At 32.9% G+C, this 52147-nt stretch overlaps 1 protein-coding gene across 1 annotated transcript; it reads left to right on the top strand.

Annotated features, from left to right (window-relative positions):
- The first annotated feature begins 12909 nt into the window (after positions 1 to 12909).
- LOC136974645 (iroquois-class homeodomain protein IRX-6-like) lies at positions 12910 to 29035 on the top strand. Its single transcript, XM_067269571.1, has 7 exons — positions 12910 to 13039; positions 19026 to 19262; positions 21236 to 21348; positions 22932 to 23281; positions 23484 to 24140; positions 27236 to 27326; positions 27921 to 29035. The coding sequence occupies exons 1-7, from the start codon at positions 12995 to 12997 to the stop codon at positions 27937 to 27939; spliced, it is 1512 nt and encodes a 503-aa protein (XP_067125672.1). The 5' UTR covers positions 12910 to 12994; the 3' UTR covers positions 27940 to 29035.
- The last annotated feature ends 23112 nt before the right edge of the window (positions 29036 to 52147 follow it).

Here is a 52147-nt window from a genome sequence, read left to right as displayed (position 1 = left end):
CCAAGGGTCTATAAATGATGGGGTCGAGTGACAGAAGCCAGGAGATCAGTATTAAGAGGTAAGCTCTTTAGCCCAGGAGAGTATGGTGCAGAGTTGTTGTATAAAGGTCTTTCGGAAGGATGACTTTAGCACTCTGTGGCCTAATTATCATAAACCGGACATAAATATCAAAAATGAGAATCGATTCCTTACTTCGGTACGGGGGCCCCTTTTTATATTGTCAATTCTCTAGTGGGATTCTTGAAAATTTATAGCTTTCCGGAATTAAATGGATGGATTCTTTGTTGGGGTATTATATATATGTGTATGTATTCTTCTATTATATAACGTATAATATTCTCTTTGGTATAAAAATGCTACCATTAAACCATTATAAAGTTCGTAGAAACATGGATGATGATGGTTCTGTGGAAGATCTCATTGGGTTTTAAAGTAAATTATCAGTCTGGTGGGTGCAGGATAGGACTTAGTTGGAATGCTCCGTCGTGACTTTCATGAGTGAATTTTTGGCTCCTCATTTAGGAACACGGACTTTTTTTACATAAATTCTTTCTAGTGTAGCGCGTTAAAATTAAGTCTAGTCTTCTATTGTTTAATAAAGCTGTACTCACAGAAGGGCCGTCGAGACCTCGTCAGGAGTAGAGCGGGCCCATTTTTCCTTTTTTTTTTTTTTTTAAACAAATGAAATGGGTGGAGTGTTTCATTATTAAACAGAAAGAATTTCTCTGTTAGTAAAAATAATGTTAATTTATGGAGTAGGAACCACTACAGATCCTTAAGTTAGCTACGGGCCTTCCCCAGCTGCCCCGCACAATGGTAGCGCAGAATAAGGCCCTATCTATCTACGAAGCTATAAAAATACATAAATAAAATATATTTACTCTATCGTTTTTGTCTTTTGTTATTTATGTAAAATACAATAATCCTGGGCCTCTCTGTATTGAGGCCCCAAATGACTTTTCTACTCCTTTGGCCAGACTCTCTGGAAAATTTAATTATTATATCGTTAAACATTAATTATTAAAGAAAGTCTTCTAGAGTTTATTTGGAAAACTTACAGAAAATCAAGATTTTAACAACTCTACTTTATAAAATATATATTAAAATATTCTTTAGATATATTTTTATGCTACTAGAATGAAAATCTTATCAGAAATAGGGCTTGAGAGGATCGAGTAGAGGCCCTAACCGGTCACAAATATGGGGCCTACCTATCTACGAAAAGTATAAAAATATCTGAATTAAATCAATAAAACAATATAAATGCCCTTTTATTTACGTTAATATGCCTTTTTTATATAAAAGATTAAATTTTAGGACCTCTCTATGCTGCAAATTAAATGTATTTTCTTTGAAAATCTATTTTGATTTGCTTTATTAATTTTATTCTGTATATTTTTCTAGCTTTTAGAGAGAGATGATCCCATATCTGTAGCTGGCTAGGGCCCCAATTTACCTACCTTAGGCTTTCGGAGAGATGCAGGCGCATATTTTTCACTAAATAAGGGCTCTATCTCATCTAAAAGGCCCTGTTTATGAGAGAAACAGGCCTCAGAAAGACGAAACGAACTCCGGAACAAGATCTTAAGGCTCTAAAACATTAAAAAATACGTATAGAGGCCTTTAGAAAAAATTTAAATAATTAGATTTAGACTAAAATATATTCTAATTAGACATTTTAGGGGTTGTTTAGAGTGTTATAAAACAGAGTTTTGATCGCTTAGATAAGGGAACCGCTCGAAAATAGATTTTAAAAGAATCAAAATTTAAGCTAGATAAGGGCCCAAATTAATTAAACTAAATTAAATTTAGGAACCACATAAAATATTTGTCAACTTCTTTTTACTTTAAGGTGGAGGAACATTCCGAGCAACTAACGCCCTCTGGTGCAGTTTTATAAAAATAAAAAGGGTAGTAGAAAGAATGCAGAGGGCTTGTAAATTCCATGGGTCCTTTCCTGTTCTTTGTCCATTTGTGACGCTACTTCATTGTTATTGTTACGTTGTTCGTCATGGTTGCACAGTTTACTGACATGTTTGGGAAAGTGATACCTTTAATTGTACCCTAATAGTGGTTCTTGTTATTGTCGTGGGATACAGGTAGGGATGGCAAAAACCACCTGTCGAAAAGGGGGGGAGAGAAATAGAGAAAGAGAGAGAACTAACTTATTTACCTTTTGGTCCATATTTTAGATATATAACTTCGACTTTGACGAACAACTTCCTGGTTTTAAAAATGTTTTGATAATAATAAAAACATGGCAACAAACAAACAAGAAATTAGGTCACTCGGACGTGAAAATCTTATGGTTCCTTCCATATATTTTTCTATCTTTTGTCGTTTTATGTTTACAGAACGAAGGTGACAAAAGGTTGGACAATCATTTATCATATGTAAGTTCCGTTTTTTGCTTTATGAAAAATGGTTTTTCTTATACGGGGACAGGCCGTTATACAATAGTTCAGATCTATCGATACAAGTTTAAGGTAATAGGGTCGATTCTGCTCGCAATCTTTGTGTATTTTAGGGCATTAAGGTCAAAATTAAGTTTGTAAATTGACCTGAAAATATATATTTTAATCTCATAACCGTGTGAGTTACTATAATTGTCGAGGTCCTAAATCATAAAAGGCCTTACCCCTGCAACAGATGATATATGTAAAAAAGTGAGGCCCTAAACTGCAGACTCAAGTTTATGTGCGAATCCGGCTGCGAGTTATTACAATTAAATCAACGCTTTGGACTTCAATTTATTTTAAAAGTGAGTAATTAAATTATAAATAAGATTTTATGCGTAACATAACGTTAATCGTTGGTTTATTACAGTGTATAAAAGCCGTGTGCAGTTATCAATTGTAAAAATTCCAGGCGTGACCTTTAAAAGTCGATGCAAATTTGGGGGTCATCGCCAATGTTTGCCCAAGTTTTCTCATCCGGGTTTAATTGCACAATACTTTATCTAAGCAACAATGGATGTTTATCGAATTTGGCGGTTTTGGTGGTTCCCGGGACTGTCCAACGAGTGATATATGAGGGATCGTTACGAAGAGCGAGGGAGGCTAGATTTTGGCAAGAAGCCGTCCCCTTGTCAAAACCATGCCAACCTCCCCAACACCATTGTGTTCGCTCCGTCTCTTCTCAACCCAAACACGTATAGGACATGATGAACTGGTCCTTGGACGTCTCACAGCTTAGCTTTCGACCGCATTAAGTTGCCAATCGTGCATGGTTCGACGATCCGGAGCGCCATCACTCCCGAGAAGAGCGGGAGGGAGAATGGAACAGAGAAGGATGGAGGAGGGAGGAAAAAAAAAGAAGAGAGGGGGCTTTCGTAAAAAGACTGACTCACAGAAAACGATTCTTCCAATCAGAAATCGGACTTTGATTGATGAAGAGTCGTTGTTGGCCGATCATTTCAAGCCTCGTTCTCCTTGTTAACACCGCCGAAAATCGCATCAAACGCTCGAACGGAGCCGTGAGACCATGGGTGTTTGTTCCAGCAACTGGGGGCCCCCGTTCCAAATCCCTTTACCGAACTACAGATCCGATTCCAGGTGGGGGAGGATCATTTTGACGTAACGGAGAAGTTAGTCGGTTTCGGAAGACGTGTTCGCTCGTGCGGAATTACAGGAAGTTATCTTTTAGGAATTATTACAAATGGAATCTTATCCCGTAATTTATTGGTTAAATTTACGATTTGGCTGGTGACTTCGAATTCCTGAAAGGGTTACGTCCCCCCTCTCTCTCTCGATCAGTTCCAATTTTAGTACTGTAAACGGGGGGAGGGAAGGAGGAAGAAAGGAAGGAGAAGAAGGAAGAAGCTCTAAGGTCTGCTGCATCTCCCAATTTATGACAGAATACATTCGGGATTAGGACGTTCCAAGCTTGAGTCTCGTGCTAAAAATTTATAGGGTGGAGCGCCTATTATCTCGGTTATAACTTATTTAAATAATGTAAAAGGCGCGAATACGGAATTTAGACTGTATTTTCTAGTTTGTTGACACGTAATTCGGGCTCCAAAATTTTGTACGGGGCGAGAAAACCAGGTCAAAAACTGCCTTCCTTCATCCTCTACGTACTCGCACCTAATAGAAACGGGGTTGTGCCCACTCCGCCCATTGTGGGGAGAGTTTGCTGAGAAATCCCAGGCATGCGAAAGGCCAGTAAGGGTCAGTAGGGTATCGCCTTAACGTCTCCATTCAAAGTTGTCTGCTAACCCTGTTATCGACCCAAAACGGACAATCTGAACTGTTAGCGGTCAGTAGACGTGTTGACACAGTCTGTGACATTGACGATAGTAATGGGTCCTGCACGACTTTGCTGCACTTCAATGCATCGACAAAAGCCATTTATCATTCCTTCTGCTCGGTGAGGAGAAAATGGATAGATTTGTATGGCCCTATCGTCATAATGAAAATTCAACCCGTGCCTCACACAAAGAGGGTGAGAAGGAGCCCTTAATTTTAAAACTAGGGACGGCCCACTGACAGGATATACATGAAAAATGATTCTGGTATTATTTAATCTTTGTTAACAGTTAAAACTACTTTACGACAGACCTCATAATTTACACGAGGGCCTCCTTAATGATGTATTATACGGAGCCTCATACTCTTGTAATAAACAATGTATGGCATAAGGTTTTTTTCTTGTGATTTATAAATAAGAGTTTCATCTATGAGGATCCTCATTATCAGCTTCTCATTATATGAGGATTTATGGGTTCCTCATTATGAGAGAGTGTCAATATAAATCTCCTTATCATATAACAAAGAAGAATGGACTCTCGTATTATGAGAAACCTCATAATACGAGAGTCGTTTAGTTGTGAGGTTTCTAGTAATATAAGAAACCCCACATTAGAAGCATCACACATGAGGATTAAATTCAGAGCCTTATAAGTTCTCTTAAGGCACAGGATATGAAGACTCGTTGTGGCTCCAGACTATAACATGTAACAGGCCCTTCCCTCCATCTTGTTAGGCCTTAAACTACAAACAAAATGTGAGGCCCCAAGCCGCAGTTTGTATGATTTATGTGCAAATTCAGCCCCGAGTTTCAGCTAAATAAATATTTTTCTAGGGCAATTTTTTTATACCAATCCCTAAAATAAGGTCTAAAACTGAATTTATTCATCAAAAAAACCTTTATAATCTTCACGAAAGCCACTGGACTTCATAAATTAATTAAAAAAAAATACATATATATCAGTTTGTGAATCATTCTCGTTATCTCTGGCAAACATTTTATTCTCATAACTGTATCTGCATGGAGATTTTAATATTAGTGAAGAACGTGTCCGACTCTTCTCCTTATTTTTATTATCAGTGTCAATATTTGTCAGGAGATAAGTTATTATGATGCTGGGAACTTTTATAAAATCTCGAGTGTATTCATTATCGTTCAACAGTCTTGTTTTTATTAGGGATTTTCATCTCTACTTTCAATAAGTGGATTGGCACTTTAGGTTTAGCTTGAATCTGCTGACAGTCTCCAGGATCTTGGCCAGAGGTCGTGAGAATTTTACTTTTGTTACAAAATACACTCCACAATACGTATAATTCTACGTTATATCCATACAAAAGGGGATAATTTTTTTATCAGTTAAAATGCTCCGAAATAGAGTACTTTATGAGGTTTTCATACAAATTTTGTACTTTTATTGGTTTTATAAAGATTGCCGGGGAGTTTGAGTCATAATTTATGAGGTAAAAGGGTGGAAATGATTAATTTTGTAGCCTTCTTCGTAGTGTCTATCTATATGTCTGCTAATACAATTTTTATGGTTGGAACGTTTGTGGCTAAACTGATAAAACGAAACCCATGGCAGCTTAAGTCGGCGATGGTTAAGCTGTTGAATTTCATAGAGGGTGTTAGTGGATGGCTTCGTTAGTTTTCTTCACAACACTCGCACATTATTGCGATAAGGTGCTAACATGCCAAAAAATAAAGCAGGACCATCCATAACGGACACGTCAACTTTTATCTTCCGCTCTTCACATGGTTAATGTTACAAAAAGGCATCTGTTTCTGACGAACAAGACAATCCGCGCGCGGTTCTGACTTCTAAAAGTTCCGCCACTTCAAAGGCGGAGAGGCCCAATTTCACATCCTGTAAGAAGGGGGCCTTAACCGGCATCGCTTCTCTTCCGTATCTATGATCCAGAGAAGAGTTATACGATGCCAATAAGCGGTTTGCCTAACCGAATTACCGAGTGTGACACTTGGTTCTAAAGTTAATCCAGGGCTTCTGGACACATCCTCTGAGTCATGTGATACGACGAGCCCATTGACAACAACCTTTATCGAAAGTGAGTGTATGCGTGTGTCACAGAAAGTGCCAGACTAATGCACTGTGGCTGCCTCCCTAATGCCGATTAATGGAATGGAGAGACGGAGGATTCACTACTCCAAACCATTTCGTATCCTAATTATGAGGGGATGGGGAACAATGAGGGCCCTTCCATTTATCACCGCTTTCCTATTGTCATGTATCCAGGTACTCGTTTAATAAGGCTGTAAAACAAAGTCCAAACTGTATACGGTGTGCAACCGGATAATAGGATCTAAGTCGAGTTACAATACTTAACGAACAATAAAACACAATGCTGTAGGAGGGATCAGTTAGAAAGGAAAATAATTCTCGTCTAGGATGCTGTTTTTCCCATTATTCCTTAATTAAAATGAATTTTTTAAAGATTTAATTCATCATTTTCCCTTATAAAAACAATTGAACATTAATTAAAACACGATAAAGAAAAAGACAAAGGAATTCTACAATTTAAACTGTAATTTAGCTTTAAAAAATTCACTTTAAAAGAGATAAGAAATGATTAAATATGCTGTTAAATTAATTACAATTAAAACTAAATTTCAAATCATTATTTTTAAGTGAAAACGTGCCTTAAAAAATACAAAAAAACAAAACTGATTTTTTAAGGAGAATTTGTTTAAAAATCTAATCTGAAATTTAACAACTTTTTACAATTAATTAAACTTTCTCGTGTTAAAAAAAAGTAAATCGAATCGCTTAATTAGAAAATTAAACATAAAAAGTCACTTTAAACTTAAATTAAACACAATTTTCGTTAAAATCGAACGCTTAAAAATGTTAAATAGATGTAGTTCAGTATAAAATATGATTAAATTAATTAATTAAACAGATCTACGCGTCTATTAAGGTCCTTAAATTCTTAAATTTCAAGATTCGAAGTAAGGAACGTGGTGTAGGATCCATCTATGGAGGAGTTACATTGTCCTTCATTCAATTATTACCCAACTTTAGCAGCTTTTAATAGATTTGAGCAATTTATTGACTAATCCACATCTTTCTCCAGAGACAATTAGCGGAATTCGATATTGAAGACATTTATCAACCTTAGCTCTTTCTCACCCTCTTCTTAATTGCTATTTGCTTGTTAGCGAATTATCTTCCATGTACGAGTGGTTTGGCACATTGTAAAGTCGTCCGTGTACAGATGTACGATTGCGCATTTTACACGGGATGCTCGAACTCGATACAAGATATACTTTGCCTTTATGATAATTTTCGGATTCGGGATCTTGATGGCAATGCTTGTACGATTTAGTTGGGAAGTGATAAAGCCAAAAAGCGGGTTGCAAAATCCCTGTTTGTTAATCCTTAGCTGAGACGTGAGAATGTTCGCTTCTGTTGCAAAGTAATCCTATCTGTATTAAGCTGTCAGAAGGGAGTGTTGACTTTCAACCGGTCGTCCTTCTTTCTGTTTGTTTAACGAAATGGCGGAAGGCGAGACTAGGTTTCATATCCGTTTAATCTAATCATCTTCCATATTATTTTCTAAATTAAGTTGTAAATCTACAGTATTCGTGCCATTTTATTTGATAGGTTATTCAAAAAATGTGCCATCCTTTATAAAGATTCGGCGTATTGAAGCCGGCATCCCAGTTTGCGGGACTTCAGCAATTTCGAAAGAAATTGGTGTTTTCGCTTTTTAAACACTTAGAGAATATTTATCACTGTCAGAATCTTTCGAATTTGTTGGCAATGATGATAGCATTCGAGTTAAAGTGTTAGGAGAACCCCCGACAGACATCGTATTGCCCTGTTTTACAACTGGTTACAGGTATCACTATTCTCCCCGACATCTCTCTGGTATTGTGGCCATTGCGAAAGGTCAAACCGCAACAAGGCCCCATCCCGTTCATCCTCGACCAGACACCAGTCATCGCAGCTGGAGCCAAGGTGGCACAACCTATCCACCCATAGTTCTCACAGAAATCAAACAACCGGTACCACGATTGTATGGTCAAATATGCTATGCCCTTCTATTAAAAGTCATTCTGGTTTTTCTCCCCTTATAGAAACTCCTTTATTTTTTTAAACGGGAGCCAAAACTGAATGTCATCAGAAGTCACAAAACGTCAAACACACCTGGTTCGAGGGAAGGCGATTTATTAAGCAGCGGGTGGTCTCTAAGTTTACTGCCCTATCGTCGGCTTCTTCTCCACCAATGAATAGTGAGAAACTGCCAACGACAACTGCAAAATTCTATATAATCCCAAATGTGGGGAGGGAGATATAAATAAAGCTATTGAGGAAAGCCCTCCTTCTGGTGGGATGGTGTAAAAAACACACGCACGGCCTCTGTCACGTGTATGACAACTCTGTTTAAGAAGAAAAAGATGGATGGTCCAACACTATTGTGGTACCACTCAGCGCCTGACTAACTTGGCTTCTCTCACCGTAACAAATGGGGCCTTCATTATATAATTCCACAACGCTCCAACGAGTTGGATAGGCCCAGTCTCGACTACGAAACCGCAACAGTTTGCGCCTTTCACCGCGCTTTGTTCCTATTTTTGGGATGGTAACAATAAAATATAAACGTTCTGCAAACAATCTCAAGGCCTTTTCTCTCTTAAATATTCTTTTCTTTGATAATTTTCCTCAACAAAGTGCCAGGATTTTTCCGACTTTACTAAACTTAAACTCAATAAAGAGCTCGTCTTCAATTTATCTGCTAATAAGTCTCCTAAAAACCTCAATTGAAAAACGGAGTATCCATTAGTAACTTTAGAACTAACTTGACTCACCCCCAAATATACTTTCGTACAAAAATGTTTCTATAATTTTACTTTTTAGGCTGAAAATTAATAAACGTATATTTAAAAAAATACATTTTAAAGATCAACATCCTTATTATTTATTTTTTAAATATATTTCCTAATTCCACAGATATACTTTCATCTTGTATCACCAGAGGGCAGCACAGAACAAGCATCCCTTTATATCCGCTTGGAACTAGATGCATATTATTTTAAATTATTCTACACAATTCTCTTCGAAGATTTATTAATTATTTTAATATAAAAAGAATAAAAAAATAATTTTTAATTTTTATAGAATAAAAACAAGGCTATGAAAGGGAAGAAAATTATAGTAAAATTTTTTACCTTAAGATACAAATTTATGAGGAATTTAATTAATAATTTGCATAAGTTTAGTTGTTAAATTGCTTAAAAATGATTTATGTTATAAACAAATGAGGCTATCGATTGATTTGCCCTATTTATAATATTATTATTATTCTACTTTTGTTCTTATTTATTAAATAGAATGTAGGATATACGTGCTCTAAACACTGATTGTTTACTTCCTCTAACATATTTGAGCCCTTTAAACATCAAATTGTTATATATTTTTTTGTCCTTTTATCTTTAAATTATTGTAAAGACGATAGAGGTGAGGCCAAAATACTCTTTAACTTATGAAATCAAGCGAAACCATCCTTTGTTATCCTCTAACTTAATACATGTTTTCGTTCAAATTTAACAACGATTTAAGCTCATTACAAGGAAAAATTCATTAAATTCTTAACATTAATAATGTTTTAGAACCTTAAAAATAATTTACTTATGTTTAAATTACATAAAATACCACAAAAACCATGCTTTTAGTCTGCGGTGCTCGCGAGCGACCGGTTGGAAAGATAACTTTTCATTAATCTTCATTATCTTTGTCGAAGGTTTAAAATATTTTAAATTTTTTAAGCTTATTTAAATTAGAGCTTTCAATTTTACTTTCATGCCACTCGTTTCTCTAATTAGAGCATTATTTATAGCTTATATTAAGTTTAAGTTTTCATCACCTTCGTCAAGTAGCTGCTAGAAAGAAAATTGCAAAACAATCAATATATTAAACGCTTAATTAGATTATATTCAAAGTCACCCAAGTAGAATAATTAACTGACAAATGTTATTCCTTGCTACATGCTAAGGATAAAGTCTAAAGGATAATAGCCCCCACTAATCTATTATCTATTTGTCTTATTAGTCTGTTATCTGTTACAACACAATTAGAATGGTTTACAGATGGTTTTCATTCTATTTTGCTCTAATTTACACAAATAAAATTATCTCTAATCATCTAATTTAAATTCTAAATCATTTAAATAACAGTTACATGAATAATTTGTAATTATATCTCTTATTAATTTGGAAATTTCGCCTTAAAAATATAAATATGAACAATATAAGCATTAAAAATTCCCTATTTAAAGGAATATAACAGAAAATTCCCTTAAATAAAAAGTTCAGTTATAGGTCTATACGAGCCAATATAACAGAAAATTCCCTTATATTGCCTAATATAGGCCTATAACTGAAGCTAATCTTTTTCTTATCCTAGTATAGGTATATTTTACTGCAATTTCAGTATTTATACTTGTATCGTGAATAAATGTTAGCAAATATCTTGCATTTTTGTAATTATTTTTGTCAAAATTTTTATATTTTAAAACAAAAAAATGCAATTTTGCAGCTGTTGTTTAGGTGCACAAAGCCTTATTTGAGTACTAAAATTGCTGCGTTTCAAGAATCAGCACTTTTAACACAAGCAAAATAATATTTTCTTCTAACTTATAATAATATATAATAAATAAATAAGAATTCGTTATAGATTAAGCTGTGGAAAGGTTTATAAATTAACAATGATTAAAACCGATTAAGATCCGAACCCACGACTAGAGATTCCTATCAGATCTCCTATGTCGATGAGTTAATTTATCTCGAGAACAATCATTTAACACGTTTTAATTAAGTATAATTAATCATTCTTGTTAACAAATTAGCATTTTATTAATTCAAAATTTGATGATATTTTATAAAAATGTGAAAGAATAACACGCCACAGTCGTAAATAAGCAACGATTGTAACCAGACTTCTTTGAAAAGTTGTATCTTATCTTTCCAGTCAGTAGCTAGAAATTTTCTTTGTTCAAACTGTTTAGTTCAACACAATCCCAGACTGCTCACTTACAGCACAGAATTATACCATTTACAATGTTGTATTCCAGCTGTTTGACACGTCATAGGGCCTACTTAATCCTTAACGTGACTGACATCTGTCACTTTATCGCTGACATCTGCGAGACAAACAAGTACAGTGGCAAAGATTTCACGAATATTAGATAAATCTGTTTTTAATCACGTTTACAGGAGCACGTAACGTGATACCGTAACGAAGGATTTTGCAAATTAATTCCAATAATATCTCGAAATCGATGCCACTTCGCTTAAAGATCTTCCATATTTAACTGGAGAATCAATTGTTGTATGGCTCTAAACACTATAAAATATTTTCCAGTGCCTCCTAATTAATACATTTCAACATTAGAATGCATTTACTAAGTGCTCTTTTTGAGTTAAAATCAGCGTTAGACATTAATTATTAACACCTCTTATACAGATGGATATGGAAAAAAAATCATACTCGTGGCTTTACTAAGCGATTTCTAACCCCTTCAGAACAAGCACGAGCCAAATTCTTACGCTCAATACTTCAAAAATAGTCTTAAATTATATAAAAAAATGTGTCCTCTATCTCTTGTTTACGCAACTGGATTACGAGGAAAGATGTATGAAAAATTTATTGTCTAGGAGGATAACATTGTAATATAAATTATCAATTGATAGTCTTGAAATATAGAAAAATAGGCGATTTCATAATCTGTATTAGGACGAATTTTTCCTGGTAAGATCATTGTATACTTCATTAACTTTTATCATCACGAAAATAGCAAACGATTGAAGGAGCATTTATTTTCTTTGTTGTTCACCTTAAAATCTATTAAAATAACACTGAAAATTTGCTGGATGTGTCGCGTACTTAACACGGAATCCGAATAAAAAAGTACCATTCCCGTAAATCCTTGAAAAAACACATTATACCGAAGTTAATGTTGAACAAGTTCCTATTGAGATGTGTAATTTAAATATATAACACAAAGTGTGCTGTTAAAATGGGATGATCAATTAAAAATAACGTTGTGTTACAATAATATTAAAGTGTCGAAGCAGTGTTTAACGTGTAGAAGATCGGTTAGGCATAACCGAATAGGAAGGGATGGAGTAGTGGAATTAAGTCGGAGCGTGGGGATGGCATGGGATCCGAGTGACAACGGACGAGGTTGTACACGACCGTACACAAAGAGCTCTTACAACGTAGCGTGATAAGCTCTAACCCGCTTGTAGCATGTGAGACGACACGTCCTACACAATGTCGCGGTGGGACTGATTGCCTGCAAGGGAGGGGCTTGGCCCTTCTGCCAATAGGGTCCGAGGAGGCGGTGCTGCGGTTTGCTATGGCAGCTTGCAGCAATAGCGCACAAGCATGTTAACAAGTCGTCCGATCTCGGATGTTATTTCCGGCCTCTACATTGAGAAAGGGGGTACGGGGGGAGATGGAGAGAATGTTTCGTAGTTGTCGTCGACAACGTTTGCTACAAAACCCCAAAGTGAGATGCCATGTCGTGGATGTTGTCAGAAGTAAGCCCGAGGCTCTGTCTGGATCGAGTCGGTTGGTCCCGTGTTAAGTGTGGAGAATACATTCCGTGTATGTAAATAGTGGAACTAAGTTTAAACCTTCGTATATTCCGGCGCTGTTTTTCTAACACACAAAAGTGCTGATCGACCGAACTTACTACTTATTCCCACCTTCGTGGGGTGCAGGAGTATGTCATACACCCAGTTTGGTTACACTTACTCGCCGTCTTCTCAAGTAAGTTCTTACAAATGTTTGCTCTTCTTATTAACATTTCCACACCCCGCCGTTGTTTTTTCTTATTTAACAAATCCTGGAACGATAAAAAAATAATTATTTCAACTTAAAACTTCCTTCCGTAATCTTATCTTTATGAATATTAATTAATTTTTAATTGTTTTATTCATAAGTTTCTGTGTAAGTGACTCTCTTCTAAGCTGTCTAACTGGCTCTAAATGTATATAAAACTTTACATTTTCTGAATAATTTAACAATTTTAATTAATTTTAATTATCTAATCACAGATCCGTCCGATTTATAGTTAGAACGTGTCCAAAAATGCACGGTCAGCGTGAACAAGAAATTCCAAAACACGCAAACATCTCTTATAGTCAATGCTCAGAATAAATTTTTATTTAACTTTAAAATTATATTATATTTTTATTAATTAAATAATGTATTTAAATTATAAAATTCCCGAAGTACTGTAGTTCTTGATAGAAATGTCACTTTCCCATCTTCAAAGTATCAGTTTAACGTAACGAAATACGATATCCTACTAGTTTTAGGAGTGTAAACAGGGTTTGTTCTTGGAAATGATGGCCTAAAGGAGGGTGAGAATTTGAGATAAAGTTACTTAAAAGTATATTGCAGGTGTTAACTTTGTGTTAGAGGCATTATTAACTCTTTGATCTATGTAATAATCCTTTTTATCCTTAAACTGGAGCGCTTAGATAATGCTTAAAATTAGATACAACGGTACTTAACTAATTACAATGTCTAAAATCAGTGAATTATTCTTCTAAATGTACTGTTAAATGATTTAGAAACAATGCACTACTGAAAACTGATTCCCTGACAGCCAAGTTAAGTTTAAGAAAATCTCTTATTTACGGGTCTTCCTATAGGCAGGATAATATTAAAGAATTAATTTACAAATAATTCTACTTAAAATAAGCATTAATTAATTAATTACTGTTAAATTTAGAGGCGTATAATTTAAATTTAGGCCTTCAAAAGTTGAGTTAAAACCTAGAATTTTTCGATTTACGAACCGTAATTTCGGGCTATGAAAATACTTATTTTGTAACATGTAAACTTTTAAAATAAATTTAATATTTTTATTATCTAAATTTAAAAAAAATTAATTTGTTTATTTAATAATTTCACTGTAAAAAACATTCCCGAAGATACTCAAAGGCTACTTTGAGAGTTGAAATAGCCTTACTTTTAAGGTTAATAAGTAAAAAAAAATCACTTTAAAAGCCTTATAAAACATACAGAATTGTTCTTAATTGTGAATTAATATAATTTAGATTAACTTTTTAAAATTAAAAAGTATTAAACTATAACAAAATCGATAATTTCAGCAAGTAAAATTTATATAAATTATAGTTTCGAGCTTCAATTTTACACATTTTACATGACTCAACTATAAACAAATTTTATATATATTTTTTAAAAAATAAAATTAAAAAAATATCATCTTAATTAAAATCTCATTAATAGAAAGGATAAAAGATCAATTTAAATGCATTTTACTCATGGTTAAAGACAATTTGGAAGGGATTTAGAATTCTAGAAAGGGAAATGATATAGGAAATATCAATTATTTCGATTCTTCTTTTGTATAGAATGACAATTTCTCTGCCAAGTTTCGAGTTAACAAAGTTCGTATTTAGTTTATTGAATTGCTTATTCGCCATTTAACTTTTGTTAAAGTCATTTAGATGCTTAGACGAATCGTTACGAAGCCAAATTTTGATTTTTGCAACGTTCGCACGTCTGATACGATTTCAAACTGAAAATCAGCATATCAGACGTGAATGATTTCTAACAATTTATAGTGTTTTCTAGCATAAAAGAGCATTCTTAAAAAAGAGCCCTCTTAAGAAGACCATAAAATCCTAAAGTTTGATGCCGAATCTTCGTTCTTACAAGAGCATCATCATCCTTGTAAGAATGAGATATTTGGGATCAGATCTGGAAACTGTTGATACTTTTATGTGGATGGTTCTTTGGGGGATGTTAGAACAGAATCAAAATTGATTTCTGCAGGCAAGTAGGCCAAAAGAGCGTATATTCGTCACACCTGTCGCCTGGTCCATTCATTGGTCGGAGAGTGCCCTAGGTGCTCTAACTACTGATCCATCATCGTTATAGAATTCGTAGCAGTGGTCGTTTAGGCCAAAATGTCAAGTCCACTTGTAAGAGAACAGCCAGATTTTAACCCGCGTGCCTCTCCCTATCAATCTTCATTATCATGAGAATCAGAAGGAGACATCCAAATATCTAAACATTAAACTATTCCATATTTTTGCATCTGCAACTTGTTTCTAAATTTCAAGCACTAATTGCTTAATTTAGAAAAAAAATCTCTAAACGCAATTAAATGCTTTCGAATGTAATTATAACTAGATTTTTCAGTAGTGGAAAAAAAATTATCTGGTTATCACATCTGCACTAAGAAATTTATAGGCCATGCACTTCCTCCATTTTAATATCGCCTTCCTTATAATTTAACATCCCCCGAAGGCTAAGAAAATATTCATACAGGAATTAAATAACTAAATTCGTGGCTATATATCGTTAATTTTTCTATATATCGCAGTTGTCATCGGTGTGGTCCAAACAGACAGCTGATCGTTATCCGTGATAAATGATACTGATTTACTTTATTTTTATTATTGTCGACAGTTTAGTAATGTTGGTTTCCGAACTTGTTTGCCATTTTTTACTATTCGAATTATTTTTTTCTTTAAAAACAAGATGCAAGGACATACGTTCCAGTTATCTACTTCAAGGTTATATGGCTCGTCAGCATTTATCGGCTTGCTGTAGCCAAATTTTATTAAGTTGCCCCAATTTATCATTAGGCTATTTAGATTAAAGAATAAGCAACGAGTTACACACATTGTTTAATATTGTAGAAAGCTATTAAGCTGCAAATTTTGTAATTTATCTGAAAGAGCAGCTCCTGAATTCCCCGTGTTGCTGGTGGCTTAGGCCATACGTGTCAAACCGTACTTGAACTTAAGCGTTGAAGAATGCTTTGTGGATCAAAATTTCCTGAAAATTAGATCTTTCTGAGCAACATAGATGCACTTAAAAGCATCTTACAACACATCAAACCATTTTAGAATATAAAATTTTATTGTAGACTTAGGTTTCAAGTTTTAAGCGCTTATGTCCTGGTGATTTAGGCAGGAGAATAGTGATAAAGTACTTTAAAATCAATCGGTAGACTATACTTTTATTATATTAAGTTGATAAAATTACTCGTCCTTACGGGTTTTTTAAGTCATCACGATATCAAAACGTGATCTGACGCCCCTTGCTCTGAATTTAATGTAAAAACTTATATTTCTCTTTTTTCTTTGCGTTTTGACTATGGTAGCCTTGAGAAATTTAAGTGATTAAGTAATTAGTAGTCGAAGCGCAGCATAGGTCTAGGCCTTTTCGAAGGACAAACCACAAATTCCTGTTTTTATCTGTAAAAGTGGTTTCGTCATGCGATTGTTTGGTATCGAAAACAGTGATTAAAAATTTCTAAATTGATAAGCTTTTCTGATGTTTATGTACTATAACTACTGTTTAGATATTTAACTGAGCCTCTTGTACTTCTTCATAACGCAAATATGAGATTCGCGATCTACTGGTTGAAAAATACGAACCTAAACAGCTTTTCGGGATGAGAATTTAGGAAATTATATTACAGAAACCAAAAAAAAAAAAAAATTGATTTACATTAAATAAAACTATAAAGAGCTTGTGTTATTACAAGATTACGCGATTCAATTTATTTATAAACAAATACTTTTCAATTAATCTGAAGTTTCACCATTTTCATATTAAGGGATCCATAAAAACTCTATATCAGGGAAAATACCCTATTTGGGGGTATTCGAACGGAGAGGAGACAAATCCGTCAAGTACTTTCTGTAGACAGTATTGGAAGTAACAGCGTTAAGTCTAACTAGATGATAATCCTGCTACAAGCCGCTAATGGGCTTTTAATTATTCAGTTTGCCCGAAGGCGAGTGACTCGGGTTATAAGTTAAGCCCACGATATTGTTTGGACGGATTATTCATTGAAGCTACAGTTAATTAAATTTGCAGCAGTTGCGTCATCGAACACACTAACTTCCAACACCAACGAGCTTAAGATAATAATACGGCTTGCGGGGTGGAGAACGATGACGTCTTCCTATAAACACACAAACGTTTTCAGGTTTTCTATAAATGTTCCTCTCTTTATTTTGTTTTATTTTATTTCACTTTTTTCTATCTATAAGTTACTTATAATTCAAACAATTGCTGTTTTGACATCTGGTATGCACGCCATCGCGTTATTGGCTACGACGGCACACCTGCATCACAAGCAGAATGCAGCTATCGATGCGTGTTTTTAAAACGTATTTTCCTTTTCCAATAAAAAATTTGGATAGAAAACCCTCGCAATGCACATAATTTCTCTTTCTACATGCTAAAATTTAACCATTTTCAATCGCTTTACATGCTAGCTTACACGCTACACGCTGGCATCTTTAAGGAAGTTGTCAAGGTGTACGCTATCAGATGAAGAAAATTACATTTAAAACAATTTAAAAAACATTACCTTCGTTTAACTCTAAACGAGCATTAATTAATCTAAAAATATATAAACATTTCGACATCAACATTATTATTAAACTATTATTATTGCTTAACAGGTATGAGGGAGATTATTAAGAGAAAAAAAGAAATTGACCATCTGCAAAAGTTGTTTTGCTAGAGAAAAACGAGGAAACAAGATACCCAACCCATCAATTATAATTATGACGTATCTCTTAAGGATCTGTTTAAGGATCTATAATTATGGAGTATCCCTTTTTTTTCCATAGCTAGCAAAGAAAATCTTTATAACAGGCTCTACTTGTCCATTGAAGTTGTCTGGTGACAGGTTCTACACGCACAACTCTAATCAAATTAATTGTCACCTTGGAATCATGCTCTGATGTGTTCTTTACTTTTTCTAACAGCTTTAATGCTTAATATCTTATCTGCAGTCTTAAAAAAGGCTAATTCTAAACAGTGGAGTGACAGCCATGCCATACGCGACTCCACAACAGCTATTGTACATCAACACGTAACTAGTCGTAAACAGGTAAAAAAAAGAAGAAAATATTAGATAATTGCTGCATAAAATGATCTCGGATTTACTCCAGACATATCTAGCATGTAATTTTTAAGCTTTTAGAACAGATAATTACGATATTTTTTGAAAAAATCTACGCAAAATTATAACTCTACTTTGTTACGTTATAATTACAAATGCTGTATATGAATATATATATGTGTAATTTTTAAATAGTAACTGTTATTATGTTCCGATGTCCCATTTAAAGGCTAAAGAAACATAATTGACAAACGTTGCCGTGTAACATCTATGTAGATGTACACGGGAATGTAATTTGGTTTCCGTGCTTTACATGTATAAGTGCTGTTTATATGTCCGGAACGGGCGCTGTTATAATCGAGTTGTCGAGTTGTTAATATTCATTTTGCAAACGCATCTTTATGCTCTTACACCATAAAAACATAGTTTAAAAAAGGGTTTATAATTACTGTATAGAGCTCGGTAGGTGGTGTGTGTTTGAAGGAGAAGTATCGACTCCTCCTGCGTGATGAAAGAGTTAAGAAATATGTATTATTTTTGCATATTACACCGCATAAACTATCCACGACTAACTTAGAACAGTAATTAATTGAAAATTACATAATACGATGAAAATGTGAAGGTTTTAGTATTGTTCTACGACGTGCTAATAACAGAATAAACATATTGCTTCCTTACCAAGGGCGTCAGGTAAGCTATTATTTAGGTTTTCTGGATCGCATCCAACTCTTACGATAGCTTTAAGTTTATGTAACTGAAGGAAAACTTGTACGTTCCTATAATTGAAATGACAGATTGATCACATTTCTGCGCCGCTTTACGAATTACTACAATTTTTCTTTACAGATATTAATGACAGGACAGACTAGTTGCTGCGAGACTAATCAGAACGGAATGGCTGCAGATCCTCATACTGCACAATCGCCTACTGTTTGCTCTCTACCAGCAGCTTACGACTCGAGATTGCTCTCTACTTATCCACGTCTCGCAACTGGTTTAACTGTCTATGGCTCGACTTATGCCGATCAAGCTGGATACGTAGCAGCACTTGGAAGCCATCCAACATCGTTCTATCCAACACTGGTAATTAAATTTACATCTTTCTAAGATATTTTATAAAGTAATCGTTATGTAAATTGTTAAAAAGTTTCCTAACTTTTATACAAGTTAACTCGTTATATAAGATTCTTTTGTAAATTGTTAGAAATATTGATTTTCTCCCTCCTCCCCTTTCTTTCATCTGGACTTCTTTTTTAGCGCAGTCACGAATCAAAATTTCACGCAAAAATTCCGATAACATGCTATTTTTATTTAATTTTTATCGGTCTAAGTGACATTTCTCAGCCAATACATTCTAACTACCTTTTTTATTTGTATACTTTTTTAAAATTTAAAATCGTAAATCTAGATTTTAGCTGATAAGCAGATTTGTAGAAAACTCAATACAACGAGGTTAATCCTAACGAAAGAGTATTATTTAAAGTAGAAAAACAGATCGTATTTAACTTTCCTACTTTCTAGTAGCGTTATCAATTATATAATTAAAATTACAACTTTTTTCTTTTTTAAATTCTTTTTTCATTTGTACTTTTATCTGTCTTGGATCTATCTGATACAATAGATTAAATAATAATAATATATATAACTCTTAACATGACAGCTTTCTTCGTCGTTTGAAAGTGCAAGCTGCGCTTGTTCTCGCTAAATTCTGCACACCTGTCCCTTAAACCTGTAATTTGTTAAATTTTTGCTTTGGTTCTTTTTTTTTGTTGAACGTAGAACGTGTGAGAACACCGTGCAATTTTTGTATTAATTCAGTAAGGATAAAAGTTACTGAATACTTTCATCTACGTAAATTGCCTCATATATTGAGTAATTTTCAAGCTCTACGTTCAAATTTATGAGTATGAAACTAGATATTTATTCGGTTTAAGATCATATATCAATTGGATTTTCGACATGTAGATACTGAAATGTAACAAGCTTTTTAAATTTTATCTCGTAAAATCTATACATTATAACCCACAACAGCTTAGGCCTTTGCTAAGTTATTTTAGGAGCCTCAAATAGCCTATACATTTACTGTGACAAGATCCTGATCCTGTACAGTCAAACATCGTGCGATACTGGTGTTATATTATATAAAAATAACCTCAAAATTTGAACCTGTATAGACCAAAACCTTGACTGTATAGCCTACATTCTTGTATAAATTTATATTTCTATCACCAATCTATACACGATTTCAGTTATAGATGTGGATCTTATATAATTATTGAGACAATATTCAAATGTCCATAACCTGATAGATAGATATCTTGAATTGTTATGCAGAGATTTACTTGCATAGATTCAATTGTTTCAGATGAACAAATCGTTGTTCAAGTATTGTTAGATCTATTATTAGATAGACGTAAGTTCGGTTGGTTTTGTTACATAGGTTTCAGACATGTGCTTATTATTTGAATATATCGACAGTTTTAATAGCTTAAGAAGTCGAAAAATGGGTTACGTCAGTAGCTATGTTAATGAAGAGATAGAGAAAGACACAACAACTAGTATACAATTTAAAAAAAAAATAGCTAATAAATTACCACGTTTTCTACTTATTTATAAATATATAAATAAATAATTTATAATAGAAGTTAGGATACAAACAAACAACTCGTTAGTTTAGTTCAGAACTTGCGTGGCTTGTTATGCAGCCCGAGGACAATTGTCCCCTCATCTGTATTCTACTAAGGTACGAGTTACTCGAGTGTAATGATAGCCTTGTACGAGAGACAGTAGCGAGTCACTAATAGAGACTTTAAGGGAATGGCCGCCATTTTATAACCCACAAAGTGTTCTTTGTGGAGGAAAAATAGAAAGAAAATTCAAAATTCTATACTCGGAAACCGAAAAAAAATAATAATATGCAAATTAATACAGCAGTTGCCGTTTTATCAATTGTTAAGCCATCATTTTCCTTGATTAAAAATTAAATAAATCGACTTATATAATTAAATTTAGTTTTTTATTCATTAAAACAAGCAATTTTTAATGTCTTTTTATAGTCATCTCCTTACGATCTGAAGGACGGAAGAACAACGTGGCCTACATTACCTCAAGCTGCGTGTTACGCTTACGACACAACAGCACTAACAAATTACGGACCTTATGGAGATAGGTAAAATTTTATACACTTGATAATAATGCCTCCCTTATATAATTTGTAGTGTTATTTCGTTTCTTCAACTGAAAGAGTTGGGAGCAGCCAATGATTCTATTGTGGTCGCATTGCCAGACTATACATATATATATGTTAATGGAATGGCCTAAACCGATAGTCGAATTTCTTTATTTTTCGTGGTGTACGGAAAACTCACGCGAACAAACAATATTTGTAAGGAAAGTATCGGTTTCCAATCGGGTTGCATGCTACATTCATTAATATTCCACGATACTGGTAAATTGCACGAAGACATTAAATGTTTTAAGTGTTCGTGATCTATATAGTTGTGTTGATTACAGATATTCTAAAGCATGTTGTATTAAGTTTCTGTTTTATTGATAGTTGCTCAACAATGTGCTTTACCTTTATCCATCGATGGCTAGTCTGCAAATAGAATATTCGAGCCTTTATTCTTCTTTGTTCGACTTCCCGAAAAGAAATAATGCGTGATGTTTAGTCTAGTTTTTCAAGAAAATTTGAGCGTAACCTCAATAGATTACGTTATTTATTTATTTAAAATATAAGTAAATTACAGAAACTCGCTTGTAGTTGCTACCTAGAAGAAGAAAAATTGATATTATAAACATGTAACTGTGATCGAAGCTTAGAAAATAGAGAATCTAACTTGATGAAAACTTGAATGTTGCAACTCTTCTAGCATAAAATGGATTAGTCTGAGTGTTAAAGTTTAACGAGAACATGAAAATAGCATTAAAATTAGAGTCTGTTCAAAGCTTGAACAGAAAATAAAGATCTAAACAATAAAAATTAACAAGAGTGATTTTAAAAAGTTAGATTTTCAGGATATAGAGTTAAGTGTACAGTCTGAATTTAGAAGATAGTCCAGTCTACTCGTCCTAAATATTGGAATCGTACGTCTTTGAACTTCAACATGAATAAACAGAAAAACGTTATAAAATATGAAGAGATTTTGTTCTTTACTCTGATCCTTTCCTAAATTCAGGCTTTTATATTTAAGGATCAGGTCCTGAAAAGCTTATTTTTAATAAAGCAAAGTAGACTTTCACAACTTAAGCTTAATCTTTTATGTTTTAGTATAAGTGAACGAGTGAATATAAAAGACGGATTTGCCTAATAAGAGTCTGAATTTATGAGCTATTGACAATAAAATAGAAAGTATCTCCTAAATTTATTTAACGAGTGACTTTCTACTAACACGACACAACTAAAAATACAAAAACAAACAGATTTGTTGTACTCCTTACTCTAACACCCCGTTTTTTAATTGTTCAGATGGTCAAATTAAATTTTATAAAGTCAACACGGATTTAATGTTTTATATTCGTGACTATTAGTCACAACATCGCGATTTCTTTTTCTGAGAACTAAAAAAGAGATGCACATAGAACCTTACGTGATATAGATTACACTAAAAATGTAGACCAGACACTCGTGCTAGAAATTTCTAAACACGAAACGTTATAGATTTATTTGTTGTAGTGTTTTTTTAGTGTGTGATACGTTATTTTGTAATGTTTCATAATTGATATAATTCTAAAGTTGGCCTTTTCTCTTAGGTACGATGCTATGGATAGTGCTGCAAGAAGGAAGAATGCTACTAGAGAAACGACTAACACGCTTAAGGCATGGTTATACGAACACAGAAAGAATCCTTACCCCACTAAAGGGGAGAAGATCATGTTGGCTATCATCACTAAAATGACTCTGACTCAAGTTTCGACTTGGTTTGCTAATGCCAGGAGGAGATTGAAGAAGGAGAACAAGATGACTTGGGAACCGAAGAATAAAACAAGTGATATGGCTGATACGGATGATAAATCTGAAGGAACTCAAACAGACGATGAAATAAATCAAGATAAAGATGATGGTGACAAATCGGTCATTAAAAACAATAATAGTAACGAAGGTGAGTTGAAGTATTTGATGAGTTTGCTTCATTAATAATGTGTATATGTGTGTGTGTGGTTTTTTAAAAGATAGAGCCTGAATTAAGATAAACTGTGTGTGAAAGTGTATAAAATAGTCTGAGTTGTAGTATTTTAAAATAAAATTTCCTTAAAATCTAGCTAAATTTTTGAAAGATTAAGCTATTTTAATATTCCTTTTAGTCAAAAAAGAAGAGTCGGACAACGAGAAAACTTCCGAAGAAACCCCAAGAGATAATGATCGAAGCATTTCCACTTTACTACCCCTGACCACACCAAATTGTCAGGTGAGACTGAACGAATTTGGCAACTCTTCGACCCCACCCATGACCAAATTGACACCGGAACTTCCGGTGACCGAGAAGCCAAAAATTTGGTCCTTAGCTCAGACGGCCATATCAGATACTGTTCCTACACGCAAAATGGCCTTCGATGTGCCAGCTACATCCGACCTGAATTACACAGAAAGGACACCCTCTGTGTCACCATCTTCCACTTCCGGTTATTGGACACCGACCGGAAGTCTTCGTTCTGTGGAGCAGACTTCGGAGATGGCCATTCAGGAGGATAATTCGGCAGTGGGACCAAGATTGGCTCCTCTACCCTCATCGGTAACCATGGATTATAATTCTAGATTACAATTCCCGGTGAAGAGCCAAGAATCTGTAGACGATATGAATAACGATGCTACTGTCAGGACTTTTGTAAATGGGACTAAGTATGGCACCTCTCCAGCTCTTTTAAGGTTTCCTCCAAATTACCATCTGGATGCTTCTTTGACGCCTCCTTCTTCAAGAGCCAGTTCTCTAGGATGGTTGATGCCAGATCAGAAAGAAAGAGGTAATTTTCCTTCATCCCTTTGGATAATGTATTTAAATTTAGATCCGTCGTACACAGTTTTAATTCAAGAAGCAAAGAATTCGCGTGCAAACTCGACTTTTCTTTGCTGGTATATAAGAATAGGGGTTAGGAGTTTTATGGACCTTCCTAATTTTACTAATTTTACTAGTCAAAATGTTAATCCTGATAATAAAACCATCAGCGTTTTGTTTTTATTATTAAGTTAATAAAATTAATTTGCAACTTATTAACAGTTTGAAATAAAGAGATCATCATGAAATATCTACAGTTGATCTACTCCACTTAGACCGGTTTATATCGCATTTAACCTTTAAAAAAAATGATAAATTTGATTTGTAAACATAAAGTAGATAGGCTATTTTTCATATAAAAACTTGCCCATAAAATATATGAATAGCATCATTGATGTGCCATAACTTTTTCCTTGGTAATGCTTTCAGCAGCTTACTTTTTCGACTTGTTTGTGCAGGACACTGGAAAAAAAGTAATATAATTGAAGGTCTTAAGAAGCAAAATAGTGTCCTAATCAACTTGTCAAGTTTGTTTTTTAACATAAAAACATTTTCCATCATTTAAAATACGCGTTCAGATTACAAATTTGCTCCCTGCTCCACTCAACTTGTAGCATAGCATATAAATAAGATGGCAATAAAGTGGGATTTATGGAGTCTTTTTCTCTACTACTTAGAATAGTATAAATGAGGAGAAGTTATTCTTGATATAAATCAAAAAAAGAAATTTTCTAAAAATGCAACTTTTTTAAAGCTACAAAGAACTTTAAAATGCCTTTAAAATATGCACCTTAATCCTATAATAAAAGAAATTATAGCACAAAGACGTTTAAACATATTAATAATTAAGATATTTATGGAAAGCCTTTAACGATAGGAGTGATTTTTGTATTATATTTATATTTAAGGCTCCTTTCGTAACATTTACAAGTAATTTCACAAAAGATAAAATTACGAGTAGCGTAACACAGTTAAAAATGTAAACAAATTCTTACAGGAAATTAGTACACAGGAACAAGTTAGTGGTTGACAGCTCTTACTCAAGACTTGAAAGACAACTGTCAAGTGGTTTCGCAAGGACAGTATATGCTCCTGTATACATGCATGTATAAAAAAGTAGGAAATTCGATGTTATCGTGTCCTCTATCTTGTTTGATGAATAAAACTTGAATCGATTTCAATTATACATCATTTTTATTTTCATAGTCTGTGCTACAATCTTCTACATTGGACAATTCTTTAGTCAAATACAAACTAGTTTATAGAATTACTAAACAGTATTTTTAAGTATTTAACCCCGCTTCTATTGTAAGAAGGAGTCGATAAATTAAAATTTCTATATAAAAAACAGGCTCCAAAGCGGCTGATTTTTTTTTTTTACATTTTTGATAATAAAATACAGGTTTTGGATGGTTTAGATCGCATATTCTAATTTTGTTTGAAGGATTTGTTCAGAAAAACTTGATAATTTAAGGCGTGTTATAGTTGTTTATGTTAATTAATTGTTGTTGTGTTTACAGGGCTTTCCAAGTAAAAATTATAATACGCAGATACTAAATCTGAGTTATAAATTAACTAAAGGTTTAAAAAAATGTGTAAATAATGTATTACATTTGTGTATGTAGGCTATATATGAAGACAATTTTACATTAAAATTTTAAAAGATTATGTAGGTTTACATTATATAGATTAGGTATAATATATAATTGTGTACATATATAAGCCTATATACGCAAGTTTAATTTATCTCACTTCTTTCAGATCTATATAGTATAGGTATAGAGTTAAATGGTGGATCCACTTTAATCCTTAAAATTATATGAATATGTATTTATATGTTGTTTCATTTACAAAAATAATTTAAATTTTGGGTCCTCTGTATAGAGGTTCTCACTTTATATGGGTCTATATATATATTTATATAAAATTAATGTTGCTTAAATTAGAAAAAAGCCTACAAAGTTTAGCCACGTTACGTGTTTAGAATATTCACATTGAATAAACTATGTTAATGATAGTGTTGTATAGGTGTAGGTCTACATGTCAGAATTATAAGAATGGTATATAAATACAGTTTAATGAAGTATACGTGAATATTATACCGAATACATGCATATACAGAATGTTGTATATTTATAAGCTCTTTAAGAAAAGTAAAGTGTATGTCAGTTAAGTAGGAGATAATGATTTTTATATTGTTAATGTACGCCTTCTGTTTAATTAGTAATATAATTATCTGCTGTAGCTAAACGCTTAAGCTATTCATTTACACATATTTGAATCAGTTCTGCTTTGTCTTATGCTTTAATTATTTTATGTCTTGAAGGGCTCAGACGTAAGTTCAGACTTTACATTACTCTTATGCTAAGTGATTTAGACATTTAAAATTATAGTTGTTATATTTAGAACTTTATTTAAAGCATAATATATCAGAAATATATATATGTTTTCATTGTCTAGTATAGGAAAATGTACACGCATACTAGAGTGTAGTTTACTATTATAATAGCTATCTGTAAGTCCGGCCCTGTACTGAAACATAATGAAAGTATATGCAGCTTTTCTCAGGCCTAGAATGAAGTAACGAAGTCCGTTACGTATGACACTAGAGGTTGGACGCCTCGCACCATTGCTGATGTTAAAACGGATCCACACTGCTTGTCAATCGCCATACAGTTAGTAGCATATAACAATAGACGTCAATATAATATTTGTGTGTATGGAGTAAAACAGGCTAAACACAAGTGGCTTAGTATAAGGAAATTATTTGTGTGTACAAATTGAAAAGATTGCTTAAACGATGAGGTACATGTATATGTAAAATGTATGTAGTATTATAATATATTCAAACAAGTTTTTTACAGTCGTATCGACATTTTCTAAACACCCTTTTCTAGTTATTCAACACGACTTAAACCCCGCAATCTACACACCATCTTAATGCAATTCGATCGTAATTTTATTAATATAATTTATTTAGATTATATTTTGTCGGCATGATTTACAATTTAAATCAAAGTAATTTGTTCGATTTGACTTTCTTTCTTTCTTTATTCAAACTAGAAATAATTAGGGATACGAGAAGCTATGTTACACCTCATCAGGTGCCAGTCACAATAGGGGACACAACGGCCTTCAAACCTGTTAGTAGAAGGTGAGAAAATCGTTTCCTTACCTTAAAAAAAGGGGACAGGATAAAATTAAAGCTTATTTCTTTTTTTATGTAAATAAATAAATTAGAATGATAATTTTATATCTAACATTCAAGAACAACTTAAACTATAAAATTACGAATTAATTTATGACAATTGATGATTGAATACTTTAATGAATGATTAGATTTCCTTATTGCTTCTATAATCCTTGATTTTTTTCCAAACTTTAATTATTATTATTAAAGGAATTAGCATGTACAGGGTGGAACAAAAGTCAGTTAATCATTCTAAAGGCCAAATTGCCGCCTTATTTACATTGCTCGGCATAAATCTGCATGGAAACAAAGAAGCAGTGGCGTAGCGAGGGGGCAAGGGGGTGCATCGGGCGCCACTCGCAGAGGGGCGCCCAAATGGTCTCCAAGACAAACTATATGTGTTTCTGAAGGGGGAGGGAACGGAAATAAAGTGTCGTGCCCCGGGTGTCAGTTATGTTCGCTACGTCACTGCAAAGAGGCTAACTGGCTTTTGAACCAACCTGATAATTTTAGGCCCTCTATTTGATAAAATTAATGCAGTTTTTTTTATCATTACAGCGAACAACCAATTGTGTAAAAACAAATTCATCATTGTGAAGAATCATTCTGTGTGATTTACACGATTTAAGTTATGTAATTAAAATTTTAGTTGGATCTGATATTATAGAATATGGTGCCAATTGAGTAGGCCTTCGAAATCTCTCTCTTTCTCTATGTCTCTAAGTGTAAGATGTGATTCAAGAGACAAGAGCAAAGGCCTATTTAACTTTGACAAATATAGAAATGAACAAAGATATAGAAACAGACTTTAAAAAATAAACAAAAGGAAAAAAACAATGAATCTCTACATTTACCTGTTACGTTTAGTTTCTTCTTTGTGATGCTTCAAAATGCAGCTATCTTGTGTGAAGAATGTGGAGAGAGTAGCTCGCTAGAGACACGCATCAGGATGCTGTACATGTGCACAAACTATTGCCAAATGAACAGTAAAAAAACAGAAAATTAGAAAGTTTCGGTATATAGGACAGAATTAAAGAACTGAAAAATTCGATATAAATATAAGTAAATATATATATAAATATACGAATATATATATTAAGAATGGAAGTTGAAGATAGAAGAGTTGTTACTTATTTTCTGAAAGTTTAACTTCAGAACGCGTTTTTGGGGATTTAAAACGTGACAAAACCTTAAAAAATTAAGTAAATTCTTTTAATTTTTTAAAATTTTATTTATTATTTTAAAATTTAAATCGATTATTCCAACTGCACACACACACACAAAAACACAGACACACACACATACACATACACATACACGCAAAAATTCGATCATTTCGATACATTTAAATTAAAAAAAAACAAAAGAAAAATCAGAATTATTTCGAATTTTTACGAGAAAGTTTCCGTCTTTCTAAGTATTAAAAGTGAAGAAGGAAGGAGGATTTTAAAATATAGAAGAAGGTGGAGAAAGTAACACGCCTCAATAAGTGAAAAAGTGTAAATGAAAAAATAAAAATAAATGAATAAAAAAATCCTGTTTTAATTCCACAAATATAGAAAATTGTAATGAAAAAATCGTAAAAAAGTGAACAACTTTTGAAGAGATGACGTGTGTAAAATATTGAATTGCTTTATTGATTTGCACCCGAATAAACAATTTTTGATTCTGCAGTTTTCTATTTGATTTCGTTTTTTTAAAGAAATAATAATAAAATAAACAAATATTTTCCTATATAAACACACCTATTTGACTTAGTTTTTTCGTGTATACATTAGTGGAAACACGTGCTAAACTATACACATTTTAAAATGGCCAACAGCGGCAACCACTGTTAAAGGGAGAGGAGGAGGAGGAGGGGGAAGTAGTCATTTCTAAGAAAGAAGTAAAAGCGCTATCACCTATTTAGGAAGAAAGTTGAGTAAGGAATTGAAAGAAGAGTCGTTTTCTTTAAGTAGCTCTCTACAACACGCAAGCGCATTGGCGAGAAATAAATCGGATAAAGTGCAGAAGAGGATATGTGTGTTCTCAGTCCCCAAAGCGAAGAAATCGTCTTAGCGACATCATTTTCTCTTCCTTTTTTTCCTCTTTCTCTTCTTCCCTCCCCCTACTTTGAGTCGAGTATCACGAAAAACTTTCTCTTGCACAGATTATTGTTTTTTGGAAGTGGTACCAATGTTGTACAAGTAACGTTCATGTAGTACTTTGATGTCTGACATTCTACACTGACTGTGGTAAAGTTCTAGTAGGATGTGTGGCGAATTGAACATCGCATCACTTAGTCTCGCTCCATTTTTTTCCTCTATTAAAATCTTTACTAACTAACTAATGCCAATGTAGAACATTTACCTTTAAAAATTATTATTCTTTCACTTATCAACCGGTAGATCGTGATCGCTGTGAGAATTGGATATTCTTGTGTAAAGAGGATGAGGTTGATAAGAATCATCCCGAAGCATCCTACATTAATGTAGTTGAAGTTTCCGTTTGAAAATGTTTAATATATAGTTTTGCTTATACAAATTTTTTTTTAGTTTAATTTTTATGTTATTTTCGATCCGGATTGATGTATAAAAAGCTAAACTATCGCCAGGCTTCTTAACTAGTGGCTCGCGATCTTCAAGTATATTGCATATTATTACATAAATGTGGCTAATAATGGAAAGATTGAGAAGTGCATTCACAAATACACAAAAATCTCTAGTCACTGAATACTTTATATGTCTGTAAAATCTATTATAATACATACCCAACCTGACACGTAAACTAACACACTTCCTAACATTATAAAGCACGTTATTCTTTTTAACACCGTATTAAAAAATACTACACGTCAGTGTAAATCTACGGAACATAATTTTGCTTACAAATATACAAATTAAGACACAAAAAAGGTACATAATTCTACCTCAAGGCCTCTCAAACAATAAAAAAAAAAAAAAAAAAAAAAACACATGGCTAAGAAACCAATTCGATCTTCTAAATATATAATTTGAGCATCGACCAACTTAAAAGTTGTGTCAAATACACAGGTAACTTTCTAACCTTTATATATTTATATATATTTATATATATTGTAGTATCTAACACATCAGCATGGCCATTTTATAGACCAAAGCGACCATTTCAAGTACGTTTATAGAATACTTAAAAAGGCTTGTAAACGTGAGTACCGTCACGCGATCTTTCAGGAAATTGTTGCTGTGCAGGTCCCACTTACACTGTATATGTAGACCTATTACAAGGACTACTTACTTATTTTTTTCTTTACCTCACTTTTTTTAACACGTGTAAGCTAAATATATACCCTATATATATATAAATGCAATCGAGTGTAACTACGTTCGAATCGTGTGTTTTCTAACAGAGAAATTTGTCACCTCATTAAGTCGAAAATTCGATATTAATGGGTCCATTCAACGTGGCATCAATCAAGATAAAAGTAGTACAAATGAGCATTTTCCGTCCGGCAATTAATAGAAATTAAAAGGACCTTTCAATCACCACAAATAGCATTGTTCTTGTTAAGAAAAGCGCCGAGTGTCAATCTGTTCTGTCGTGTACCACCTGCTATTTATCGTGAAAGAACGGGAGGGAGGGTGGAGAATGACATCCGTTAATCATTCTACGTTTCTTATTTTTTTATTATTATAATATATATATATATATATATACTACCGAACACAAACAGGTTAAAAATAGACACTATAACATACACTATACATAATTTTTCTAGTTAGAAGCGTGTATTTGTGCTCGTGTATTCGTTATTGCTTATGAGTTATATATTTTATAGGCTACAATCTGTCAAATTCAACAAATTCAATCATTATAAATTACACTTTATATAATTTATACATAAATCTAATCTTGCATGAAATTTTTATATTATTATAATAGTTTATATACATTGTTCTAAATTACAATTATGAGCATTATTATGTCTTATAAACTCGTTCTAGATTTAACACTAATTATTATTATCAAGAATTGAGTGTATAAGTGTGGTTAGCGATTCAACTATTTATGAAAGAGTGTTTAAATTTATAAATTATTATACTAGTTTATATGGCTCTTGTGTTAATTGCTCTGATTAGCTGTAATTGTATGTGTTAAATAACATGATAAGTAGGGTCAGATAAAGAAAAGACGGCCCTAAATGTAAAAAAAAAAATATATATATATATATAAATGTCGTTTTATTAATTTATCTGTATATTTTTACGGTTTTTGTAGAGGAGAAGGCCCCACGTTTGTAATTATCACGTGCCCATTTCGCCCCTCTCAAGCCTACACGAGAGAAGATTCTAACACGTGCCACCGTTGTGTGGCTATTAAGTGATTAAAATAACGATAAAATTCATTAAAATGTGAAAAAAATTATCACGTTCTAGTACAGAAATTTAATATTAGACTTATTAAGAAATCAGAAAATATGGGGCCGTTCTACCTACGCTAACACACCGTTCACTTCATGATACATTAGCCTATTTTTAGTCACGAACTACACGTATAATATCACCATCATTAAAACAAAGAAGCTTATATATACGTTTATATATATATATATATATATATTAAAGAAAAAGGGTTAAACATAATCACTAACATCTCAGCACATTATTAACATTATGAATTAGCAATTATCATGCTCATCAAAGGTAGTAAGAAATAAAGAAGGGGTGTAACAAGCAGCAAGTATCATCAAATAAACGTATAGATCAATAACATCGGCTCAACTAGAAAAGAGTAAAGGGCATTTATCAAAATGTTCTTCTTACTTAAACTTGTTTATAAAGGTGGACAATTTTCTGTTCGTGCATTGTAGAAAGGACTAGAGCACGATGACAGAGGATCATGTAATGAATAATAATGACACAAAACAGGAAATTTCATATCCTTAGCCAACAATAAATTGGAATTCTTGTCATGCGCTACTACATAGGATTGTATTCTAGAATTTATCTCTAAACTTACAGGGGGGGAGAAGTACATATATACATACATACATTACACATATTTTCTATTTAAAAAGGTCTAATTATACTTGTTAATTTGACATTTACATAAAAATTAACAAATTTTTACTTAGAATAATAAAATGTATATCACGTTATATGTGGGGTGGGTATTAAATATGGCGTTACTTAGCTATCACCCACTTAACTCGTTCCACTTCTTTAATGAATTCTAAATTGTGATACGGGATTGTGTATTTAAAGTATAAACAAATGAGATTTTATCGTTGATAATTTAGTCTAATCGCTAGCAAGTTCGATGGTTAATAATTACAAGAATTAATTTGTAATTATTAAAATTATGTGTTATAATTAATCAGTACGTCTTTTGATGTTAGTAAAAGATTCATAGTAGCGAAACGGGAAAATCTGGACTAGAAATTTGGGTTTTTAAGCATAAAAGTGAGAGATTTTTCAACGTAAAAAAGGAGTTTTTAATATAAAAATGGTGCATTTTACTTTCCCACTGTTATATAGGCCTATAACAGAAGGACATCATGATGGCGACAGCTCAAAAAATTACCCTCCCTCTAAGATTTTTACATTTTTGGACTCAGGTGATCTTGAAACATCGAGAAGTGCAAAAAAAACAGTTGTATTTTTTTTCTGTGCATGTTACTGTGTGGGGTGAACGATTTCTTTCACCAACTTTCAAGCTTAATAACTCCTGTGTCTTTACTCCAAAATTTATGAAATTTCGCAGATAGGTTTCTGTATTCGAGAGAAATGTTCCTAGAAAATTTTAAAATAATCCGACCATCGGTTCGGGAGATACGGCTCCCATCCCCCTTAATATTTCCGTAACCAAACTGAACTTAAAGGTAGCAGTTATTAGAGATTAAGTTATAAAAGTCTTTTTTATATATGGAAATGGAAAAAACAATTGCTTATTGTGATGAATTATAATGTTTTTAACGATAAAGAATGTAAATATGCATAATTAGGAAGTTTATTTTCATATCTCTTACGCTTAATATTTCTTTAAATTAGAAATAAGAGCTTGTAATCATGAAAATGGTGGATTATTAAACTTATGGAAATGGATAAACTTTTGCATTGAAGCGTAGAGTGTCTCCTTTATTTTATATTTTATTGGTAAAAATGTTCCTTACACATAGAAGAGGATCTTTAAATTAAAAACAGTAATTTCTTAAGATGAGAAATGTAAGATTATAACCATAAAACTGGAAAAAAGATCTTTGTTTTCGAGATTTGTAACACACACGTACTGCAATTTAAAGCACAAATAAGATAATATATGTGTATTTACAGTGAATTTTTGGGCTTTCGTAAGAAAAACTAACATTTAACAAGAGAAAACAAAATTGCAATTGCATAAAATTGTCAAATTTCCCGAAATCTGCAGTTTCTCGGTGAAAAAAAAATAGTGAAGAATTAAAGAATTCCTTCTACAGATTACAGTCCAGATAAAATATTTTTAACGCAATGAAAAACAATCTTCGTACTTATGCAAACTCGCATTCTTTATCATTAAAAAAGGATAATTAATCAGAAATAAACTGATAATTAAAGTTAGTTACACCAGGAAAAAATATATATATCTAAATATATGGCAAGCATAAGGTTGAAGAGTAGTAAATTAACGAGAAGTCGACAGTGTAAGAGAGTAATAATCACGTAAATTATACACAAAATGGGCTCTAAATTTCAACATTTTTACATTCTACCGTTGTAAAAAACAAACTTTTGACAATAATTCTGATTTAGAATGTTAAAATTACAAGAAAGTTAGGAAAAAATTTCCTTTCCCCCTTTCAACTACTTTACAAAACTTTGCAACATTAAAATAACTCTATGTGGATAGTGTTTAACAGTAAAGAAGGGGGGTAAAAACGGCAATTAATTAACTAAAGTTATTAAATTATATTTATCATCCCACTCAATACCCACTTTTGACAAGAAATAAGTAAAAAACCGTAAGGAGGGTAAAAGAGTATTTTGTTCTTGGATGAAGATAAATTACTATTAAGGTTCCTCCCAACAAATTTTAAAGGCGGGAGTTATTTTTACGAGAAGAAAATCTCCCCGTTCACAAAATTAGAGTTAGTTAATTGGTAATTACGATATGGGCGGTGTTAAAAGTGGGAGGAAGACTTAAGGGACTCGGAGGTTAAAGGTCACATCCATTTCTCCATTATCTGATAATGCGCGTTCATTGTTCCATCGAGTTTTTAAGAGCTTAGTTCTTCCTTTAATTGTCTTTTCAAGATCCATAAAGCTTTCTAGTTAAGTCTATTCATCGATTTAGCCATCTTTTATATTCAAAACATTTTAAGTATCCCTTTCTTTATCACTTTAAACACATCCCTGTGTGGTTGCACACTGTTTAAAGGTTTTCTTAGAGGTTGTGGTTTGCCTAACGATCGTTTGTTCTTACTCAATTAAGCAACGAGAACCTTAACATAATTGATTACCCTGCGCTAATTTCTCCAAATTATTTTCTTTATTCAAAGAAATTTTCTCATTCTCGCCTGGTTGCAGCTAATTTCCTAACAGTTTACCAAGCCTACAAGGCATAAACTCATTAAACAGAACGGAAGTTTTTCAACGTAGATAACATCTATTGTATATAAAAAAAATTATTAAAACTCAATTTCCTTATTTTGAAAGGGTGAACACACTCCATTTTCTATATTTACCCCGGGCTAGAAGGGTTATAAATCAAGAGTAATAAGATATCAATCGGCGCCTATAGAACAATGGTAGAGTCACATAAATAAATATTCATAATAAAGAACCCGTAAATCTAAGTCTCTTTAATATTATGTGCCAAAAAAAAATCTGTCGGGCCTTTATTAGACACGGTGTATTAACTCGGTGGCATGATTTTGCGATGCTCACATTCGTCAGATCCACGGCAAGATTCTGGTGTTTATAAGAAAAGGCAATGGGTCAAAAGTCCTCGAGGTACACCTAATTGACTCTCTCATCAATTAGTTACGGCACATAGAGGTAATGGCACTAATTTCTGGTGTATGTAACGGGCGGAAAATTCGCACACCTGGATGACCTCTCGCTCGTTTACAATAGGACGATGAAGTAGTCCGAATTTCTACAACACATTGATCGGGTACCATTGATTGATGGTCCCTTCCATTCATGAACTTCTAACCGTTCTGTAGTACCTCTTGCTGAGCACAGGTGGTTTCCTCTACCTCTACGTGTAAGTCACCCGCACGTGGTTTCAGACCACCCAATGTGGCCAAAACTAAGTTAGATCTTCTACTTACAATGTGATTTTAGAATTGGTGTTTCTATATATGAAGAATGGTTATTGTGAAGCGTGAGTTTGGATTCGTGTCTCAGTTAGGAGTTAAAGTGAGAGAATAACCATTTTTAAAGCATCCGAGGCGTGGTTCTATTCAACTTAAGATGGCTTTATTGTGGAAATGTGTAGATTTAAGTCACACCTTGTTTGGCATGTGAATTTGCACCATTTTCTGGAATGTCATGCCCTTTACTACCATTCGCGCCTACTGGATATTTTGACAAATTTATCTCGTCATTTAACAAAGAAAAATGCCATCTTTATGCTTAAAAATAGCATTTTTAAGCATAAAGGTCTACACCTTTAATTTAACATTTTAAAAATAAATTTTTCTGTTGTAAACATTAATTTTGTAATCATTTTATGTAAAATGGAAATTTTTGTGCTATTTTTAATATGTTAAAACATGTAAAATGAGTATTATATACCTGTAGTGATGACGTGTATAACATATTTTTTCAATTTATATTATTACCGTTGAGTTATAGCCTATATAAATAACATATCTGTACTTCTTTAGAACATTTAAACAGCTGTTGCTTTATAAATATTTGTTCTATTGGCTACTGTTTCTGCCTGTAACTATTCAATTTTATCTAGAATAGTGTTCGTGTAGAGAATTAACAGGTTTTAATAATAAATTCTATAGAAATTGCATATATTTATGTATATCTATCGCGGTTACGCAACTTACAAAAGATATGGCTTACTCATATCTCTTACAGCTTAGATCCGGATGTTTAACGTTAAATATTGCCCATAATTAAAATTTTACAGGTAAAAAAGTTAAATTATAAGTTTCGAAGTGCGTTAATTAAAGTAAATTCTAAGAAATCGAGAGGATTAAACTTACGTCGCGTGGTATTTATGACGTAATTTAAATTATTCTGTGACATAATACCACGAGTCTGTAATGAAATAATTTAATTTATGTACCTTAAATCCACAGTTAAGCGGATAAATTCTTCTTTTTCTAACGAGAAAACTTTTCCTCCTGAAAATATATATAAAAAATTCTATATTTAGTAGTATTTACTAACTCCTCTAGAGGATTTACAAACCCTTTCAACTGCTAAAATATAAGAGGTAAGACCACAGTCCCACTACTGGGACAACATAATGGAAGTAAGGCGACAATCAGCAGTCAATATGAGAGCAAGGGTCCATTTTTCATACATCCAACACGTTATTGATGACTGGAAGGTCTCGCTTCGTCACAGCAATGTATTAGCTTAGCCAAAACCGATGAGAGATCGGTTACAATGTGTAACCAGGGAGCTATTAGGTGAGAAATACGTTAAAATGGCCTTAATTTTTTTTTCTCAAAGATTGCATATTCCTCCGTATAATTTAACTTTGGGAATGTAGGTAATGTAGTTGACATCTAACTCTATTAAGATATTGCTTAACAAGGCCTATTGTTTTTTTATATTTGCAGTGCACGATGACATTAAAGATTACAGACAAGCAAAAATAAAGGGAAGAAAAGTAGTGATAAGAATATACCCGATAGCAATTCTTAAAAACTAGAAGTATCTTCTCATCCCTGATGGATGACATAAACAGAAAGCATGTGACGTGTAGATAGGGTCTAACTTAGATAAGGGCAACCCCCCGAGCTTAAAGAGAACCAGTGTCAACAGAACCGTGGGAGTAAGAACTAAATAACTTTATCTTTACTTCTTCAAATTAACAATACGAAGAAGTATTTTAGCTTAGAAAACACACGAGAAAGTAAGTTGGAAACGTGTTTAACAATACCAAAGTTTCTAGATCTACAGCTCTGACCCGGCTTCCATTATTCTTTCTGACAAATTTTTTAAAGCACTCCGAAGGTTTTTAAAAAGTCATGGAAGAGAAAAATTGTTTTTCTAGTGTACAAAGAAGAAAAGAAAGTGGATAAGAATCACCATCAACAAATATTAAAAACAGAAAAAAATGCTGGAAGTTTGAGAGCAGTTACATCAACTTTTTTATATATATACCGTATATATGGTGAGTGTTTATTGAAACAAATAGCTAAAGATGCGGTGGTGCAGCAACACCCGTGTCCAGAAGAGATATTGTTGAGTCTTCTACACCCTACTATTGCAATAGATTGCTGCAATAAAGCGAAGTGCTGCCACGTTTACGGGTTATCTCCCAACCCTCTGGGACTAGGTATACGTAAGATCTCGTTACACGGCCGGTGTGTGGCCTCTGCACCCCTACAGTGCAAACAGGCATTTCCTTAGGTCATATCACTTCCTTAATCGAGTTAACACCGACTCGGTGGCAGCGGGTGATCCTTGTTGAGTCTTTGTAAACAAATAGCGTATTGCTATTTATTCTTAAAAGCTGCAGTTTTAAATATTAAAGTTCTGTTTGTCTTCACGTCTTTATCATTGTGGAATATGACCCCTATAACGGTGGCCTAACCGGAAATTACCACCAAAATTTGAAACGAGGCGTGAAATTCTCAAAAAAGGGGGGAGACAATATCCGAGTTACTCGAGTATCTCGATTTATATAAACGTACCACACCAAACACGGGCTATTTACATTATGAGTACTGACTTAGGTTAAGTGACACGGGCTATATAAATTTGTCACCAAGATTGACAGCCCTCTGGGGAATGAAATGTATCTATTGAATACCCAGTAGATTCACTCCAACATGGTGAACCCTTGGGAAAAAGAAAGAACCCACCTGTAAAAATATTGCTGCCCATTTAGTTACTGGCTGTCAGAATACAACGGATAGAAGTTGGAGTTGAAAAGACTCGAGGGAGACACCCCTCTCCCCCACTGTTCGCTATGGTGCCACAATACCAAACATTCCAAACAGTGTCGCTCAATACCCCAATCCGAGTGTCAGGACACGCATTCACTGCCAATATAGGTTTGATATTTCTCTTAAAGTCCTTTGTGTGATGTAAGGACTAGAATTACACGAAATAACTTCGTCTTTCACCTACATTTTCCTTATTTACAGCGTGATAATCCCACCTAAACCATACTTCTACGCGCTCAAATATATAAATCAATATTGTAGAAATTATTACACATAAAAAAAAAGCGCTTAGGATATCGTTCTTCTCGTCTGTCGTTTGTCTGAAAACTAAAAATTAGCCGAATCTAGACAGAGTAAATCGTTATTTTTTCGAGTCAGAAGGTTAAATTTTGTACAAGGGAAATGTCCTGGGGATGTCTTTTTTGGTAATAGATCAAAACGTCACACCGGTAACTGGAGATATCTCCATGACTGCAGATTCGTAATTGCCTTTAAATAATGGTGCAGGCTTTTTACAAGGTTTTTGTTATCACACTGCTCGAGCCTCGGGGAATGTATTTTGACAAATGATGTGCAACGTGTGCTGATGGTAGGAACTTCAAAAAAAAAAAAAGTATGATTACAAAGAAGCGTGTTTAAATTCTATTCTTATTTTTTCTCGTATGATATTATTTTAAAAGGAAATTATTTTTTTAACCTAAAATAATCATTCGTTTAAAGATGTTGAAGATTATTATAATGATAACTTGTTTAAAATACCTTCCTGTGTGATGTCTAAACACGGTTCGGGCTAAAATTTTCTAATATTTGACAAGTTTTTAAACTAAAATTTTCCAGTTTCTGACGAGTTTTTACGCCCGTACAATAGAGAATCGAGTTTAATATGCAAACCACCCCTCTAAAAACGGAAAAAAGCGAGACATTCTAGAACCTACTAAACAGCATCCATTCTCCTTAAAGCATTTTAAAACTCGACCCTCGGAAAAAATCGTTTAAAAACCCACCATATAACACTTTAAAGAGGCGAGAAGGTGACACCTCGACCCAGTAAGAAACACTAAAGGGCACCTTTAAACTCCACCCGTCCGTACTGGGGTCGAGCGAACGGCAATAAGTCAATTCAGTCGCCACAGTAAGTTCCGATCTGTACCGTCAACAAAATGAATCTCTAGATTGGCATTTGCGTCCCCCCTTCGTCCCCACTTCACTGCAAGTCTCTCTCTCTCTGCACTACGTGTAAGATGTGACGCCCGATGCTACATAATCGAGCCCCGGAGGGACACAGGAGTGTGGAGCGCCTTCTCCCTTGTTGCTCTTAATGTATTTTTCGTGTTCACTTCCGAACAGCGACACGTGTCGGTCCCATCCCCCGACGCTAGAAGGGACTAGCATCGTCTGTGGCCCCCTTTGCTCGGTTGATGCCGAACAAGGATTTCCACTAGAAGGTGCTAGACGTTGAGTACAGGTGCATTACTGTCGTTACAGTTTTTTTCTATATATATACTTTCTGTCGTCTATTTTGCCTCTACTCTGCTTGTACGTAGACTTGTTGGGTGTAATTTTTTGAGAAGTGAAGGCATTTGTCGACCGAGAAATTCTGTCTCCGGTGGCAGTAGAAGTTACTACATTTGCCACGTTTATATGAGGCAAAGCAACACAAAAAATAAGAGAAAAGATATATATATATATATATGTTATCTACAACATCGTTCTCATTACGTAAATATTTTAAAGCAAAATCTGCTGTATAAATTTTAACTTAAACACAATTAAAATCGACTCTAATCACTTCCAAGTTTAATAATTAAGTAAATTAATTAATGTTAAGTAAGATTTTTGCTAGAAAATTAGCTAAAGATGCGAAAGATGAGTGCTTTTTTCCTTCCCCCTTCTCTTTCTTTCGCCTATCCACGTGAAAGGAAGAGAGGTATTAAAAGTGATTTGCAGTTTTATTTTTTTTTATGTTGTATTAATGTACTGTAACGACTTCCAAAAACATGTTTAAAGCTCATATTTCATGGTCTATGAATGACGTGATACACTCAGTATATATATATATATATATAATATATTATATCTGTACGCACTCTCACACTAGAAAATGCCGTTAATGATTCTGTACCGAAGAGGGGAGCAAAACAACTCACCCCTTCATAGAAAAGCAATGTTGATCTGGTCATGTGACCCATAATGGTGTTTCTGTGGAAAGCGGGCGAGTAATACTTTATCAAAATGTACAGTCGGTTGCTTCCATTACAGGATTAGTGGATTACTGTCATGAGTAGCAAGAGTACAAGACTGGGGATCAATAGCCTAAGGCGACAGGCCACAAACATGATGATGTGGCGATAGTTTTATCTGTCGAGTATTTAACAATTCATCTCCTTTCAAAAAAAAGCTACTACCGGTAGACTGCCAACAAACCCTCAAATTAATTCTCAACCGGCCACACACCTGCACGTGAAAAAGTTAAATTAATATCTAAGAAGCAGGAGCATGAAGACGAATGTCCTAAGTCAAAATAATTAATCTTCCATAGAATTGGGAATATCCTTAAATAAAATGGTGTGACGTTTAAGAGTCGTATCGCCCCTTTAACGGTGGATTTTTTACAATATCTTGTTCGCACCACTACCAAATCTTACTGTTTTTTTATGATGCTATGGAAGCAGAAAAAATTGGTCAATTTAATTTTTGTTTCTGCTCCTCTTCCCGGTTGATTAATTAAGAAATTATGCAGAATCAAGCGAATTTAGCGCATCAATAGGTCGCGAACGATAATGAATATGGTAGGCAGATCGTGGGAAAGGGGCACGCACAAGATAAACACCTGCAATGTTGATGTTAGGGATTTATCTAGTGGAGAAGTATCGGATGCTAGACAAAAGATTTTGCCGGAAATTGTCGCCATGGAGGAAATCTCAACTGGGTGTGATTAATCGATCTCAACAATTGATGAAGAACGTCGGGAGTGTTTGCATAAGTAAGTGTGACTCATCCTACAAGTTCGGCATTCTTGTTAAGGCTGTACCATTGGGATGTTTCTTTTGTATTAAAGCAAGCGAATAAACTGGATTTTATATATCGAAATTAATCAATCAATGACTTCACAGTACATCGTTTTGTTTCTGGTGTGAGCCCTATTTACAAATTAGGAAGTTTAGAGGTTAGAGAACGTCGAATCTCATCGTTGGCACCCACTTACCAGCATACAAATGTCGTAAGCTTGGCATAACACGAAGCTTTTCCCACAGAATAACATGGATGGTCATATCGCAATTTTAGATCTGATCGTTGAGCCGAAACGTTCTTGAAAAGATCCCTATTTTCTCTTACATGGTTTTGACTGACGACCGTGAAAACTTTCCCTGTATGGCGGATTATATGGCCCCGTTCCATGCGCCTCTTTACAAGAGACCTCTCGCAGGTGGGCTGTCGTGTGACAATACGAAACTGCGAAAAGCGATATAGGTAAGACCATAGAAAGGTAGATAAATCCTGGGGTCGTGGAATAATTTGTTGAATCTTGTAGGCTTTTTTGACGGCTACTCTTTTCTTTTCTCATCATATCCTACCTGACACATGTCGTACAAGTTAAGGACAAAGGATAGGTTGGAACGGGCTTACGGTCCCTTTTTTTCTCTCTCTTAACAATTGTCGAGTAAGTCTTGGTCTAGTGGACCTGTCAATCATCTCGTTTTACCTGCCAATTTTTCGCAGATAATTCCGTTCGAGACTTTATTTATCCTGTTTAATTTGCATGTCAAAAGATCTTCCTCCTTCGGGAGGTGTATTCAATTCTATATTTTTGCTTTGCTATCGTCGTTTAAGGCACATTTATCGGTTTGAATCTGTTAGTGTGGCTATATTAAAGTAAGAGTTCATTTATCTTTGGATTAGATTAAGAATCATTCTACGTGAGATGCCACGAAAGGTCACTTCCTAACCAGTTTATGTACCTAGAAACCCAACTTACACCTGAGTAAACTCAGTTGTCAGAAGGGTTACATTGGATTTCACTAAAGAATTTATACTTCAAATGTAAATAACAGGAAGAAGTTAAAAGTTATAGACTAGAATAATATATAAGATTTAAATTTTATCAGTTATAAACAATGGAAAATCCTTTCAAAGACACTATTTAACTTAAAATTATATAATGACTTATCTTAGTGAAAATCCAAGGTGTTGAACTTCAGAAAGATCAGCAGGATCAAACGTGTTGATCTTTCTCTTTCTTGACTGAAAGGATGCTTTTAGGCACGGAAAACTTAGCTAAAAATAAATTAAATGTACATAAAAAGTTATAAAATGAACTTAGAGAAAGGTATAGACTTAATAATAGAATTAACTCACTTATACATATATAAACTTTTGCGTAAATCTAGACGAATACCTTAACTAAATATAGATACAGAAATGAATGTTCTTAATAAAGAATTAACCGTAAACTCGGATAAAAATATTCATTCAAATAACAGAATTTCTCCGTTATAAATCCATTAAATTTTTCTCGTATCTGTACACGTATAGTTACTTCAACACTGTACTTGATACGAGAGATATTTTATTGAAGCGGTGAACATTTCTAACCTAAAATCTAGCAAATTCTAGTCCAAAACTCTGAAAAAAAGCAGAAAAAAACGAACTTAAGATAGAAAAACTGGAAGAAGAAGAATCATTTATGTGATAGGAACAGAGTTATTGTGAGAAGTAAAATATGAAAATACGAAAAAGAAGTATTATTAATCGAGTGGATCAATACGAAAAAGTAGAGTTTTCATTCAATTTTTCAGGCATCCTGACTTGTACTTCAGTCGTGCATATACAAAGAGAGAGATTTTTCGGTCTACCGATCCACATTCAACCAGCTGCTGTCTGAGGTTATTAGTCGACCAACGTTTTTGCATAAAGACATATCCATACGAATCATCCGTAAAAACTCGTACAATCCAGTAGTTCTTTCAATTCGTTGAACTCACATTCAGCCTGATTAATATTCCGATTTACAAACTTAACTTCCTCTCTTCTTATATATGTGTAGCCTATATGTGTGTGTGTATATATATATATATATATATATATATATATATATATATATATATATATGAGAGAGACACTTCTTTTTTTGTTATTTGTCTGGAACCATGTCTCTCGTAGATTAAGAAATGCAAGAATTTCGAACCCAACTCGGTTGTATTTATTCAAATTCAATTTTTGACAGCTGTAAAAATTATTCTTTAAATTTTAACTTTATCAAATCTAGGCGTGTTTTGGGGGTGATTCTTTATAGGATGTTGGCACTTAGTTGTGTTTCTTTTGTCGGGTTTAAATTTACTCGGTTGGTTGAGAAATTGTTTTTGTTAAGTGATTATTTAGTAGAATTTCGTGTTTTATAGACAGGATGCTATCTCTAGTTATCGATCCACCTCTTCCTGCCCCGAACAGAAAGGGTTAAAGACACCCAGAATATTAATTAATTATACCTAAAGATGGCCTCGACTTCCTTTAGATACGAAAGAAAGATACCTGAATTTTAATCTCGTTAATCAGTTTATGTTTTTGAAATAATTCTAGTGATGAAATTTAAACCCCTTTTACATTTATGACAATAATTAAGTGAAAGATAAGATTTGTTTCTGTTTTTTTAGACCCGAATTTACTCCATTATGTCTAAAAAATTGAATTTATTAAGCTTTACAGTTATTAAAAAGCAATTTTTTTCTCATTACTTTATCTCTTCCCGTCTAAATATAAAGAATTAAAGGTGTTGAAAAAAGATTATTGATACCTAAAGATGGCCTCAACTATCTTTAAACATAAAGAAAACTGTCCGAATTTTAATTTTTCCACTCTTTCTCATTAATAAATCACTAATTGTGTTTGGTATAATTGTAGTGATGATGCTTCACGCTTATCTCTTAGTTTCTTTCTAATTATAAAATGTATTGAATTGCGTTTCTACAATTGATTGAAAGGTGATGTCTCTTTAAGGCTTGTAAATATACTAAAATACACTTTTTAAGTATTAAATACGTGAAAAAAAACCTACGTTCTAACGTGAAACAAGGCAGTTTCCATTTATCGCCTCCCTCTTCCTGTCTAAACTAGAAGGGTTGAAGCCATGGAGAATGTTAATGCTACCTAACTAAGGCCTCATCTTCCTTTAAACGTAAAGAAAACTGCATTAATTTGTCATTAAAATTTAACTAGTCCATCCTACGTGTTTAAGGACTCAGATAACACGTTTAAGAAGACGTTTCCATCTTTCTTCCAGCTAAAAACCATTTAAAATTTTCCAGAATATGTTTTTGAACGAGACTAAAATCCAGTTATCTTTCATTTATTGCTTTTACCTCTCTTCCTGTCTGATTTAAAAAGGGTTAAAGACACGGAGAATATTAATGATACCTAACAATGGCCTCAGCTTTCTGTAGATTTAAGAGTGTCTACATCCCTCCTAATTGCGTTAAAACAAAAATATTTTCAGTCTGGCATCGACAAATGACGTCTACACGTCATCCGGATGACATAAATGACCCGAGTGCTCATCTGTAACATGAAGGGGTTGAAATCTAAAGGATCGCGTGCCGAATCCTATTTGTGGCACATCCGTTTTGCGTGGGAAAGATTGAGTTAAGACGAAACGTAGACTGGGATATCTTTTATGATACTTATTAATTCTTTATTTAAAATAAGTACGAATTAAAAACGTGCATATTAAATGAGTTAGACCTATCTAATCATGATTTGCAATCGCGTGCAACCAAAGGTTACAGATGAAGAGGGGAGGCAAAAATTGATTTTATCCCATTAAAGATCTTCGTGTAGCGTTAAAAATTATACATTAACATCAAAACATTTCATTAGTTCCACTTCTATATTTATAAATTAATAAAGGGTAAATGTAATGCCTTTATCTGACATCCTTTCTAGAATTTCGCAATATGCTCTTAGCATTGTTTATAGAGTTAAGTCTGTGGCACATAAACATAGAATTCTAGTTCTAAATTCTCTAGAATCCCGTATTTAAAGCGAGATTTCAGAAATCGAGAGTCTCTCCTCATATTTTTAAATAATAAAGTTTAACAAAAAAAAATATTCTCCCTTAATACATTAGAAATTCAATGGAATGAATAATTTGTAATAAATGTTTTTGAGGCCCTCGTAAATGTGAGGCCCTGTTGGCCTCTGTGTTGATTTAGAGGGTAGACATCGATGATAGCCTACTCCTCGCTAGTTAACTAGGAGTGGATTAGCGAGAAGTACAGTCTTATGCACTGTATAGAGAAACGGTGGTGCAAAAGTCAGTTAAAATGATGGTAAATTGAGTATAGAATAGTATTTTTGATATACAAAATTGATAGCAGGATAAATCATGTTTACATCAATAACTTCGAGAAGACAGCTGGTTAGTCGTTACAGTGGACTTTCAGGCCAGCTCGTATAATTGCGAATTTCGATTAACCTAGTGAAATTTAGCCTAGAACTCGTCATAGAATTTATCTAATGCATTTATCTAAGTTGGTGTAATTATGTTTCCGTATGTCGATAGAAGATAAGGCAACGGAAGTAAAACAATAGTTCTTATATCTTATTGTGCTTCTGGCTATGGTTGGGGAGAATTTAACAGGAAAGGCACAACAGTAACCAAAATCTTCGTCCAGAAATCTTTATATTTTGTTTAATTCGTATCAATTTTCATAACTGAATTTTTATAACCGTATTAATTCGTATTTTTATGTGCATATTTTATAGAGATACACATCTGATTGCAGTGAATCCTCTAAGATCTATGTTTAGTGAACCTGTAAGGATACAATTTCGAGAATTTATCAAGATTTCCCTACTGAATAAATATCTCTAGGCTTCGGTAACATTTATAAAAATCATTTAAATATTTATATGTACCTTGCTTAAATATCCTCGGGACTGAAAATATAAATATTACCACCCTATATTAATTCAAAAAATAGAAATTTTCAAGTGAAAATCTTTTATAACACGAATATTTTTTCTAATAATAAAATATTCTTGAAGGATATAATTATATTTGAGTACAGTTATTAGCTCAGGTTGAACATTTAAACAAATGATCTCAATGTTAAATAATGCTCCAAATTTCCTGAGGTAGTTTTAAGTTATTCTAGGATCTGGATTTTCTAGGCCCTTTTATGTAAGTTTATATAAAATTAAGCTTGTATCACTGTAGAGTGAAGATTCCTACTAGATTCCAGACAGTGTCGACAAGTATGTGTGTGAAAAACACCTAAAAGTTCGAATATTAGGGTCTCGCTCTTTTAGGGGGGCCTCAGACCTATACATTTGTCGATGTCTGTTTCCTATGACTAAATTGCTAATAAAAATACCCCTTAACAAAGTGAAATGCTTAATTAACTTTATTTAAAGGATTATTAAGGATTATTTTGTGAGAATTTTACAATACTTCAAGAATTCTATATTGAAAATCTCTGTTAGTTTAGACAGATTAAGAACCAAAACTTTAATCACAGAGCGTTTAAATATCTAAATTAACACACCTACACAGCATAACAACACTTATTTCAAAAATCGTAAAAATTTCTTATAAAATACTTAATTTAAAAGCTCAAAACAGTGTAACAAACGTTGACATATCGATAATCAATATAAAAGAATGAAGTAAAAGCGTGCATGAATATATTTTGTTTACTTTTTTTACAAAGGAAAAAAAAGGACATTTAAATCATAAAAATAAAATATAGAAAAGGGGAATAAATCGAGAAACAACGGTACGAGCCGACAAACGACGTGACGTTGGATACAATTAGAATCGTCAGTATTAAGTTCCGTTAAACGTCACACGTCACTAACTAGCTGACAAACGTTAATTACGTCGTTTGACGTGTTTAATGAACACATCCACGCAAAGTGGAAGGACGTTTCAGAAAAGCTGTAGCACTCCTAACACAAACTGCCATACACCTCTCTGTCAGTACAGATGTAATGACAATCATTACCTATTAATGTTACAAGATTTAGTTCTGTAATGAGTTGGCTTGCTATGTTCGCATAATAGCATTCGTCTTGTCTTTAACACTCCTCTATTACATTCATCTAGAATACTTTTTCTTTTCGCTTTCCCCCTAAACCTCCAAAATTTTTGTTAAACTATACCCATTTGTTGAAACAATTTTTATAAATTATATTTTGATTTTTTTAAATATTAATTTTTTCTAGTTATGATGAATTAATATATTTGGACACTTGTTTTTATGACTAGAAACAGTCTGTAACTATTAAGTGGTAGGTGTGAAGTTTGTATGTTTGTCTGTTTGTGGTAAGAATGTATTTATAAATTTTCTCTTTTTCTAATCATGTAAATTATTGTATACTGTACTCTATATACTGTATTTTCTAAACGATATCCTGCTTACTAAAACATAGAGAAAGGCATTATAATCTTCAGATTAAAGATATTCAAAATCTCCAATTTCATAACAAATTTTAAATTAATTAGCTCTTAACTTAAATTTTCTTTAATTCAAAAAATCCTTTGTATATATTCTATTACTTACAGTTTTCTTTTTACTTTTCCGTACATAACCTCCAGTTTTCAACCGTCAACTCTTCATATAATATATATTCACTTAGGATCAATATAAGATACTGTACAATGTGGTTACATTGGAAAATAATCTGAAATTTATTTCAATAATTTTAAAATGTTGGCTCTATAAAATGAAAAATAATTAAAAATAAATGTAAACTTAAGTAAAATGTATATAAATATATGATGTGAAATAAATGTCTTACAGTAGGAAAGTTTTCACGTTTAGACAATGTAACTGTCTTCAACTGTAAATACATCTAAAAATAATGGAAGGAAACAGTACCAAATATTAAAATATCCAGCAACGAGTTGCTTAACTTTCCCGGCAACATTTGGTGGCGCCATCTGTTACGATATTTCATTATTAAAAGCTTTTCATATTTTTTAAAATGGCAAAATAGGTTAATTTTGAGGGTAAGGGTTGGTTTTATAAAAGATTCTAAATGCTAATAGCGAGTAAAATCGTCATTAAGTCCGAACGCAGTCGAGATATACACGAAATATACCCCTTTATATCCCTACCCCTTTAATTTTTAATCATCAAAATTTAATAGTATCAATCTCCCTAATATACAAACTTCCTTGCAAAATTTCAGAAAATTTTGACAAAAGACATAGGAGTTATTAAGCTTCAAAGAGGGTGTACTGTACATAATCGTGCCCTCCACACACACTGACTTCCATACATACAGAAATTACCCCCGAATTTTTTTGAATATCTCGATGTTTCGAGTCCAAAAATCTTGGAAAGTCATTTTTTGACCTATGGCCATACTTTCCCGGCTGTTATATAGGCCTATAACAGAGAGAAAGTAAAAAAAAAAAAGAAAGAAAACATCGGTTAATGTTACCTTAGGTGCCAAGATGGCGGCTCGCCTGTGATTCCAGCAAGGAAACAGTGGGACGCTCGTTCTAACCTAACCTAACCTATCCTAATAAATTACCATAATTATTAGCAACCAAATTATTAGGATAGATTAGGTTAGGTTAGAACGTGCGCCCCACTGTTTCCTTGCTGGAATCAGAGGCGAGCCGCCATCTTGGCGCCTAAGGTAACATTAACCAAAAAAATCATTTAAAAAATATAAAAATTCAACAAATATTAGCATTATATAATGATAATTATGTAATAGACTTGAATCAATATTCTATATTGATGTAATAAATGTAGTTTTAATAGTTAATAAATAAAAGTGAGTTACGTTCATTGATCGAAAAAGACTTGTTTAAAATATATTTAATAATAATAAACAAAGTCCAAATGTTTTTACATTTAGTTACATTTAGGCATGATAAAGAGGGCCAACAAGATAATTTCGCATACTTTCCGAGTAGAGAAGGGTCCTAATGATAGTGTTATATGTGAAAACAAGATACAGAAGTAATATAAATTTAATTTTCTTTCGATAAATTATGAATAATTCTGGTTTTATTTACTTTATTCCTATATTTTTATTATTTTCTGAGCGGTTAGGCCCACATCTGTCATTGATTCGGGCCTCATCTCACCTCTTTCAATCAATGAATACAGCATAATACTACGCAGAAAGTTACAAATTTTAGAAAAACAAGTGCAAAATAAATAATTCTAATTAAAAAAAATAATTACTGAATTGTCAATTAAATATAATTTAACATTAGAAGAATTTTTTTTATCATGTTAAATACTCTACAACTCGCTTAAATTAGTCTATAGAATTAAAACACTTAGATTAAAAGTTGAGAACAATATTTGATATACCAGAAGTGTTTAGTTCAATTTTCTTACATTATTAATTCTCAATATGAGAAATAATAAATATTTTAAAATAAAAATTATGATAAATGAATAATTCAGTAAATTTCTTATTAAATCACTTATTTTATACATTTATTGAGCTTTACAATTGTTTATAATGTGCTTTTATTTGGGTAAATTCTATACAAATTTTTTTTGGTTTATTTAGAAAAATTATATAAAAACATTAAATTATTTCAAATATATGTTCAAAATATAAATTTTATATGCTTAGAATTTTTTTAAAATGTAATTTCTAGAATATTCTAGAACGCATTGTAGAATTTTTGTGTATACTGTTTACAAAGTTACTGTTATTGATACTTAACAAAATTTTAAAAAATAGTATAGAAATGAATTGTCTTTTTTATTCTATAAATAAAAAACAAGAAGTTTACTAGCAAAATTCCAAGAATTGTTTGTTTATGATTTCTTATTCCTATAATTGCAAAGTGTTCCCGTTATTGTTATTCATACGTTGTCTCCAGTTAGTAATGACACTAATAATAAAATTTATAAAAGTAGACAAACATGTAAAATAAAGCGTAAAATTCTCAAAAGTAAAGTGTAACTAATATCATTAATTTAAAAAATATCCAGTAATGAGTTGCGTAACTTCCCCGACAAAAAAGTTAAAATTGAATGTGGCGCCATCTGTTACCTGATTTTTATTAAAAGAACTTTTTATATTATTAATTATTTATAAAATGGAAAATAGCATAATTTTCGCAGTATGGATGGGTTTATAAAAAAAATTGTAAGCTAAGTCCTACCCTACTCGAGATAGGACACACGACCCCCATTATCTCCCCACCTCCTCGACCTTTAGCCACCAAAATTTAATAGCATCAATCCCCCTAATACACAAACCACCCTGAAAAATTTCAGGCATTTTTGTTAAAACGCACAAGAATTATTAAGCTTTAAAGTGAGTGAACAAAATGGCGTCTCTCCAAACACACAAGCATTCATTTATCATTATTTTCCATCAATATAATTCATGTAAATAAATGTTTTCCTAGAAAAATCTTAGATTAGAATGAAGTAAGACTAGAAAAATGTCTTGTAAGGTTTACCTTTGATTTTATTTTTGTCTAGGACAGTTTACGTTACAGTTCAAACGTACAGTAGACTGTCATAAGGGGCTGTCTATTAATTACGTGCATGTTGTAAGGAGGTGAGATAGCGAAAAGTACTATACATTGTTTATAATTTTCTCTTAGACTTATTAATAAAACATTCAAATATAAAAAAATATTTAAAATTGTTATAGATAATTATATAGGTCTAGGATTATATATAATTAAAATACCAAGAATGGAGAGACACGAGGAAGAAAATATTCTAAATATTTGATTGATAAGGACACTTGTAGACTAGAAAAAGAAGCGATGGATTAAATTCAATGAAAAATAATAAAGAAAATCTAATAATAACCCTTGAGTTCATGCAAATATACCAGTTAGACTAATTAATTCCTTTATAAGAATACAAATCTACCGTTTCATTAAAATTAATCCTTATTTTTACGTTTAATTCCGCACTGGAATTCAATTATATAGAAAATACAAGGCACAGAACAAGTTAAGTTTATAGCAACTTCCATAGTCTACTTGTATGCAAATTATCGATTTCCAAGAGCATTTATCGACTTTCAAGTAGTTTAAATAGATTCTAGTTAGTAGAAAACTTTTCTAGTAATTCGAGAGAGTTTTTTATAAAATTTTTTTACTTTTGCACATTTAATTACTACCTCGACTTTGACTACAAACAAAAATTGTTCGATAAAATGGCGTGATAGGAAAGATCTGAACACATTCTAAACGTTGTAAAGCATGGAAACGGCTTGGTACGGTATCGAACTGTTACTTCAATTATTTAACTATTAATAAATAAATATTTGTAACCAATTATTAATGCGTATATATATATATATACATATGAAAGTTTTCTAAAAGAGATACATAGATAAATAGCAATTAATAAAGTAAAAGTTTGTTTAATTCATGTTTCCAACCGTCCTCATTAAATTTTAATTGAAGTTTTAAAGTAATATTTATGATATTTTAATTCTAATTAAGCGGTTATCGTGTGTAATAAACATTATAATTTAGTTTATAATTGTTATTGAACTTAGTCACATCAATTAAATTCAATAGAAGTATGCTCGTAGCTTATTTACAGCTTCTGTTTATTTATTATTTTTTTTAAAAAGAAGAATTTATAGATTCTAAAGGACGTATAAAGTTTAGAGAAGCGCATATATTTGTAAACATCTGCTTAAATTTAATTTTTAAATTAACAAGATACTAATTGGTATGTCTAGACAAAGAAGA

Source organism: Centruroides vittatus, unplaced genomic scaffold (genome assembly GCF_030686945.1).
Source record: "Centruroides vittatus isolate TY-2023 unplaced genomic scaffold, ASM3068694v2 contig_352, whole genome shotgun sequence".
NCBI classification, from domain to species: domain Eukaryota; kingdom Metazoa; phylum Arthropoda; class Arachnida; order Scorpiones; family Buthidae; genus Centruroides; species Centruroides vittatus.
The sequence above is the reverse complement of the archived record's forward strand: the minus strand, read 5'-3'. Positions and strand labels throughout refer to the sequence as shown.

Coding starts and splice junctions, on each gene's coding strand:
- LOC136974645 (XM_067269571.1), top strand. CDS start 12,995: ATGTCATACACCCAGTTTGGTTACACTTACTCGCCGTCTTCTCAA. Junction 13,040..19,025: donor CTTACTCGCCGTCTTCTCAA/GTAAGTTCTTAC, acceptor TTTTCTTTACAG/ATATTAATGACAGGACAGAC. Junction 21,349..22,931: donor TACGGACCTTATGGAGATAG/GTAAAATTTTAT, acceptor CTTTTCTCTTAG/GTACGATGCTATGGATAGTG.